A 72,089-nucleotide genomic window follows, 5' to 3' on the forward strand; every position below is an offset into this window, starting at 1 on the left:
TTTTTTTTTTTGGAAGCAACTGCATGCATCAGCTATTCCCATAAAAAACACAGGAACACTCTTGTCTTAAGCAAATATTTACTCTAGTAAAGATATTTTTGTCCCATCAGGACCAATGGAGGTGAGATAGTACCCTTAGACAGGTTTCATGGCATAGGAGTGGCATTCTTGGTGATATCAGAAGTGTGTCATAGATCAGCCAGTCTGAACTGCAAACTCAATGAAAATAATTGGACTGTATAGCAAATTTTCTGAGGTACAAAGTAGAACTAAGCTTTCCCACTCTGGGGAAGGCAAGTGGTAAATGAAAGAATAGAGTGATGTGAAGCAAAAAGGCAAATGGTACAATAAGGCAAAGAAAGTAAAAAAGGAGAATCTAAGAGCAAGTACATTGAGGAACCAAAGAGGCTAATAAAAGAAAGAATTAATTGGTCCTCTCCATGCTGCTGAGAATTACTCCTTGTGCTTCTCAAACTTCAAAGGCTAGTCACATTCAAAGGCCAAGCTGAATGCAAATGTCCTGACTCAACAAAACACTTCATCACTAAGAGTTGAACATATGTTTAAATGCTTTGTGGCACGGGGACTCCAGCACTGTCTTGGGGTGGTTTTCTATTCCCATGATCGTCTGTTCTATGCCCAGAAATGGTTGCTGTAGCTTTAAGGTGGGTCCGGGGAAGGGGGAAGTCTTGGGGCTCTTGGCGGGCTTTTTCAAAGCCTCACTCCCCAGGCGTCTGTGGTGCAGTGGGGAGGGTGGTTACTTTGTTGCTTAGCTAGCTTGGGTTTTTGTTAGCTTTAGCAAGAAGTTTGGTTTTGTCCGAGGCCAGAGGGAGCTATCGACGGGAGACAAATTGGCCGGGACCGGTGGGGAGCCACGGGGCTGCTCCATCTCGGCCCCAGACCTTGGAAAAGCCATCCCAGCGAAAGAAAGGACACTAAATCCACCAGATTCATCTGCTGTGAAGAGACGACCAGCATCAGAGATCCACCAGGTTCCCATCTGCTTTAGCCCGAGCTGCCGCGTGAACTTTTTGGTTTTTTTCCTTCCCTGCAACAAAAGCCGGTGCCATTTTGTTCCTCCTCACCACATGGTCGGCCATTGTTTTTACTTTCCCTGGCATTTTGGGGGGTTTTTTGTTTCGGTGTGGGTGGGGGGAGCGTAAGGTTCTGACAGTTCAATATCTAGCATTTATTCATTCTTTTTCCTGTGCCATGTGGGCACTTTGTCAATAAACAGTTGGGTTTTTTTTCACTTTCATCCACTAATATTTATTTCTTATTGGCAGGAAATTCTTATTGCTGAAACCCTTTTCTTTAGAGAAAACACTCATTCTAGAGTGGTTTTCTCCAAAACTTGTCTCTATACTGAGGCAAGCACTTAAGGGGAGCAAGGAAAGCAGGAAAATAAGTGGCAGTATGTTGGACTTGTCAGAAGCAGCAGAACACCCTGAGTCTGATATGTGACATGAGCTGAAACAGAGCCGGGGAGAGAGGTAAGAATTAACAGGGTTTTAGGAACCAACAGTCTAGATGACACAATGGCCGAGAAGGTCTAATCCTGATGTCAAGCTAATGAGGCACACTGACGTCTCTAGAGCGGATCAGAGTTTTATGAGCAGTGGTGCCCTACGTCTGGATTGTGCCTCGCTTTTCAAGCAATAACCTCACTATTTCTCATCCTTTATGTGAATAGTGAACATTCCAAACAGACTGGAAGTTTGGGACAGGCATGGTTTAGGAACAGGACAGCAATGTGGGGGTGATAGGAGTCGGTTCTGGATGCCTGACACAAGAGCATCCAGAAGTGTGAGAAATGCACCAGAATGCCATCACATGAAACCACTATATTCTGGCCACATGATGAAGACACATCCAGGCACAGACTGAAAAAAGACTAATGGAGAATAGGAACACCAGTTTAGTAATGTGTCAGCTGTATTAATTAGCAAATAAGCCACTCTCATTTATGAAGAATTTTAATCAATGCAAATTGCATTTATGAAGAATTTTAATCAAAGCAAAGTACCACCAGAACACTAAAAAAAATTTAAGACTTCAAAAAAATGGGGGAAAGCAAAACATTACTGTGTATAATGAAGAAACTACAAAAACCAGAAAACTATGAAGGTGTTTCATCATACAGTTCGATTTTTAAACTTTTTGGACAATTGGATCCAATGGACAGCTTACACTCTGGCTTTTTTGCAGTTTTGCTATTACATACTTCAACTACATATGTCTGTCTGAACAAAAAAACCATGATTTATCAATCTGGGAAAGGCATTTTTACCTGACTGTTTCCAGTAGTACCCTCTTGTCTACAGCAATGAACAGAAGGTAAAGTCCATACAAAACCCACAGATAAAGAGAATACAATGACTGGTGTATAAGAACTAATGGAGTAATTTAATGGATGTGTTTCCTGCCACAAAAATGCACTTCTGCATTTCTTACAACCTGCCAGCTTGCGAATAATGAAGTGTGTGATCTTCTAGCTATTTAATTATTGTAATGTTTCTATAGTTGGGTTTTGCTTAGGAGTTATTTAATAATCCTATTTTCCACATTCTATTTCTACCCTCTTTTACCACATAGATAGGAAAGAGATAACAAAGAGATTTACAGCTTCTCCTTTTCTGCTCAGAGAACTCATGTGGATAAAGTAACATACATGTCGTCAGGTTTTATAAGCTGTTAATTTCAAACAACAGGATATCACTTGATTTTCATCTCCTTCATCTTCTGCACTCACCAAAAACAACAAAGCTATTAGAATAGGACTGCATCAAGGACAAACCACCACCATTTTTAAGAAGCATTTTGCATTTTTTAAAAGGACTATAAGAAAGTAAAATGAAAAGTAGTCTGTATTTCTGAGTTAGTTATTTTGTAACTACTGGACAGTACATGCCACATAATACAGTCATCACAGTAAGACATAAACACAGCAGCTACCAAAAAAGTGGCAAAAAGTATCCATGGAATAATTTCAGTCACACTGTGCTTTTGCTTTCCATTATCGGCAACTTATCTTGAAAGGTGTTTCATTTATTTCAAAATGTTTTTACAACCCTCTCATTTCTCTAATGTGTTTGGGCATTACAAACAGACCCTCTCAACACGAGGAAATCAGATAATGCTCAGATAAACATCTATTTAGAAACTGAAGGTTGTGCTAGACCCATTACCAGATTAGTGTGGTATGAAGATCCTGTTGTAAACATCAGCTTTTGGGATGCAGAGAAACAGATAAATTAAATCCTTCCATTTCAAAAGAGCAGTTTAACGAAGTTCTTTTTCCTATTTTTCTCCCTTCAAAAACAGGGTTCAGGAGATTTCAGAGGTAGAGGTTTTCATTAATAATGAGCAGCTTAGTGGGAAGCTCATAGATTTAAAGCAGAGCGTTCCTTTGTTCCTCTTTAATTATCAAAGGGAACAGCCATGTTTTAATTTTGTCTTTTCCTCATTTACTAATGGCACAGAGAGCTGTTTCATTTAGCATGTTTACATTACAGAATCAAATTCTACAAAATCAAAATCGAGCACTGACAGCTCAGAATTCTGGCAAGCAGTTAGGTCTGAATTTAAATTCATATCCAGCACAGAACTCATGATCACATAATCTGCTTTTCCTAGCCTTGTAGCTGTGCTGGATTTCCACAGAGGCACACCAAAGCTACATTTTGAATTGCCTTTGACTGGCATTTTGCACTGTGCTTCTGCTCAACCTCAGTGAACACGCTGTCTAAGGGTGACAGAAAGCAGGAGGCAGAGAAGATTTCTAAAGAGCCTCACATCTTTTTAATTAATCAACACCACGCATGTGTGACAATATTCACAATACAGAAAACAGCTTCTCCTTTTTTTCCAGCGGACAAAAAAATATTTCAGATCCCCAGCTGGCTTGAGAGAATGTAGGTCTATGAAAGTCAACAATTATTAACCCAGATATTTGCCAGCCAAGGACCTTTCTTACAGAGTTTCAAAATAATTTCTTCTCAGTAGCATTCAAATGACCCTTACTGTACTTTGTTCATGTAAAACTGTGATAAGTCAGAGAAGAAACAGTTTCTCCAACTCTTCCAGCAGTGTACCAAGGAGGTAACCACACTGCAGCCCAGCACAGACTGAAGCAAGGAAAAGCGTGAGGAGCAGTGGAGATGGGCTGTGATGGACTGACCATACTCACATTCCCCACTCCCCGTGCTGCTCAGAGTGGGGAGGAAGAGGAGCTGGGGATGGAGGAGTGAAGTTGAGCCTGGGATAAAGCCGGAGGGGAGGAGAGGAGGGAAGGGGAAGGTTTTAGTCTTTGTTTCTCAGCCTCTGACTCTATATTTAATTGGCAATAAATTGAATAAATTTTCCCCTGGTTGAGCCTCTTTTGCCTATGATGGTGATGCCTGGACATGGCTACCTAAAAACAGAGGCTAGACAAGAATAAGAGAATAAAAGTAGGTATTTATTCGAAGGGCCTTCAAAGGTAGACCCTGGGCAGTCAAAAGGCTGCACCCAAGATGGACACTGGGTCATGGGTTCTTCATACTTTTATAAGTTTGGTCCATTTGCATATCTGGGTTAATTCTCAAATTATAGCCTTAGTTAATGATGTAATTACCCCAAGTTTGCCCCCCTCTTCAGAGGCTTTTAGTTTACACATTTTGGGGCCTGGGACAGTCAAAGTGTCCTTGGAGAGCAAACCTAGAGAGGCTTTGTTATATCTAACCAGCATGAGAGAACTGTTGCTAACAGGCCACACGAGACTTCAGATTTACACACTAGGCAGTACAGGATTTGAACAATATAAAAGTTAAAACCTAAGACATCAATGGCAACTGGTAAGTGATTTCCTGTCCTTGTCTCAACCCACAGGCTTTGCCATCTTATTTTCTTTCCCTATCATATTCAGGAGGGGGAATGAGAAAGCAGCTGGGAAGGCATCTGGCAGCCATTCAAGATCAAACCATCACAAGCAGATAAATAATCTAGAGCCCTAAATCCGACATTCTTCAGTGATTCAGCCTCTCACAGGGAGATGTTCCAAGATATCCAAGTAACCAGCACTTATGTCAGGAGGAGTCAGGTTTCCAGCTGATGAGAAGGGAGAATCTGTCTTAAAAACCCCCAGGACTGGGTCCTAGCTGCCTTCTCCATCTCCTCCTCAAAGATTCCCATCCACACTTCAGGGAGCACTCAAGTTTGCTGCTTACTTACTCAACTGTCCCAAATAACATGCCAATGTTTTAAGAAAACACAAAATTGGAGCAAGTTTACCTTGATTACTGCGATTTTAAGATGGGCAACATAGTTTTTCATTGAATGCCTGGCATATTTTGTTTTTGCTTTGATGATGCTAATGTGACTTCCAAATCAGGGCAGTAGAAAGTTCTGCCTCTTACAAAAATTTTCTGCTTGGTGAGAGCAAATACAAAAGAATTCACCATGGAGGTATCATAACTGGCATAGACAAGCAAAGAATACATTATATTTTAAAATGTAACACACAGCTGCTCAGAAGTTAAGCTCACCTATTCTGGTCTCAAGCTGACATGACTTAAAAATCAGTGGTAGAACAGCTTCTGTGAACCAAACTGAAGGAACAAGCCATTCATTAAAATGTCATACTGAAACACTGGAGGTAAGTGACAATAGTTTCAATAGAAAGCAAAAGCAGAATTGAGGGGCAAATGCAGTAACATTTACAAAGTTTTGATAGTAGCTGCTTAACCGTCATTTCAAGAAAAAAAAAAATTAAAATCCATGACAAATGAGAAAAGAGGAAATAAAGACAACCCCAACACAACAAAAGGAAAGCATTATTATTATTATTATATATATTATTATATATAATATTATTCTCCATCTATAAGGCTAAACTCAGCAAACACATGTATCACCTAAATTTATGAACATAAAGTCAGATACTTCTGCCCAACATGCTAACCTTCCACCTAAGGAAACCTTAGGTGTTTTCTCTAGTATGTGTGCAGCATCCAATTATATGCAACTGTAAAGGAAACAGTGCTAGAAGGGCAAACCTGAGAAATGCAGCTAAGAAAATCATAGCCTAAAAGTTACAGTGATGACAGAAAGAAGATTTACTGCTGTCCTGCAGCTAAATAGGGAGAGGTAGATGATATTTAGTCCTTTTCTACCCTATCAGTCTCCACTCCAATCCTGAGTAAGATTGACTGAAGCAGTCAAATAAAATGGAGATGTTACACTGGAAGGGAAAGCATGGCTGGACAAACGAGAGGTGGCAGACTGGATTGTGCCTGAAGTGCTTGTTAACTCTTCACTGTTTGAAGAGACAAATTGATTCTTTATATATTCAACTCCTATGTAGCAGGTTTGCGTTGCCAAGTTAAGCACTAGAAATCACATTTTTTAAGTTGTTGAAGTTGATGCTGGTGTCCCTCACTGCGTTTTACAGATCTTGCCTAGGACAGTGAATTAGCTTTATAAAAAAAAATACTACAAGGCAAGTAAACAACAATAACCCTGTTTTATGAAAGAAGAGGCACAACAGGTTGAACTGCAGCTGTTTGTGAAAACCCAGGATTTCGGGTCCTTGCACATATTAGCTGATTCCCACAAGCATCTATTCCCTTACTGCAAAATAAAGCTTTACAATTTCCAAGTGTTTTGCTGCGTTGCTGTGAAGATACTGAAAAGCAGGGCTAGAGGCTTTCTGCACTGACATGCAGAGTCCGATGGCAGGCTGTAGGATCTTTTCCTTTCCTCATGCATAGTATTCAAAGGGTCTAACACATCAAGAATGTGCTCCAGAAGAGCTGAAGAACCATCCAGTGATGCGATCTGACTCCAGGCTTGAATTTCCTTCATTTGCAAGGAGTTCTCACCTGAAGAGGCTGGCAGTCATGAATAAACATAAATACCGAAGTTTCTGGTTACCAGCAAATTTCCATGATTCTTTAGCTTGGATCTGGGTTAAATATGAAACCAAACTGAAGAAGTTATGGGTCAGGGCACAGATGTATAAGCACGGCTTGCAATAAATGGAAAAGTGCAGCCCCAGAACTTACTACAGGTCATTTCAATCTCATCCAGGCCTCTCTGTTCAATAACAGACTTCAGGTTTATTGGGTGCTTCTCCTGCCTCAGGTACTGTGGCAAACAGGACAATACTGAAACACTAACTCTTGATGTGCTCAGTACAAAAGCATCCATGGCAACAGATAAGCTACTGTCGGTGCTGGAAGTAATAAACTTCAGGCATTTCCCCCTCTTTTGTTCAGTAACCCTTAGATTTTGACTGGAGGATGAATGGAACTAAACCAAAGAAGCAGGCTGTAAGTTTGCTTGTTGCATAAAAGGAGGGGGAAAGACCTCATTTTAAAGCTTTCCTGAGGTCCTAATAAATACAGAATACTCTTTTTTCAAGGCACTAAGTCATGGGGCAAGAAGCTGTGTGGAATGGAGTCACTTCCCAGCAGAAAAGACACAGGTCTTCTCACCCATCTGTTAACAAGCAGGGAAAAAACCTGGCAGCACATTCCTTTCCTCATTGTGTTTTGTAGTTTGGTGTGGCCACGTCTTTGAAATGACGTAAGATGTCTGCAAATAAGAAGGGTGGGAGATGGCACTCCCTTTGCTCTGGTATAAACATGCACAATGAAAAGCAGTGTGGGGTGGGGGGAAGAAGTAAATTGCTATTCATGATAGAAATGGTAGGGAAAAAAGGGACTGTAATGCTTCCATGAAATTCTCATGGCAGATTGTAGAAGAGCCTCTTAAGCACAGCACGAGACCATCCTGTGCTGGGATCCCATCATGCCTTATGGGCTATGCATGGCTCTAAGACCCTGCCAATCTCTGTGATGCTCCCTCTTTCACACAACTAGTGCTGTAGCAAATCATGAGTCATTTGACAAGAAACACGCGTTTCTCAGAGCATTTTTCCATGCTTAGACTTTATAAACCAGGAGTGAAATGGGGGCACAAATGCAATACAAGAAAACAGTGCTCCCCTGGGAATCTTAATGGCACTGCCATGCACTTTTGAACCAGGGAGAAAAGTCAAGAATAAAATGTAATAAATGTAATGTAATAAAATATATGTGAGCTTTTGTAGAACAAGTGTGATCAAAATCATCCCCATCAATGTGTTCCCCCCCTTCAACATTTCAGTTCTTTTAATCTTTGTGTCAACTTCCCCATGTTCCAAATAAATGTGCCAAATAAAGGCATTTTCTTACACTTCAGGAACCAGGCAAGCTCTTGGCTCAGGACTTGGTGATTGAAAACAGCTATTTTGCCTCACCATCAAGTCTGCATGAACACAAAGTTCTTTGGAAGCCACAATGGCATTGGCAACATAATTCCTTCAATGTGGTGTAAATCCAACCTTTTCTGAAAAGCATTGCCTGTCAGGCAAAACTATTAATGCATTATACATATCTTGGAGCTGGACACAAGATTGCTGACATTGTATTACTTTTTATTTCCTTCATGGTGGAAGCTCTGCCTTCCTGGCAAACAGAAAAAATTGTACATCTCTCATAAAGAAGGACTGTTGGAGAGGATGAAAGTTTGGTAAGAAAGTTTCACAGCTATGTAGGCTTGGCAGAAAGATCTCTGAATGTAGAAACTGAGGATGAGATAGAAATGAAAGCAAGTTTTGATATAGAGTAAAAGATGTTTTGCTGAAACACTGATCACTGAATAACTGAAAAGGCAAAGGTTGGAGATGAGTTGGAAGGAGATTTTTATGATTAGGGCAAAGGTATGTGACCACAAACAAAGACATGTTTTTCACCAAGTAAAAAAGTCTCAAGAAGAACATAAGTAAATAGAAAACGTTTTTACCAAAAAGAGCTATCGCAGGCGAACAAGAAACGTCGATGTAGCAAGAAGAAGAGAGGTCTGAGAATTTTTCACTGTAAGCTTAAATTGTAACTTACTCTTGTGATTGGATAATAATGACTATAATATGGTAATGGTAGTAGTTATGATAGGCTATAGGCAAATGTAAAGGTATTGTGTATAGTGTTTATTGGTTGTTATGTATTAAGATACTCTGCAAAGAAAAGTATATAATGCTTTGCAACTTGAACAGAAAGGAGCTTCAGGTATGCCTACAAGCTGGAGCTGACAGCTGTAGGGCTGGCTCTGCATACCCACTCCCTGAAATGCTGTAACTTCGCCTATGCAATAAACAGCTTTCAAAAGAGCCGCCTGAAGTCCAGACATCCCTCGTGAAACTTTCTCCTATAAAGGACCTCTCAACTACGCTTTTATTTGGCATTTCTGAGCACTTACTCAAAGTCTGGCATAAGTACAAGAGTTGTTCCTGTTCTTCTTTTTCAAAAAGTTACAAATTTTTTGGCATAGTTCATAAACTACCTTCGAAGTGACACAAAGAGAGAACATCCCTCACACCAAGCACAACCACAGAACAACAGCATGGGTTATAAAGAAGGTACATACCAGTAATTCCTGAGGTAATTCTAACTGTAACAAAATAAAAAGCAAAGCAACTCTGAGATAAGTGCATTAAGCTTCCTCTGAAATCTGTACGCCTAAATTTTGCTAATATTCTTCACATTTTTATAGGGCAAGACAGTGTCACATTTGAGCTTTGTTTTGCCAGCTTTTTGAACCCAAGCCTCTCATTAATCACCTTGAAAACAAATACTTGTTCCTAGGAAGAAATATGTGCATGTGTACTGTGTTGCATACATGTGGTAAGGGCAGTGTATCTTGGACAGAACAGAGCTACAGATGTCCAGGAAAAACAACTTAAACCCAAGCCAGGCTAACTGTCTTTGGGTCAATGACATAATGTCTGCCCATGAGTTCTGCAGATTATGGAAATTTTTGTCTTACTGTGTGCAGTTCTTACTTCTGGGCACAGATGACCAGAGTCTGACCATGGGGCATTCACAATGGAAATCCTCCTGGTGATGTGAAGTCCTTGGCTATCAGGTCTGCACTAAGATGGCCTATCCCTGTCCCTCATTTCCATAAGCATGACAGAAGAATGACCAAAGATGGGTTTGACAGATCACACAATCAAAGAATAGTTTAGGTTGGAAGGGACCTAGATGCAACTGGATTAGGTTGCTCAGAGCTGTGTCCAATCTGGCCTTAAATGTTTCCAGGGATAAGTCCTCTACAACCTCCATAGGCAACTTGTTCCAGTGTTTCACCACCCTCATTGTAAAAAAGCTCTCTTATATCTTCTCTGAATACACTCTTCTACTTTAAAACCATGAAAATAATTTTTATGTGCTAGCAGTGGGTCAAATGTAAAAAATGTCAGCTTTTGAGAGAGCTAAAGACATGCTTCTACGTTGTCCCACTGGCCACTTGGGAATATGCCTATTCACTGACCAGTTATTTTTAGGGGCTTTCCAATAAGTTGTTTTTTGAGGAAGGTAGTATGATTTAAGCTTTTGGCTTTGTACTAGATAATAGTACAGTGAGCATGATAAATATGCAGGATACAGTTGTGGAGCAGAAGTCAAGCTGGCAACACCTGCTGGCATGAACCTACCTAGCATTTAATCCTCTGACCCAGGTGTATCATATTCTCCTACCACTGTTCATCACATCCCAGTCCATATTTCTTTTGAATGGAGCACAATGACAGTACAAGGAGTACAATGACAAGATCTGTACCAGCAAATTATGCAAAATATCACATAACAATTTCTTAGAAGTTGAAAAAAATAGAGCTAAGAACATCTTTAAGGTAGCATCTCATTACTGACAATATGTCCACTGACTGAAGGAAGTATTTGTTTTTCCCATCTCACCACTGTGATTTTTTTAAGCAGAGTAATTGTCAGAGTAATGCTGTGAAAGCATCTATTCTGGTGTAGGGATAGCCTGCAATAAAAGTCACTGCTGACTGAGGCATGGCCACCTCTGCCACACCTCTGGGAACAGTCTCATGAAGAAAATCTCTGCAGCTGGTCCAGAAAGTTACTCAAGTTTTTCAATACAGGGAGCACAGCCACTGTCAAGCCAGTAGCCCCAGCCATGTCAGCCAAGCTGGAACAGCACCTGGTCTGTGGGGGGCAAACTTCTGCAAGGAAAACAGGTAAGATGGACCCCTGTACAAGACCAGCTAAGAAACTTCAGTGCAGTGGTTGAAAATACCTTGCACATTTATGTTTTCTTCTCACTTTGTCAGGACCTAAACAACATTCCTGGGGCTGCAAGGAGGAAGAAAGACAGTGGAGAAGATGGAGTCCAGGGCAGTCTGCAGGAAAACACAAAAATAATTGCCAGAAGAGGAGAAACGAGCTTCTTACATGTAAAAGTTATTTTCCATTCTATTCAGAAGTAAATTCAGTCTTGTGTCAGAAAGAATTTTAAATACATGTCAGTCTCTGCTACCATTTTGGCAAAAGTGACTTCTCCTTCTGAGCAGCCTTTCGGGATTATTTTTGTCCTGATGGTTTCTGGATTTCACCAGATTGATCTGCCAAGGGCTGCTGCTGAGTTCCCCATCCCTCTGATCCTCAAAGGACCTCCACAAATCCTGCTTCTCCTCTCAGGAGCAGGAGCAAGAGGGTGGCCTGGACAGTCAGCCCTGGGAGAAGCTGATTTCTAAATGCATCAACCATGCCACTGCTAAGAACGGGCAGCAACAAAGCATATTCCATTGCCTCTCATGTAGTCATTTAAAGTCTCCAGAGAAAGAAAAAAACCTTTCCTTCCTACCATGTTTAGTAGGACACTTCTTACTGATGACCCAGGCTGAAATAAAACACCAAGACCTATGTCAGAGCATGCAGAAGTATAGACAGATACCAACCACGTACTGTTCTTCCAGGGATAAAGTGACACAAAACCCAGAAAATCAAGACCAGAATTTTAAATTTTAAAAATTATGCCAGGATTAGTAAACCTGGTAGAACCATGGGATTTTTACCATTCTAATTCATAAACCAGTAATTTTCATCCCAAGGGCAAAGAAAGGATTTGTAATTAAAGTGCATTTAGGATTTATTGGCAGGATTTGTACTGTAAAGGCATGGAAGGACTTGTGCACCTAATTTCTGACTTATAAAAGGTTTTGAGGATTTTTGTGCGGTAAATCCAATTAAAGTAAGTTTAATGTCGTGATTTAAAATCAAGAAACCCTGCCTCCCACATTTTGAACCATGTCAACTCCTCATGAGTGCAATAGTGAGGGTGCCCTGCCATTGAGTGAGGTTGTCTGGAAAAGACTCAGCTACCTGTCATGGAGACAGTGAAGACAAGGAGCACAGCTTCCAGCCAGATGGTTGGTGGAGAAGACGAAACACTGATGGCACAGAGATCTTCAACCTTTTTTCAGTTTCAACAGCACCTCCCAACGCTTTGACTTTGATGGAGCACCTTCTCCATCTCTCTCTGCCTGGGTCAGGGCACCCAAAACATGGAGGGAGGCAGCACAGTTTCACTGTGCCTGTGTTGGACACAGTTTCACTAGCTGTGGCAGTGCCTTGGGGACAGCCTGGTGAGGGGAACTGTGAGAGAGACAGCCCCGAGAGCCCCCAAGGGATAGAGAGGCTCCAGGTGCCCCAGCAGGGAGCCTCTGCAGCCCCCGGAGAGCCCATGCTGGGGCAGGTATCTACATTGCAGCTGTGCAGGAGCCCATGCTGGAGCAGGATATGCCCTGAAGGAAGTGAAGCCTATGGGCAGGACCCATTCTGGAGCAGGTTTGTCTGAAAGGACTGCAGCTCATAGAAAGCCTAAACTGAACCCTGGGAAAAGTGTGCAGAGGAAGGTCAGAGAGGAGCTTCTATGGACCAACTGCAATTCCTCCCATCCCCCTGCACTGCTCAGACGAGCTGGGGAAGAAGGAGTGATGTTGAGCCTGGGAAAAAGGGAGATGGCAGAGGTAAGGTGTTTTAGTTTTTGTCTTTGTCACCATCCAACCCTATTCTAACCAGCAATATATTAATTTTCCCCAGTTCAAGTCTGTTTTGCCCATGATGGTAACTGGTAAGTGATCTCTTTGTTCTCATGTTAACCCAAGAGCTTTTTCATGTTTTTTTCTTCCACCTGTCACCTGTTGAAGAGTGGGAGTGAGAGAGCAGCTGGGTGGGCATCTGGCAGCTGGTCAAAGTCAACCCACCATGGAAATACAGGAGGTATGGGCTGCTGAAGTTGCAGCACCCAGGCTATCATTTTTCCCTGACTGAAGTTTCACACTGCATAATTCTTCCTTGCCAGTCTGTCAGTATTTTTTCTTGCTAAGCTAAATATGAGTTTATGTTTCAGAGAAAAACAACAACCCCTCTATTTCTGATGTTTGAAAGAACTAATATAAGACAAAAGAAGTCAAAGTACTTAATTATCCACAAGAAATGAGTTGACTACAATAATGTTAAAAGTAACCGGTATCACTTGGATTTTAACTGGAGTCTGTTTTCTGCATTCAAATTTGCCAATCCATTTCTAAGTCTCCAGTTTCAAACAATGAAAATGACCTTTAGAGAAACCGAATTCCAACTTCAGGGCCAACTGTCTGCAGGGTAAAATCAGGGATGGAGTCCATTAGCTGTGCCAGGCCCTGCTAATCTGCATCTGATAAAGATTTGCATAGAAATGCAGTTAGTGAAGCAAGGGACCAAATATCAGAAGAAATGGGTTGTGAGTGGTGATATAGTTCCAAACCTTGCTCACTTAAAATGTCAGGACAACTCACTGCATCTCATGGTGCCTCACTGCAAATGCACCAGGGGTAGAAATTATTTTCTGCCGTTTCCAAAAGGAGCTATAAAGCAGTACCTGGTTCCTAGCAGCTATGGGATTGGGAGCAGCATTAAATGTGGAGGCAATTCCAATTTAATTGCACTCTTAAATTCTGTCAAAGTGCATCCAGTAAACAGGGAATATTCTTTATTAAGACTAACAGTACCATGGTGTTTCAGCTAAGACTATGAACCTACTCAACCAGGAAAAAAGAAAATAAAAAAGACTATACACACACACTTACAGATGTGAAAGTACGTGATTCCTTCACTGTATTTATAGGCTGAGTTGATAACAGCTTGCCCAAGGCTGCTTGGGACTGACATCAGTGCCAGAGTCAAGGATTTACCTGTGACTTTCACTAGGCCTCATCCAGCACTTCAACCTGAATTCTCTCTTTGATACTTTCACAAAATGAACCGAAGGAGGAAATCCCAGTATAAGCTGAGATAATTCTGATGAATCACAAAAACTATAGTCTGGCTGGAACGTGTGTTTCTTTCCCATGCATCAGATATGGTGACAGTGTAGATAATCCTCAACAAACCACTGGCTCAGTGAAACAATTAATTACTGACCTTATAAATATTTAACAGGATTAAAAGTCCTGCTGACAGATGTACAATTGTACAATTCACAGTTGTACAATTAAGTTTTATCTTTCAACAAAGAAACTTCATTTGTACTAAAATATTGGGTGAGTTGTATTTTCTCTTTCAATGGATTGTTTAACAGATTGCTGAATTAATTTTTTAAATATGCAAATCACCTGGGCATTTTATAATATTTCTCCAAGGGCTTCTTCCCAGTAGTTCTTACCAGATCATGCAAATTACAAGTGATTCAGAAAAGGAAGCATTATAATATTTTAATTGTCAGAGTGTTTATTTCAGCTCCAGTTCTTTTACATTTTCTCTCTCAGATAACTAGAAACACATGACCTCCAGGAATCCCCATATTTGGGGAGTTCATGACAAAATCGTATATTAGGAGAGACGGAGTGCAGGAAATTAAGTGGTTTATATAGATAAAATTAGCTGACTTGGGAAATTCAAATAGTCCTCAATTACACTCTACCCCTGCACACATAATTTCCATGATAAATTATGAGCTGTAATGGACATAACGCACTTCTTGCACAGCATCCCCAGATTTTGCCCCTCCCCACAGTCTTCTTGGAAGCCTCCCAGGGGCCTGGGGGCAGCATCAGGCTGGTCACCACCTCTGGGTCAGGGGCAGCCAAACCTCATTTCCATGAAGCACTCCTGACTTGATGCTCAGCAAATCTACCTTTCCACCCCAAAGCCACAAAAAGGAAAGGAAGTTTTCTCTTTCTTTGCCATGACTGGCTCCTGAGAGTGACTCTTTAACTACCCCACTTAACAACTAGCTGCCCAAAATCTGATCTTCTGGGCCAGGAAAGGGGAAATAAGAAAGAAAAAAGAAGGGGAAAAATAGGCAGCTTTTTCCTTAATTAGTTACATATTTACCTGGTGAAAAGGGCAATGAATGTGTAACTGCATTGCAGAGTAATATTAAACACAACATTACTTTTTCCCCCATTTTCTTTAAGCTCAAACAGCTTCCTTCAGACGCTTCTGTGACAAGCAAACCCTGAAGGGGCATATTTGGATACACTGCCTTCAGCTCCCCTGCATTTCACTTCAATCAGAATCTAAAAAGAGCAGTTCTAACCCTGCAGCGTGGTGTGAGTTCTGCTACCTCATGCATTATTTCAGCACAAAATATTCATAAATTGGACACTAGGGGCAATCTTATTCTTTAAAGAGTGTAATAGATTTTTTTAAAATGTATGAGTGCAACATGTAAGAATCTGCAATTTGTTTGACATCCTGGATTTAACAGCCCAGTTCCCACTCCTCATCCACACAGAAGGAGCTGAAATTTCACCTTTTAACCAATTTCTTTCTAAAAACTGAACTTAGACAAAGCAAGTATTTTTCTCTCTTTTGCTTTCCTTACCATTAACTTGCAACACCACATCTTTACATTTTTGTTGCAGGAAGAAAAAATTACAGCATTTGTATCATAATTATCTTCCACCTGGCACTAGTGTGTATTCTGACATTAAAATGGTGGTCACAGTTTACAGTGACACACTGTTACAAAATTGGTCCTCAGAAAGCCAGAAGGGACTGACAGTGGCATCACAGTAGTCCCATCACACAAAGCTATCAGTGGAGAAAGCCACTGACAGGAAGATTTCCTTGTTCTACCAGATGTGTTACTCCTGTTTTAGCTGGAAGCCAGAAGATGGGACTTCTGGTAAACTGGTCCCCTGTGGGCACTGGGGCTCTCAGCACGTACAGAAGTCTTACAGTTTGGAGGACTTGGGGCTGAGGAGCACAAATATCTGCAAATAAACCTTTTGCTTTGACATGTTACTTTGCTAATGAATTCTGCAGGAAGTTACAAAATTGACCTATTCTCTGAAGCACTGATGAAGCTTTATCATTTTTTACCTACAGATTCAGAAATATTTACCAGCAGAGAACTAATTGGCTCTCTGGAGAACAAACCTAATTTTACTTTCTTCGAAAAACATCAGGAAAATAAAGCTAGATGTCCCCCACCTCGCAAGCAGTAATACAGCAGTTCTTACTCTCTAGCATTTCCGAAGTAATTTGATTACAGAATAACTAATCACTTTTACTTTTCATGAAAGATGGAACAATTTTATATGGGTTTTTTGTATTTCCTATTTGACAAAACAACGGTTAACTGACCTGCCTTCTACACAGCCCTAAAACATGTCCTATCTCTGCCACTTGCTAGCATATGTCTTAATTTATATTTCCTTCAAGCATGAGCTATAAATAGACTTCTACAGAGGTATTGCATGTGCAGAGATCCTTATAAACACCAGCCTCTGCAAGCTTTCAGAGGGAGTGGGCAATTCTTAATTGTCTGGGTTTAAACAGAACACAAAAAAAGATTCAGTTCAATGACAGAACACTAATAATTAGCTATAATTTGGATCATCTGACGAATTAAATTCCTGCTTTGGAAAAAACAGGACAGATGCAACACAAGTAGGTTAGCAGATGCAAATCCTCTGAAGCAAGACATTTGCAATCCCTTACTAAAGTGATAATAGTGAGAGTACTAAAGTGAACTGTAAAAGGATTACATTTTCACTTCATAAAGTGTAGCTCATCTGGCTTTAATCATTTATCTCAGTACAAGGAATCTTCCAGGAAACCAACCATTTGCTCAAGTTGGTAACTTTTTTCCCACCTGGGATCATCGCTCCCCTTTAGTCATTCATTCCTACAGAGCATCATCTGCTTCCCTGGAAGATACTTCAATGAAAAGTACTACGCAGGGAACGAAACGCTGTACTTCATCTATCTTGCCGAACATATCCTTATCAGCACCAACACAAAAGGCTCCATTTCACCCCATGCAGCACAGGCCAGTGGTGCAGACACACACAGTACCTTTGTAAATTCAGAGAGCAGTTCCAGCAGGACCTGCAGACCAAGGCAGTTGATATTCATGTCTGAGCAACATTATGTGCTTCCATTATTACCCTGCCTTCCAAATGGATCCCTAAAGCTGACAGCACATCATCTATTTTTGCATTATCCCTGCTACACACCACCTTCTTCATCAGGAAATTTGCTGGTGACACCAAGTTGAGTGTGCGGTTGACATACGGGGATGACAGGTGGACCATCCAGAGGGACCTGGACAAGCTCAGGAAGTGGCCCATGGGAATCTCATGAGGGTTAACAAGACCAAGTGTAAGATACTGCACCTGGGTCAGGGCAACCCCTCATACCAATCCAGGCTGGGGAATGAAGAGATCCAGAGCAGCCCTACAAGAAGGACTTGGGGGTGCTGGTGGGTGAGAGGCTGGACATGCCCCAGCCTTGTGCACTGGGAGTCCAGAAACCCCCCGTGTGCTGGGCTGCATCCAAAGCCCCGTGGGTAGCTATTACAGCTGGTGATGGGGTCAGTGGCTGTGACCCAGGAAGAGGTGACCAGTCCGGGGAGATGGTCCCGAAAGGAATCGCCTTCCTGAGGCCCGGTGTCTTCCCTCAGCTGCTGGCAGGAGGGCCCTTGCAGAGGCTGTCAGCTCTTTAGTGATTATCAGTTCATGATTTCAGCTCAGCTCTGCAGGGCAGTCTCCAGGCCAAGCCAGACCAGAGAGAGAGAAGAGAGGCTCGTGTGGCTGGTTCTGCATGGAAGGTAGCTTTATTGTTGGTCCCCTCCGGCGAAGGGGAAAGCCAGGGATGAGAACTCTCTCTGACTCCCACAGGGCCAGAGGGCTTGCTTTTATAGGGATACAGGGGATGGGTGAAAGCCAATGGGTTACAAAGGATCTGCATAGGGTCTCCTAAAGGATTGTGGGTCTGTCTTTTCTCGCCGTGACCAAAGAAGTGGTTGCCTTTCCAGGGAGTACTGCTGGGCGATTGCAAAATCTCTTATCTCAGCAGAGATCCCTCCAAGGCAGGGGCTGGGCATACCCCACAGGTAGCAGGGGAGGGAGGAGATTCTGCCCCTCTGCCCCACTCTGCTGAGACCCCACTGCAGTGCTGCATCCAGTTCTGGGGTCCCAGCACAGGAAGGACATGGACCTGTTGAAGCCAGTCCAGAGGAAGCCACCAGGTAGATCAGAGGATTGGAACACCTCTCCTATGAGGAATGCCTGGGAGAATTGGGACTGTTCAGCCTGGAGAAGAGAAGGCTTTGGGGTGACCTAATTGTGGCCTTTCAGTACCTGAAGGGAGCCAACAGGAAAGATGGAGAGAGACTACTTACAAGAGCCTGGAGTGACAGGGCAAGGGGGAATGGCTTCAAACTGAGAGAGAGTAGGGTTAGGTTAGATATGAGGAAGAAATTGTTCCCTGTGAGTGTGGTGAGGTACTGGCCCAGGTTGCCCAGGGAAGCTGTGGACATTGCATCTCTGGAAGTGTTCAAGGCCAGGCGGTATGGGGCTCTGAGCAACCCGGTCTAGTGAAAAGTGTCCCTGACCATGGCAGGGGAACTACAAGGTCTTTAATGTCTATTCCAACCCAAACCATTCTATGATTCTATGTAGCCAATTCACTGGAAACTGCCAGATGTGGGTTATGTATTACAATATTAACTGTTCTGCATCCTGGAATTAATGGATAGACTCCAAACTGTACCACCTTTACATCAAAGTACCTCTCTTGGACCCAAACTCTGTAGTCTTGTGTTAAGTGTATGACTTTGCTTCAGGTTCTAAATGAAGATTACACTGATTTGTAAATGCATGGTTTGAGAGCTTAAGACATCCACGGGAGCTACAATAAAATTTATATCCACATGATCAGTTCCAAAATACTGCTGCAAGACCAGCAGTGAAATGATTTGATAGCTTTGGTCCATTTTCCAAACTGAAACAGATCCAGCTCTCAATAGCTGTAAGTGGACATTGAGCCACCATAACCAATGCCAACCTTGATGCTGACTGGTCGAGTTAGCAGAAAAACTGAAAAGCAAACACCATATCTGCTCAGCTGGAGGAAAGGATGGCATTACCACTAGGAAGGTCTAGACAGTCCCCCAATCTCCTCCACCACAGTTCATGAAATACAGCATAAAACTTACCACTGATTCCCTGGTAGTTGAACTGGGACCCAGGTTATAAACCAAGCAGATTTTAAAAGTTCACTACAACTGAAACAGCAAAAAAACCCCTAACAAACAACAACAAAAATACCCCTCTACATGGTTCACAGCAAATCCATACAGTCACAGTGCAATCACTTGTACTTACAAAATGAACAGTATTTTGAACAACACTTTGGTCCTCGTAAAACAATTCAAGAAATATTACAATATGCCTCAGCATAAAAGTACTCTGGCTCCCATTAAACACAAAGGCTTTGAGAAACTTGTACCATGTTGGAAAGTTCTTCAGGTTCAGACATCACACTATTTCACAGTAGATGTTTCTTTCCTATGCCCTGTTCCTTATGAAACCCTGCCCAGCAGATTATCTGAAATCATATTCCCTCCTGACATGCTGACCACACTGGAGTAAAATGCTGCCTTGTCTTCCTCCTCGCTGCCCTTACGAAGTGGGGTGTGAGACCTTGGGGATGGGTGGTCACCTCCACATGGGGCATGGATGAGCCAGGCACACAGAGGGGTGACCTTCCTTTCCATGATCTGTTCAAGCTGGATGATGACAGAAGAAAGATCCCTGGAAACCGGCTCTTATATTTCACAGAATCACAGAATGGGTCAGGTTGGAATAGACCACAGTGGATCACCTGGTCCTACCTCCCTGCTCAAGCAGGGTCATCCCAGAGCACATGGCACAGGATTGCGTCCAGATGGTTCTGGAACATCTCCAGTGAGGGAGACTCCATGCCCTTTCTGGGTGATCTGTTCCAGTGTGTGGTCTCTGCAAGGAAAGAAGCTGTTCAGGTGGAAGTTCCTGTGCATCCATTTCTTCCCCATTGCCTCTTGTCCTATTGCTGGGCACCACCAAGCACAGCTTGGTCCATCCTCTGACCCCTCCCTGCAGACATTGACAGACACTGATGAGGTCCCCTCTCAGTCGTCTCTTCTTGAGGCTGAATAGGCCCAGCTCCCTCAGCCTTTCCTCACAAGAGAGATGTTCCATCCCTTCATCATCTCTGCAACCTCCACAGGACCTGCTCCAGAAGCTCCATGTCTCTCTTGTCCTGAGGAGTCCAAAACTGGACAAAGCACTCCAGATGAGCCTCACCAGGGCTGAGTAGAAGGGTGGGATGGCAACCTCTGCTAGCCCTTTCCTGCCCCTCCTCAAACACAAAACACCCCTGGAGGGGGCAGACACACTTCACCATCACTCCTCATTTCTCCTGTCTGCCTGCTGAGCCCTACTGTCACCTGCCACCTTCATGAGCTCCTCCAGACAGAGAGGTCATCATGAACTAATACCATTATGTAAATTAAACCAAGCCAAACACTAGGCAGAGCTCTAAATGGCAAAATGCCGGCACGACTGATTTGCCTGGGAGTAATTAAATACTTTGAAAATTCAAAAAGAAGCAGAACAGTAAATTCACCTCAATCTGGGTGGGAGAGGCTTTAAATCAAGGCAATATCTTCTTAAAGTTACTAAATCCGTGATGTTTTCTGAACAAATCTCTAGGGCTCATTTACTGTATGAAGTTGGGTGTTACAATATCCTGGTTCAAGAAGAGATAGAAGAATGCCACAAGGATTCTACACTGATTTTGCTACAGTGATGGGGCCCCACCGATCATTTCCATCTATTTTATTTCAGAGATTAAAATGGCATGCATGAACCATTGCTCTGCACATGGACCAGAGGCATTGATTACCAGTCCAGTTCCACAGCATCAACAAGATTCCTATTGACTTCAAGAAAGGAAGAGAGATAAAGTCGTCATTTTCATGACCATTGGAAATCTATTCTCAGACTGTACAAACTAAGCCTGAGACATAGATAGAAAAGCAGATTTAAACAATACTTTTTAAAGACAGTCTTGAAAATACCTTTCCAAAAATACAACTAAAAAACCCCATTTCACAGATTAAATATAACTCTTCTATGAAAAAAATACACAAAGTACCTTAAGATAATGAATATATTGTTAATGAAATATATTCCAAACAGGATAGAACTTATTTTCACTCTCTTCTTGACCTTTATGTGAGAAGATGCCCTGAAATGCAATATATTTTGTATTACATCTGATGGCACTAATTCAAATGAGTTTTCAGCCTATTTTCAACCTGTATTTCAAACTCTATCAGAGATAACAGCGCAATCCAAACCCCTCTTCCCTCCCCAATTTAATTCTCCATTTTGGATGGCTTTCAAAAGTAGAAATGCAGTCACATCTGATGAAGAGTTATAAAGATGTCAGAAGGAAGCATAGAAGGCTCAAGAATCAGAGTAATTGAGCAAGCAGAGAATGCAAGGACTTTTTGAGTTGATTGTGTACATTTTTTTGTTGTTCTGTTTGGTTTTTATAAGGTAAAGAGGCATGATGCCAAGACTAGAAAGTCAGGAATTAAGTGCCCTGAAGTCAGTATACATAAAGACATGCCGTTTTTCAATACAGGGGTTAAAATTTTGGTCATAAGAGAGTGTCCCAGGGGTGACTCCACAGAAAAAGCCTGGGGTGACTCCACAGGAGACCTCCTGCAGAAAGTCTGAGTCATTTGAGGCCTCCTGAAACCTTTCCTCTGGAAGTAAGCCTCGTGCTGAATACCTGAAAATGGGATCTGGCATCCCTAAACACTTTTGAACACAGGGGCTAGGAAGCACTTTATGTTTTTAAATAGATCATGTCTCCTTGTATTGTCATTGAATTCCTGAAACACCACAATAGAAATTACAATTAGTGTGCTGATTTCTTTTAGTATCTTAATACTACAGAAGAACACATCTTGTTTGTGTTCAGGCAAGTTATGCCACAGAAAAAAAAGAAAAAAGCATCCCTGCAGTGCCTTACTAGTTGTCATTTGTCCTGGCCAGAAGGCATTGCCTGTCAAAGGAGAGGGCACACTCAGTTCTCTGGCCCTGGGCTTCTGGTTTGAGCTATCCAACTAATATTTCACCTGGCACCAAGCTGTGATGAATTTCAGTTTAAATCAGTAACAGCTGGCATGAGGCCAGCAACATGTTTTATATGAGCTGGTAAAGAGGCCATCAGAGGCAAGAACAGAGAGGGGCTTTTGCACTACTCCATGCGAAAGGCCAAGTTTAAATCTGTATAGAGATGTACATGCCCTTACACATTGAAAACATCTTGTGGGAAGACATATGGGAGTATTACAAACTGAATGCGCAGTGAAATCATGTAATCAAAGGCAGTGCCACAAAGTACACAACAAAGGAACAAATTAAGGTCACAGAAACATCTTAAATCTGTCATCTGAGAACTTCCAAAGTGCATTAATTTAAAAATGTATCTATCTTTCTCACACACACACATTTACAAACAGAGTTTCTGCGTTTACCTCCTGGGTTCTGACTGGAACTGGACAATTTTCCGTACTAGTACTAATCCCCAAAGAACCTCACTGCAAGCAACCCTCATTACTCAATAATTCTTTGCTGCCTCTACTTTTTGACATCTCAGCCAGTTCTTAATGCTTTTAACTTCTTAATGGAAGAGTAGTTACACACAATGGTGTCCTGTGGAAGATCCCTTATCTGTCCCTTCAGAGTGCTTCCCTGGCATGACACTGAGAAAAGGGCTGGGATCCAGCTCACAGGGACAGGACCATCTGAAGAACTACGAAGATGGGGAAATGCCTTGAGGGGAAGCCATATGAGGTCACTGGTTTGTTCAGCCTGAAGAAGAGGAGACTGAGGGGAGACCTCATTGCAGCCTACAACTTCTTTCTTAGGGGAAGTCGAGGGGCAGACACTGATCCCTGCTCTGTGGTGACCAGTGACAGAACCTGAGGGAATGGCATGAAGCTGAGTCAGGGGAAGTTTAGGTTATATTGGAAAAATATCTAACTCCTAGGAATTACAGCCTGACCCACTCAGGGGCTGCAGCCTGACATTTTCTCAGGAAGGCTGCACATATCCGTATAGCACCAGAGGCACAGCATCACCTGCTTGGGCAACAGCAGCACTGACGCTGAGCCTGTGTGAAAAAGAGAAAGGAGAACTTTTTCCTTCAAACAGTTAAGGTCCTACAGTGGATACACTGCTCTTTCTATCCCAGATTGTTTTTACTTCACGTCCTACGCCTGTTTGGAGCTGGAGTGTGAGAGCAAACGCCAGGTGAGTGGAACTCTTCCAAGGGATGTGCTTGTGAGCAAGGTTTTTGTGTTGCTGCAATCATCACGAGGGCTTTCCAAGTCCACGTCAGGCCAGGCAGGTGGGACAGAGACAAAAAGTAAAATCAGCTGGCTATTTTTGGAGGAAGAACCTACAAAATAGGGGCCAGTTTGAAGTTCTGCCTGAAGCACAAAATCCACAGCTGAAGATTTGAATTCACAGGGGGAGAAACCTTCAATCCCAGTTTTCTGGCACAGGCCCCTGGACGGAAAGTTTTATGATGTTCTTGCAAAGCCAATATGAGGATTTTGCAGACACTAGCTACGAAAAAGGTACTTGCACATGAGAACAACCAGAGAAGCACAGGAAACCCTTACAGCAGCAGAGCTCCTGCAGTGTTCTTCTGGATAGGCCATAGACAGCCTGAAAGAATTTGTTCACCAGTTTCAGAGAAAAATCTCGTAACTCTTCTTACACTGTGCCATATGTTCAGTCAGTGTATGTCCGTTTAAATCAAGTGACTTGAGGATTTTGCCCTCCTAATTGAGTTTGTATCTCAGAACACAAGTTGGAAAAAAAAAAAGTGATAAAAATACTGCAGATGGAAAGTATAGAAGATATATAGAAAATATAGAAACTGCTATCCCCATTTAGGAAGGAGCTGATAGTCATGGCACTTATTAAAACCATTCAACACAAGTCACAGATAACAGTAATAAATCAGCTGACTTGTTTGACATATCCCCACATCCTGTGGTTTTTTTGTGAGTACTTCAAGTATTCAGTCTGGAAAAACAAGGGCATCTCATTAAAAAGCCCTATCAGCAACTGCAACATATGTTAAATTACTGACACATAACAAAGTCAAAATGAAAAGCCTCATTGAGGGATAGGTCCTTCAGATTTAAATAAGGGCTGCTAACTAGTAACTGTCTACCAGTGATGGGCAACAGGGTCAGATGCTTGGGGGAAGAGCTCACAGTGCAACCTGTCCTCTCCCTTCATTTATGGAGCACAAATGCCCTGAACAATTCTCCTTAACCCCAGCATACAATGAGCCATAGAAAGAGAGTACCCAGCAGCAGTTTTCCATCTGCAATACAGTCCTGCTCTCAAAGGGTTCTAACTGTACATGTACCTGACAGATTTCAAATGACATGGAGATGAACTATAGATGTTATTTTTCTCCTAAAAGTATCTGATGATTGTGGACACTGAGAAGAGAGCCCAGGTAGAAGCCCTGGGCTGGCAATCCCAACAACCTCCCTGCAACTTCCCAAGTGGGATCCCCCAGCAAGGCTTCCCAACCCTTCAGAGGGGATTGCAGGGCTCTTTAGGTGCCTATTGAGGCATCTTTCTTAGTAACAACTCACATATACACAGAAGAAAAGAGCCTCCATCCTTTAAACAAGGATCCACAGCTCAGAAACCAAAACGAAGTTGCTTTGTAACTTTCTAAGTTGGGGTGATGCAAACCAGGGCTGTTTTTGTGGCAGTGCACAGCCAGCTCATCTGCAGAGGTGACTGTCCCCACTGGATAAGCAATACTGGGCACGGTCTGCTGTGCAAATGCCGGCCTGGAGGTCAGCCTGTAAGCAGCTGTTGTCAGCCGGTGACTGCAGAGAACAGGAGGGAGACCCCAAATCCCAACTTGCTGAGATATTCAGAATGTTTGATCTGCCTAGGCCCAAACCAGAACAAATTCTTATTTCTGTGGCTAATGTGAAATAACCTTCCTAGGTCATCAAATCCATCCCCTGCTAGCATAGGCAGCCACACCATAGAGGCCATTTCATCCCCTCAAACTTCTGAAGAAAGGATGACTGGGAAAGGTGCGTAACAAGCAAGTAAAATTTCTTCTCTTGCTATGGAATTTTAATGCCAATAAATTATGTTAGGAGACAGAAACAATGTAAGCTTACCTAATACAGACATTAAATACAACAGCTCCCCTCCTAATCTCAGCACATTGTCTTAATGTAGCATGTTATTTGAGACACAAAGCAGATGTGCTGCTATATTTGCAGTGCCCCTGTCATGTAGCAATTCTGAAAGCATTACTGTCAAACTGACATTTTATTACATTTCTGGATATATGCTAATTTCATCATTACATTTTCCTCATCAACTGTGAAGGTTCAGGAACAAAGATGAATTGTGCTTTACTTCAGACAATTTTAAATGTGGTTGAAACTGGAGAATGAGGACCATAACTTCTAATTCTACCTACATGCCTCGAAGCCCTCTTCTTTTGCTCTTCACTGGCATTTAGTATCAAATTATCCCTGCAAGGGGCCACTGGAGGAAAGCAGTACAAGGTAAGCAGACTGGTAATCCTGTCATCCATTTTCATAATTTCATTTCATGTAAACAGGCAATTTATTTCCAAGCCAAACACAGGATTACTGCTGTGGACTAAACAAAAATATTAGTTTTCAGCCATGTAAGTACATTAGCTACCATGTGACACAGCTTCATCAGGGTCTTTGAGGACCTGTCCTGGGTCACATTATGGGGTATAACCAAAGTATGTATTCTACCACCATCCACGTTACCTTCTGATGAATTGTTAAAATGGGTGTTTTCTTATCTTTGCCATGACTCAAGCGTGATAACACCCTCTATGGAAGCAGCAGCACCACCCACCCTGAGGGGGTCATCTCTGCTAATGGGCTATCAAGGACTCCCCACAATGACTCACATAATTACATCATCTGTCTTGGTTTGAAAGACGGGTGTCTGCCAAGGAAGGCAGGAGTCTCCCTTGGAATGGACGAAAAAAAATTGCAACCCCCTTCCCTCCGAATTATTACAATTTTGAAATTAAGGGGCTTTTAGGCAAAGATATGAGAAAAATAGGAATAACAATTCTTTACTATATATATATGTGTGTATAACAAGGTAAACAAACAACAATAACTATGGCAGTAACAGCAAACAATCACAAACCCAGTGCCAGCCTTCTCGGCTGTCAGGCCCTTTCCCCTCGGGTGCAGTTCCGCTTGCAGCCGGCAGGGGCGCTGGCGGCTCCCGGTGAGCAGGGCAGGTGCGATGGTTCCCCCGCGGCTGCAGGGGGCGCTCCGGAGCGAGCTCGGGGAGCACACGGCACTGGTGGCCTGCGATCCCGGGAAGAGGTGGAACAAAGGCTTCACAAACCCCTGGGCAGCCGATCCCGGTGTCCGGCCGGACTCTTGGGAACAGCAGGCTGGAACAGCAGGGACGAGCACAAATCCCGGGTGGTAGATGAGATGTATCAAAACTCCAGAGCTGTGGTGGGAACCCCCCGGAGGTCTGGGCAGGCAGGGTGAGCAGGGCTACAATGTAGTGAAGGCTCAAAGCAACAGCAGGGGCAGGGCGGCCGCAGCCCAGCTCCCAGCTGGGCAGGGAAAGGCGGGCTTGGGAATTCCAGGGTCTCTCCAGTAGAAGGAAGGCAACTGAAGAAGCAGCCTCTCTCTCTGTCCAAACGCTGGGAACTGCCTACCCACAAACCCAGGTGAAAGAGTAGCCAGATGCACCCCACTCCTATGGCCAGATCTTTTGTTTTTCTTAAGCACCCAGTAATTTGTCCCCCTGGCAACATGTATGTGGAAAATTCCTTTGAGAGAAAAAGAAAACAGGAGGAGAACTAAAACCCCAACATCATCTCATTGTGAAATTCCCTGCCCTGAAGGAGATGCCGAACATTTCTGCCTGTATATAATCTGGGGCTTGGGACACCACAACATCCACCATAGGACCTCCAGAGAAGGACCAGGCCTTTCCACGGGACAGCTGTTTTTGACAACACCACATCCATCACTCCAATGGCACTGCAACCAGTGTTTAATTAGACTGCTACCATCACCCTGACCAACAGGGTGTCAGGTTGCATTCCAGCTTTGTTGGCTTAAGCCAGTGTTTCTGTACTATTGCCTTTATTGTAATTTTCCTATTAAATTGTAACTCTGACTTGAAATCTCTCGCAAGGTATTTGTGTGGAGTTAATTCCTCCTGCTGGTTTACCTTCAAACTAGCACAGGACCACACAGCATAGCAAGGGGTTATCACACTGCAGTGAGGGAAAACCCATGGCCCATAGCAGGGATGTTGGCAAACAGAAAGATAGACAAAAATAACTCAAAAGAATGCAACATTTGCACATGACGGAATAAGTCTGTAGGTAGGTTAATAATTACTTAAACTACATTAACACTGTGGAGGCTGGTGGGCCTGTTGACAGAAGGACTATGAAGGTCCCCTGGAGGGAAGAACCCTAAGTGGCACCCCCAGGTTAGGGAGACAGAAAAGGCCTCTCCCAGAATTTCTTAGTTACATTATGCTAATGTACCCCAGTTTTGCTTCCTTGATTGGCCCGTTGGCCTCCCTGCCCCTTGTTACTAACATGTCCCTGATCCAGAAGATTGTCCCTTCCCCGTTCTCCCATTGGCCCTTGCTCCCTCACCACTTCCTCAGAGTTCCCCTATTGGTTCCCATACCCTGGTCCCACCTGTGTACCGCCCCTGTGCCCTCAGATTATTGGTCCCTGATGCTCTCTCTCTCTCTGCCCCATATGTAAACCTGGACCCTCCCACGTTCTTGGTCTTCATCCCTGGACCCCTTCACATGTGTGGTTGCAATAAACTTCTCCCGTGGAACCCTACATGAAGACCCTTCCTTGTCTCTTTGCTGTCGACTTGTTGAAGAAGCTATCTGGTGTGTGTGTGTTTGTGTGAGTGTAGTGGCCTTGCCAAGCGGCTTCCTACTGGAGATGCTTTTGGAAGGTCGCGGCACCCTACTATCCGTCACCACTGCTGCAACATAACACCAAGGCTTCTCACTCAGCTGAGAGCATTTCTGTGCTGGACATGGCATATGATGACTCTTTACACACAAGTCTTCTCCATCCCAAGACGTTTTCATCTGAATGTGATTATCTATGGCATATTCAGTGTCTATATTCAAAATATAATCCTACACAAGTGGAAAGCAAAGATGGTTACAGAAAAGATGTGTTTTTTTAATGCAAATTATTGCACTACCAAAATTCTTGTTAGTCTTCCAGGAATATCTGTAAGATTCCAAGAGACATATTTCAACAAGGTCTGGTACAAAATACTCTTGGAGTTGCCTTAGTCCCAAAAATTAAAAGTGATGCGTTAAACTTATGCTAACTGCGTTTTTTCTCTCCCCTTAGTTTATATCTCCAAAGCAGGAGATGAGAGGTCTGAAATTGCAGGGACTTGAAGGATTTGATCCAAACAAAAGAATTAAGAGCTGCCGTCATGCACCACTTAAAACACCATCATACTGTAAGTGTTACTTTTATGTAAGTAGTTAATTTTGTGTCTCTCCACTGCTTGTCTTCCATTGCAGAATTCTCCTCAGTCCGCTACCAGAATATTTCTGCTTCTCTTTCTCCCCAGATCTATTGCAGAGGCATCAGTGCAGCACTCCTCCCTACTCACCCTGACCCTGCCAGTCACATTCTTAGCTGGCCTGGAGCACTCCTGAAAAAAGAAGTCTTACGAGCTCTACAGCACAGAGAACTCCCAACCTGTGGATACTGAAAAGCTAGAAACAGAGAAATTCTCCAGCTTCCTGAGTATTCTGTGAAAGTTCTGCTTTCTCACACAGGCTAGCCGAAAACAGTTTCAGGTTTTCGTAAACCAAGACTTTATCTAACACCTGCAGCTTGTTATGCACAGTCTTGTTATGGTACATTGGAAAAATATTTTGAAATGGGTGTTGTAAGGTCTTAAACAATCATCCTGGGAGGTGTATGGTCAAAGGACCAATAGCTTTGGCCATTCTAGCGAACCAAGTTATATAAACGAGTTTGTAATTAATTAAATAAGTCCATTTTCCTTGGACCCAAACTCTATGTCGTTATTCCCGCCGTCCCTGCTACAACAGTGACACCAACCTTAAGTGCTGATGACAGGCACCATCGAAGTGGTGCTTCAACAACACAGATACCAGAACCGGATCATAATGCCAGCTGGCATTATGTGGTGTTAGTATCGTAAGAAAATGATAAAGCAGAATTTCAGAGGAAAATACATTATAAGACAATAATTCCATATATGCATACACACATATATAGATGTGTATACACACATACATCATGTAAGTGAAGATAACAAGCAGTGGCTGCAATCCCCTGCCCTCTTTTTGACAACCTTCCCGTTCTCTGAAGTTTGCATTGCCTTGCCTGGAGGTGCAAACTGCTCTGGGGTGTACTCTGTTTTCTGAAGAGCAAGGCATCTGCTGGTAAAGCTGGTGCCTCCCCCTCCATGGAGAGACATGCCACTCTCCTGTGGGAGGCTGACTGCCTCCCTCCTGTTTCAAATCATTACTTCTATTCTCCTTTTACTGGAATGAGGAGGAAGCACCAGTGGTGAGCAGAGGAAAGGGACACTGTTTACATCCAGGCTCTCTCTTACCCTGCTATTGGAAGGGAAAACTCAAATGCACAGGCACAACAGGAGTAAGCAGTGTAGAGTACCACAACCAAAATTGCTGATGTGATAGCATAAGCACACACATTAGGGGCTGCACTTCATATGTTTTTCCTAGTTTACAAACAATTGTGCCCTATGGCCTGCTCAGCTACAGGGCAGAAGCACCCTAATTATACCTTCATTAGATCATCTTGACCATGGATTATACGAAGGACTGGAGTAGTTTGCACAATCCCTTTACGTTTCAACAGCAGCACAGCAAGTCCACAAGGCACCTTATTTTTATAAGGTTTAGTGCATCTTAGCCAATGAACAGATATTTCAACAATAGCTGCAGATCCTTAGTACTACTTGTGCCAAAGTGTACCACAGGCCTCAAAAAAGAGAGAGAAGCTGGAATATTCAGCATTAAAAACAGTGCCCCTTGGGGGTTAAAGGAATAACTCCATGTAATGATAGCAGTAAAAATCTCTTATCTGTGTGGATGAGCCAACAGAGCAGATAAAGTGATGATAGTAGGCCTGGTCGGTTTGTGGTATTAGTGCCTCTCCACCCCATACTAAATGCTTACATACAGAGTGAGTCCCAGGAGCAATATTGTATTTTACAAAATTAATTCATTACAGGGAAAAACAAAAAAAGGTCTTTATGATAGCAGAAGTGATTCTGAGAGCAAACATCACAACCATTTTCTTTTTTAAAGAGAGAAAAATCATTGAGAAAACTTCATTGGATTTCTAAAGATTGTATTAACTATGGAATTTCTACTGGGCTGTGGTTATAAATCTCTGTATTAGTTTGAAAACAAACCAGTGGGAGGCACCAAGTCAGAATAACAATTTAATAGGGAAATCAACAAAATAAAGGCAGAAAACACTGGGTTAAACTGACAGAGTCAGGATACAACCTGACACCCTGTTAGTCAGGGTGGCGGTAGCAGTCCAATAAAATGGTGGCTGCAGTCCTCCTGAAGTGATGGATGTGGTTCTGTCGAAACAGTGATCCTGTAGAGGGGTCTGCTCTTCCTCGGAAGGTCCAGTGGTGGCTATGTAGCTCCTGTCCTCTGGGGACGGTTGTCTCTGGTGTTCGGAATCTCAGATTATATCCAGGATGGAATGCTTGGTTCCTCCTTCTGGATGGAGCATCTCACAATGGGATGATGAGTCATGAGGCCAGGCATTGATGGGCTCATTAAGAGAAGATAGTCTGGAGGGAGTTATCTCTGAGTCATGCGGCAGGGCATTGATGGGCCAATTAACAGAAGATAGTCTGAAAGGAAGGAGGCAAGGAAACACTGCCCCACCTGGTTTCAACAGCTCATGAGGATGGTAATAGAATACACTGCAGCCCAGGACAATCTCAAAGGAAATTGTGGCTGCCCTGTGAATTAATAGTTCATTCCCTTTAATTTTTAATAACTCACTTTTATATGCCTCTGGCAGGATATCCTCCTCTTTCTTATGGCTGGGGCATTTGGAAGAGATAACACAGGCCAGATTAATAGCCCGGCAAGGGCTAAAGAAGAGGCACCCTGTGTTTTAATTCTGGTGCTGACAAGTGTTTCCTCTGCAGCCCTCATCAGGAGCAGATATTGCTATGGTTGTAAATCTGATCGCATATTCTTCATTAAAGGATATGAACTGGGACAATAGGCATGGAACAAAAAACAACTGGTAATTCAAACACTGGGAAGGGTCACATTTTGAATACTCATTCTCACTCCAGCAGATCTTGCAATGAAAACGTGGTCCTAGATTTTTCTCTAAACTACATATACCTCTCTCGCAGAGGTTTTTCTAGGCTGAAGCACGGATAGCATGATTCCATGGGTAGTCCAGATGCTGAAGACCAAGGAATAAAAGGCTGAACTGCTATTCACCTTTTAGACAGAATGAAAGGGAAACAGTTAATTATCAGTTTTGGCCTTTCCAATGACACATTTATAGCCAGCCCCCTGTATTCAGCACAAGCATACTCTTGTATGTTCTCTGTTCCATGTATGTATGGCTCTGTTCCATGTGCCCATTCAGGAAGACTCTCCTAATCAGAAGTCAAGCCAAATGGAAAAAATAATTACCAAACTTCAGCAGACCTCTGGCATAGTATCAAAGTCCCAGAGCCAGAGGCATGAAATGTGAAACACCAAGTAAATTGTAGTTTTTACATACTGTCCCAAAGTGGTTTAATAATGGAAAATTTTGAACATCACCATTGATGAAGAGGAAAACAATTTTATTTTACGTAGAGTCCCATACAACTGTCACGGAGACACAGAACCATCCTCAACCTATTGTTGCTACACATATTTACTCCAGGATGCCTGAGTATGTCTAGTTTTAATTATTTGGAATCTTCAGTGAATGCCATGCTTCCTGAATTTCTTTTATTCACTATGAACTCCAGAGGCTACCTCACTATATTCCTAACTCTTAAAATGTTAATCGTATCCTTAGGTGCACTACTCCTTCATACCCACTCTCAGTATTCCCATATCAAATGAATCAGCTTAAGGAACATTCTTCACTTCAGGAACAGCAGTCAGATGCTTTTCTCAAAGGTACTATTGGATATAAAGTACTCCACGTCAAATGCCACACACTACACACACGTTTGTCCTTAGTTTTGCAGGCCAAGATACACACATGATTTTTATGCTAAATGTGTTCTCTGCCTCTTTTCTTCCCATTCCCTCTGTCTGCCTTCCATCCTGGCTGCATTATACATCCTCTAGACTTAAAAAAACCAGCCCAAAACCCACCCAAAAAGCTCACCTCCTCCAACATACATTAGGTTCATGCAGATAACACCTGCTAATTCAGACATAACTAAACAGACTGTTGCATCCTCAGTGTCACTGGTAAGATTTTTCCCTCTACCCTCTCACAAACCACCATCTCACTACATGTAATGAGATTACAGTTCTCTCAAGTATTTATTAACTTTTTCCTCAAGTTACTTTTGAAGTTCTTGCAATCAGGTGTTTTGTTTCCTTTTGTGCTGTTTTTCTAAATCAAAGCTGCCTTAGAGTAAGACATTTCTGAAGACAAAGTTTATGAAGAAACTTTGCAATGTAATGTAGTAGGCTAGCTTTCTTCTTCTGTTAAGCCAATATTCCAGTTTACTCCCCTTAAAGACTTACCCAGGGAAATACTGACCAATCACATGGGCTGAATATTTTATCAACAGATGTTCTTAAATCTGGTGGGCCAAATCCTGGTCCTCTCATGGCCACTGAACATTCAGCTGGCCCAGCAATGTTTGAAAGAACAGGTGGACTATTTGTCTTCTTTGCTCCATTATTTATCTAAAATCTGGAATTATTTCACACCAACTCAGAGCTGCTGGCCATGAAGTATTGTGGAAGAGCAAAAGCAGCACTCAGAACTAACCATGACAGCATGCTGATGCTGAATCAATTTTTGCCTTTTTCTTTCATATATTCTCTGTATTCTTTACACATATATTTGTAGCTCTATTACTGTATTCCTAGCCTAGCTCCAGTACTTTACCTTACCCTACCCGATAGGCAGAAACACAAAACACATTCCAAAAGATTTCAGGCTGGGGGTCTGTGGCTCCTATCCTATCTTGGCTCTTCCTGGCAACCAAGGCTGAGACCAGCTCTTCAAGACGTATTTTTATAAACAAAGTTTAGTTCCTATCTAGAGAAGGGAGGATTTGAAAAAGGGATGAACTGAGGGAATCACCTCACCAATTATATATAATCGGTGATTTTTGTCCGATATGCTAATTTGCAAAACCTATAAAAACTGTATATGTGTTATGCTGTGTGTGCATCTTCAGCATTTTCCACCTGGCAAACTGTGCACCTAAGGCTCCTTACAAAGGTAACCCCTTTTTATCCCCCTGTGTCTGGCTTGCGATTTTAGGAACAGCGAGAAGGCATCTGACATCCTACTACTGACATCCCTGCCCAAAGAGCTAGCTGTGGCTCGAAAGCTACCTGTGTGCCAAGACAAACACAAGGCACAATGTGGTGGAAAAAACTTAGCTGTAAATTAGCTCACAGAAAATCCACCAGGATAAGCATGAGGGTCGGACAATCTGAAGCCTCTTGAAAGTAAATACAAAAAGCACTGCCAGAAACACTCAAAATTGGGTCCCGCAGAAGAAACTCCTTTTGTCCTGACAACCATCTCTGAGGAGCTCTTGGGTTTGCGGCTGCAAGTAATAACCAGATGTCTCCAACATCTCAGAGTGTCCTGGTTTGAGACGAATTCAGAAGAACATCTGAAATGAACGTCCTCTGATAGAAGGCAGGTTACAACCATCCCTCCCCCACCAGGTTCGGAAAGAATTTTTCCTCAGAGGAAAGTGAAAGGAAAAAAACTATTTAGCAAACACAGTGCATGCAGGCATGGGAAAAGAATAATCCTAAATAATAAAACCTCTCGCTGTAGAGAGAACCTGGTAAGTCCTTTCTGTGGGTGTGGCTTTCTCCTCATCGGAGCTGGGTCAGCTTGGGCCCCTCTGGGCCTTGGTGGAAAGGCCTCCCAGTGAGATTCTGATGTTTTGGTGTTCTGAACAGTCCAGAAGAGAAAAAGAAGAAACCAAAGTTCCAGGAAAACTCCTTGCTTTAGCTAATGAACAAAAAGCTAGCTAGAAAGTGGGAGAATGCCACTCTCTTTCCTGCTGCAGAGCTGCAGAGCTGAACTGAGCAGCCAGGCAGGAGAAGCCAGCGAACTTATCTGTTTTGAACACAGCGCTGAAGGAATTCCACTGGCTCTCCCCCCTCCCCCTTAGCTAGCTTTAAAGGCACAGAGAGGCACAGGATTCATATCTGGGCATAGAGCAGGTGATAGAGGATACACATCATGGAATCACCCCAAGACACAGAGAAAGAAGGCAAAATGCTGGCTGGTTAGGTTGGGAGATACTGTTGTGGCAGACCTGGAGCATCTACCACAGAGGAAACACGCTGCAGTCACCTTAGTCCTTAGCCTGGTAGAAAAGTGCAGCAGCACAGGAAAACTACTAAAAGGTCAGTCAGAAGCGATTCAATAACTTAGAAACTAGCTTCTGAGAAGAAGGACAGCCTGAGTTTCTTGACTCTAAGGGCTGGGATGATGCTGAAGGCTGGGAAGGGTGTCTCCAAGCTTGTGCTTCTGGTAGGGAGTGGAAAGATGGGCAGGAGAAACAGCCGCAGCACTCAAGCATCCCTGTGCCTTTTCCTTCATCTCACAGACACAGCCTTGTTATGTTGCACAGGTCCAAACAAATCTGTAGTTTTCCCAAGGAAAAAAAATGTGTAGAAGACCTAACTACTAAGCGCTAGCTATCAAACAAACAAACAGGAGGAAATGCTTATGTCTCAGGAAATGCTGACAGGGTGTAGCTATTGAAAACTCGTAGGAAGGGAAATACAGCTGCAACATTAACACTGTAACAGCTTGCTCTGAATGGGTATCATGAAGGGAGAGAGGAGGAGGAATGTATTATTTTGCATTAGAGATGTTCATGAGATAACAGGTGTCTCAATCACAGACCTTGAACGCCTACAGATTATACCTGTAGTCCAACCAGAGATGGAGTTACTGGAACATCTCATACAGGCCCTGAAACCCCAATAACTAGAGTGAGTTGATAAATCTGCATCTGTTCTTCATGCATAGAAATTAAAACACACTAATCACAGATGCACACAGCCTGGAAGATGTTTGCTGAAAATATCTTCTAACTTAAAAAAAATCCCTGGTGTCCTAAAAAGATAATGATTTCTTAAAAGAGAAAATTCTAAAACCCTACATGTAATATCTCAATGTTGAAACTTGTTTTAATGAGTGAAAAGAGTTAATTAAACACTTAAAAGGTACAACCTAAGTGTTAATGATCGCAATCTAGTCACACTGACTTTGTTTCAAAATCAGTATATACATTATTGCCTGGTGTTTATAGTCTGTACAACTGCTGGCATATGGACCTAAAAAAAAGAAGAGTGAGAGGCATGAAACAAAACAGAGAATTGTTTAAAAGGAACCCATTGCATGCCAAAAGGATTTTCTAAAACTGTAAGAAAGAGTTACACTTGTGAAAAAACAAACCCAAAACCATCTTAAAGAAGATAAAGAGCAGAAACATTAGAAAGACATGCAGATTTATTAAGAATAGAGAGAGCATAGAAACTAGTGATAAGCAAATGAGGAAGCATAAGCAACCTCTAAAGAAGCAGAGACAAGAGAACACTGAGCACTATATAGTGTTTCACACAGTAAAAAGGCACCCCTGGAAGCAACCACACAGATCATGTCCATTGTTTGGTGCAGAAAGTAGGGTCAAAAATTATGATGCTGAAAGACATAAAAGATATTAAAGAACATTACACAGAATTATCAGGACACAGAGTGTCTTGGATTAAATTTGCTTCTTTTAAAGATTTCAATACACAGTTGTCAACAGAAAAACACAAGCAGAAAGGTCACTAGTGACCATTTCCAAATTCTAATGTAATTTTATCCGATTGTTATTTGGGAGTGAGCAACATGAAACTTCTTGCACATAATTAAAGAAAGACCAATATAGTGCCCAGTAGTGAAATGGGAAGATTATTCTTATGGAGCATAGCTAAAGCCATAAAAAAATCTTTTACAATGCAACTAAATCCAAGGTAGTAGCCTAAGCAAAGAACAGTTTGCAGGCTTAAAGCAGCAGACATGCTTTGAAGGCTTTTACTTACGGATTTAGAGATGGAACAAACTGCTGAGTTCATTTGTCTTCTGTGATCATCACAGATAGCTGCTTCAAAATAGGTACTCAAAGAGAGGTACAGGAAAAAATTGTCCTACCAAGGCTTCTGTCAAACCCTGTGCTCAGCCCTGCCAGCCACACTTAAAGAAGGAAGTGAATATATGAGATGAAGTTCAAAAGAAGGCCGAAGAATTGATCCCTGAGCTGGGCAAAATAAAACAAAGCAAATGTTACATGTGAGGCTGACAGAGTTCACCATATCAGCTCAGAGATATGGTTGGGAGCTGTCATGATGACCATTTAAGACCACGTTCCAAACTTGCAGACAAGAGTTGACAGTAGGAATTTCAACCTTCACTTCCCAGCAAAATTTCCCAGTGATGTTAGTAAATGAACTATAGAACAGTTTACCAGGACAGATGGTCAACTCAATGTCTGAAGTTTTTAAAATGAGAGTACATGTTTAAAGAAGACATGCCCTGATCTGCTTTCAGGAAAAAAAACCATATCTGTGACTTAATCATGCAAAATGTCAGGTCAAAGAAGTATAACAACTGCTGACTGATCTTCATGTCTATGAATTGGACTATTTAACCATAAAAAATTAGATCAAATGCCTCCTTCAAGACGTGTTGTGGCAAACAGCTCTTGCAAGAGCCTCCTTCAGTATTCAAACCCACCCAGATATACACAAACCCTTCCAAATGTGTCAGAGCCGCTCACACTCAGGTCTAATTCAATACCTGTTTACATCTGTTAAACAAACATACCAAAGACAAGGTGTCAACCTGGTGCTGAATGCATGGTTTGAACATTTCAGCAGTCACTCTAAAGAACCCCCTGGTCAAGGCTTCACAAAGCACAGTTCCAACATTAGGCTAGACAAATGCCAGCTATGTTCATGTGGAAGTGAGAGATTAAATCCACTTGCTCTACGGGAAGCCTCCTTCTTATAATGGGATGTCCTATGCTCTTGTGTTCATCATGCCTAAGCACATGTGATCTGGAACAACGTATTCAAAATGAGCACCTCCTTTGATGCTTGTAAATGGAAAACCAATTTTGTAATGAAAAAATACAAAAAAAAAAAAATCAAAGGAAACATTCACTGGGTAAGCAGGAAAAAAATTCACTTGTCATTCTTCAACAGTAATCAATCTTAAATACATGCTCTGTCATTGTCTTGGGGTGACTTTATGATATGTGTCCCCTATCTCTGCTCTATGCCCAGAAATTAATTTTGTGCCTTTCTGTGCCTTTAAACTGAGCCTGAGAGGGGCGAGAGGATAAAAAACCTAGCAAAACTTTCAAAGCAGTTTACAGTTTGTTTTCAAGGACACAGATACACAGACTCCTCTCTGCATCCTGCAATAGAGAGCAGAGGAAGCACACTGCTTGCTTTCCAACCAGCTTTTGGCCTTTTTTCTCCGGACAGAGACAGAGAGTTGAACTTTTGTTTTCCTGGGACTTAGTTTTTTTTCCCTTTTTCTCCGCTGAACTGTTTCAACATCAGAATACATTGGGAGGACTTTCCACTGAGGCCTTGGCCCTGGAGGTGGGCTCACCACCCCATCCCAGCTCCAAGGAGGGGGAGAGAGAGATCTACGGAAAGACTCTGAAATTTTTCCCAGGTTTTCTCTCCACAGTGAGAGGTTTTATTAATTAGCATTATTATCATTTTCCTGTGTGTTTGTTAAATAAATAGTTTTTATCTCTTTCACTTTCCATCGAGGAAAAATTCTTTTTTTTCCCCCAAACCTGGTGGGGGAGGGCTGGTTTTAACTTTCCTTCTATCAGGGGATATTTTCCTCCAAATTTGTCCAAACTGGCACAGTCATTTCCAGATGAATGAAGGATGCTGGTGTTCTACCATAATTTTATTTACTTTAGCCCAGGAAGCATTTGATCTGCTTTAAAAACTGTGGATCAGTTCTGTATTAACATACCATCACTCTGCCTACTCCTTCAAAGTGTGATAAAATATACTGATGGGAACACTGGAATATTCCTCAGGTACCACAGCTGAAACAAAAACTGCATCAGAGGAGTCCTTCTAGAAAAAAGCAACTACTACCTTCCCATTCCCTCTTCCCCAAGTACCAGGCAGTCCATATACCATGTCATTTTTATCTTCTCTGGTTTTAGTCAAGAATATAAACCAAAAATACGTCACATCTTTAGCATACACAGACTGCATGCTAAAGGTTAAAGAAATTACTACTGGAATTATGAAAGAGAAAATAAGATGCTCTATCACGAAGAACCGCATTTTATGTTTCATTTAGGTTTGCCCTTGCACATGAATGTAAGATTTGTGAGTTGTGACTTAAGTAAAGGTCAGACTCAGGTCCATTAGCAGGCAAGCTTCTCTTCTCCCTCACTAATGCAAAGACAAACAGCTGCACCGGAACCTATGTTTTTAATCAACTGTTTACTCCTGTATTTTTCTCTACATAAAAAATATTTGTAACCATTTCATCTGCTGTGTTTTTTTAAAGCACTCTGAAACATTTTATTCATACAGCAGTGTTAAAGGGTCAGATTACACTCACCCAGAATCTGTTTAATAAATTCCCCCAACAGCCAAAACACTATTTAACAAAAACAAACAAGCCAATTGTCTTGGGGTGATTTTATGGTAATACTGTATTTCCCTACCATCTGCTTTATGCCCAGAAATGGGTCCCACAGCTTTAAGCTGGGTCCGAGGAAAACAGGAAGGGGGGACAAGGCGGGCAAATTCTTCAGTGTGGCTTGTGTTCAAGGACTCACACTCCCCCATATTGCTTGGCTCTGCTTGCAGCGGGAGAGAGTTTTTTTTCCAGCCAGCTTGTGAGGTGAGGCAAGAGGTTTTTTCCCAGGACTGCATATGGCATACCAAAATCCTCTGGTAACTTCTTCTTCTGGAACTGTTCAGCCTAGCTGTGATCCGAGAACCAGTTCATCGGACCCCGTGGACCAGCAGGGAGGCTGTGGGGACGTCGCATCCCGGCCTCAGACCTTGGGAGGGGCCAAACCAGCTACAAAGGGAACTCTAAATCCACCAGCTTTCTCTGCAACAAGGGGGTTTAATATCTAACATTATTCATTTTTTCCTGTGCCTTGCGGGCATTTTGTTTGTTAAATAAATAGTTTTTTTCACTTTCATCCAAGAAATTCCTTTCGCATTGGTGGGGGAGGGAGTGCCGAAAACCTGTCTTTGGGGGAGATGTTCATTCCAGAGCATTTTCCTCCTACATTTGTCTCAAACCGAGGCATCAATAAAAGTGAAAATGAAAAAAATAAACACTCAAAGCAATATGAATTTCAAATCTAAGTAATTTGAATCACTACTCAATCACTATTGACTCCGTGTGAGAAAGCATTTCAACAAAACCCACAAGATTTCTATTCACAGATGTTTTCAGCTCAAGAGCTTGAAACAAAGTTCTCACTATGTAGAGAAATGGCTGAGTGAACAGGGACATGTGTACGTGCACAATCCAAGCTATATTAGTGAACTGTCCTTGACTAGGGAAAAAAGAGAGGAGCAATGCTGATGTGGCAAGCCAACAGGATGTTGCGGAGGGGGATGCTGACCATAGAAAGATAAAAACTTATGTTAGTTAGGTCGCGTGCATATTAATCTGTAACCAATCGCTTGCTATTAAAGGCCATGTGAACAGTAGCTGTAACCCAATAGTATGGAGCTTGCTTATGCGTGCTTGGGGAATTAGGGTATAACTATGGGTCTGACAATAGAATAAATGGAGTTCCATCATATCTCTATGACAAGTGTGGTTCATCCCGGCAGATCTCTGGCTATTTCACTATCTCTAAAACTCACCTCCAGAAATTATATTATTGTACACAAACTAAGGGTAGAACCCCCAGTTTTAGCAAGCTTTCTGGTATGCTTCAAAAGGACATGCAACATGAGACCTCAAAGGAATACTGAAGATTGTTACCAGCAAGGAAAAAAACAAACCAAACTAAAACAAGAAAACCCAAACCCTGTCTCAGTTTATTGCCAAAACATAGCTTGCCACAGCAAATTAACACTGAGCTCATGAACACAGCACATAATTTTTTTTAAAGTGCAAATATACTCACAAAAGGACATTACCCATGTAGGCATAATATGAACAGCAGTAGGGAGTAGTCCCATCACAGCAGTAAGCTTTGCAGTCATTATCACACTGAGCCAAACAATATTCTGCTGAATAAAAATAACACTCATGAGGTCAAACATCAGCAACATCAAAATCTTGTACAGCACAGCTTTGAAGAAAATGCAGTCTAACCATTTCATATAATCACAGGATCTGTGACCTGACTGTAATCCTAATGGCAGCTAATTCCCACACTCCTTCTGCATTTCAGATATAGGTGCTTGCCATATGGGTATTTTGTAGCTGGCCATATCAGTTCCTTTTTATACTTAATCCTTTAAAATGAAAAAGAGCATTTTGAAATGTCAAGACACCACAGACCAACTTTTTCCATTCCAGCAAGGAGTCCAGAAGGAAACCTGAGTCTGGGCTGCCCATCTTACTGATCTGGAGGGTGGCAGGAGAGGAGAAGGAAGCTGTCTGGGAACAGGCTACCACCCCCAGTCCCAGCCTGGGGTGCAAATCAGAGCTGCCTGGGGCTCCCTTGCCCCCTGCCATCTGGCAGCTTCTCCCCTGGCTGTGCTCCAGCATCAGGGCCATGGCCAGTGTGGCATGGCAGTGCCTGGCACAGGAGCCAGCAGTGCCCTCTCTGCCCCACTGAGTTCCCAGCCACAATGCCCTGCTGGACAAAGCAAACTGTGAAACAACAGTAAGAGAGCTCTTTATTAAGAAGCATGGAAGAGCATTTATCTTTTTATTCCTGTGAAAAGCTATTTTAATAGCATCAACCTCTTGTGCTGTCATGACATTTAGTGTTTTCAAAATCAGGTTCCCCCAAGAAGATAACACTGTACTGCCAGTGCCCTGTAAAAACATTCTCAGGGATCACCTTCCCCACTGTCAAGGCTGCAGCTGCAGCCCAGATGAATTCAAACAGACTCCATGTTCCATACACCATCATCCTTGTTGACATATTTGGTCACATACTGCAGTGGCAGAGACTTGAAGATTGCAAACCATGCTTCTGCATTCCCAATGCACTGTAGCTTCCGCTTCCCAGGCTGCAACTCACCTGGGAGGTTCTCACTCTCCCATTGCCATTATTGCCTTTCATCTGTACTGACCCTTTTGGTTGGTGTGCAAGGATCCAGGCAACCCCACCTCATCTCAGCTTCTGCCATGCTGCCATTCCTGCCCCAAGTGGGTGAAAGTTCCCACCTTGCACTGAAACTCCTTTGCTCACTGACTCATGCTTCTGACTCATCTCACAGCCTGATTGGTTCACAGGATTTTAGCAGGTCAGCTCTCTGAACCTGCTCACACTTGGTTTCTGCTTGAAAATAAGCACCAAGCGAGGGCCAGAGAGGGCTGTGCAATGCAGCACGTGGGTCAGCCTGGGAAACTGCACCCTAACGCTGTGAGGGTTGAAACTGCACCCTAACGCTGCCAACCAGCCCCACCAACAAGTGAATCAGGGTAGTCAGCAAGACACCCATCTCCACAAGGAGAGCAGCAGCTCATGGGCAGTACAGGCACTGCTATAGGGAACAGCAGTGCAGGACAACCCCCGCATAGGACACCCCATACCAAGGCTTTGGCAAGGGGCTGCCCTCCCCGGACACCCCATGACAAGGCTTTGGCACACCCCCGTGCCAGCAGCTACAGGCTTTTGCAATGTCACCTCTTTTTTGGTATTCGTGGCTCCAGCTGTGCCAGGCCAGTACATCGTCTGGCTCTGTCCTGGTGGGAGAGTGCCAAGGTGCCTTCACCCTGCACATCACAGGTTTATCCCACACAGGTGGGTTCACAGAATCATAGAATGGGTCAGGTGGGAAGGGACCACAGTGGGTCATCTGGTCCAACCTCACTGCTCAAGCTGAGTCATCCTAGAGCACATGTGGTACAGGATTGCATCCAGGGGGTTCCTGAGTATCTCTATTGAGGGAGACTTCACAACCACTCTGGGCTATCTGTTCCAGTGTGTGGACACCCTCACAGTAAAGTTCTTCCTCATAATCAGGTGTAACTCCTTGTGCATCAGTTTCTGCACGTTGCCCTCCGTTCCATTACTCAATACCACCGAGCCTCTGCTCCATGCTCTTGGCACACCCCCTTCAGATATTTATACACGTTAATGAGGTCCTCTCTCAGTCCTGTCTTCTCAAAATTTACTCTCCCTGCAGCCAGAGAGGGGCTTCCGCACACCACACCCCTCCCGGGAGCGCTCTGCTGGGACACCCCGGGGAACCCTTTCTAACTCCGGGTGCAATTCAATCGCCGACGAGGAAAAGCTCCCACATCTGTCCTAAACCGCCGGCCCCGTACACACCCGCTGTCCGCGGCTTTGCGCCCGTCCCCCGCCCCCGCTGACCTGCCAGAAGGAGGAGGAGGAAAGAGAGAAGCAGTACACCCCAGGCGGGGTACCCCTCCGTCCGGCCGCACCGCCTCACTCGCTCCATCCTGGCTGCACGCGCAGAGCCACCGTCCGCCTCATAGCGGGGGCGGGTCAGTATGGGGAGGGGGGCAGGCGGGATCTGGGCCGAGCCCCCTGCCCCCGCGACCGTCCCCAAGCCGGGCCGGCAGCTCTCTTTTCCCCGCCTCCCGGTGCATTTACCCTGCTCGGCAGGCGCAGGGAGACCCGGAGTGGTGTAAAAGACAGAACCGGTGTTGTTTGCGCCGCCTTGGCCAGTGCAGTGTTCGAGGGGCTTCCTACCGTGGTTAAAGTCGAGATTGTCTGTAAAGTGGGATTGCAATTGTGATCGTTTGTAAACTGAGATCAGAGCCATGGTCTGTAAACGCAGGCGAGCGGCGGTGCGGGGGTGGCTGCCGTGGAGCCATGGCGTGTTTCCAAACCTCAGACGGGTTTGTCCGTGCTGCCCAGCAAAAAGTATTTTCCGTGACCAGGCCAGAACAATGCTCTTAACTGTTCTTCAAGAGTGTTTTTTTATAACTATTTAAATGCTGCCGTAACTCAGCCCGTGTGAGAATTTCCACAGATGGGGCCGAGAGGCCAAAATATTTGCCTTGTGGTCGCACAGAAGAGAAGGGTTAGCTCTGACTTTACATGAAGAGCTGTAGGTCTAGGAATGTGCTTTGGAAGGCTGAAATATGCACACAAAAAAATGAGAAACATCCACAGGTGTTTCTGCTCATAAAAGGTCTCCTGCTGTTGGCAGCTCAGAGGGGAAGGCTGACACAGAAACATACAATGAATTTCTTTTTTCAGGATTTCACTATTCTACAATGACAACAACAAAACCCCAAACCACCACACCAAATCACTTGAAAGCCAGTGGTTTTATTTATCAACACACAGCTGACTGGTATTTTTTCAAATGTATGCCAGAACCTGCCTGTCAACAAAGAAAAACAACTTTACATGTTTTTAACTACCCTGCAGTGTGTATCTCTTAGTTTATACAACAGCCCAAATGAAACATACAAAAGGAAATTTCTGTTATATGTAGCTGCTGAGAGTAAAACTTTGCATCTGCTTCCTGTGTCTTACTCCAGTCACAGGCCACAGATGTGTCTGAAAAAAGGCTTGCAAAAATAATACAGTTTTGCCAATAGATAGTATTGGTAGTAAAGGAACAAAAAATAGCAGATAAAGGAGACTATGATCTCTAGACAACTCCCAGAAATTCTGACATTTCCAGGCTTTTGATTTTAATCATGTTTGATCACCATGCCAGCCTGTCTCTAGACAAGCCTTTTGTTGGTATTTATGTTCTTCAGGTTTTGTTGTTGATTCCTTCCCTTGCAGTCCCCTCCCCTTCCCATATGTCTTGGCAAGTCACATTTCAGTATTTCCCAAAAATTTTGAGTAAAATTGCCCCAGAGTTGTTGGCCAGCATGCTTGAATTCCATGCTGATTTGCACTTAACAACTTTATGGATCTTCTGTAGTACTTTTTTTTTTTTTTTCTGTCTGCAAGGGATAAGTTGATTGAACCTTTCTAAAACTCCTCAACCCTAATTGTTATTTCCCGAGTACTGCCCCTTGGACAAAGCACTGAAAGGTGCAGCTGACAAAGGGAAATACATCTTCATGTTAATGTTTAAAACAATCCACAAGAAGCTTTCAATCCAAGGTTTTACCTTCTTCCTCCTGTGGATTTTCCTTTGAAGAGAGAGGGGTGGAGGTGGGGAAATACAAAATTTATCCTCTGGCATTGGGTTATCAGCCTTTAACCAACTTGCACAGGTAAGCAGAGCCTGTTACAGGTTGTCACAGGCTGCTCTTATCCCCTGCCCACGTAAAAACACCCAGAAGAGGAAGTGTAGTCGTGGGCCTGCCTGTCATTCCAGCTCTACTGTCTGCTCTGAAAATGAAGAAATCTGCTGGAAGAACATGTGCTTGTCTCCTACTCTTCCCAGCATCATGGAACACTTTTGTAGAAAGCTGAGAAGAAGGAGAACAATGTCAGGGCAGTGTCATCTGGTTCTGCTGGGCTGAGGTCCTTCTGGGACCAAAAACCATTTAGTTTTCTCAGAAGGATGTTTTGAAGGAAGACTAATTCATAGCAAAGAACATCAAGAGATTGGAGCTAAGGTTCTAGCCACAATGATACTCCTTATAAAACTCCATAACAGCACCACATCATGCCCAAATAATCTCTTATCAGAAATGGTTTGAAAGATGGTTTTCAAAAGCATGCAGGATTGGTAACATCCTGTTGAGTATACAAGCTCTCAAGTGCTAATCTTCAGGCACAGTTCAAGAAGAAAATCCTGCTCCCAGTGCACTAGTATTTTGAAACTCACTATAATCAGGCATCTTTGTCTCCAGAAGCTTAGTTAGCAGTTTAGAAACAGTAATTATCATACACAGACCACTAGAGAAAACTTAATAGAGGAAAGGGCACATACTTAAGCATTTAAACCTCTTTACCTCTAAATTACCTCTAGAGAAATCACTTCAAAGCAATTAACAGGATATCTTATGCACATGCTAAAGACTGTCTCTTGTTGAACTCTAGCTGCTAATTGGCTCAACACGAGGAATGATAAGTCTTCTACATGTTTTCCAGTGTATATCAAGCCAATCAACTTTTGAGCTTCTCCAAAAGAGCCTTGAGTGCTCTTTGCAGCATCAGGGCAGCTGCTGAGATGGGCAAACCCCTGGTTCTAGAAAAACAGGCAGCCAGACGTTGTCTGTTCAATTGTGCTCCATGTTGTCCTGTAATGGCATGGAGGGGTAGTCTCATCTTCTGAGTATTTGCCACCTCTGAGCACCACCTATCTTCTGTCTCTCAGTCACAAGCAGTGCCTATATGTGCTCTTGTACACAGCAAAAATATAAACATCACCCTTCTTTTTCTGTGGGTTCTTTGTATCAGTGTCCAGAGCTAGAGAGTACAACGTATATATTGTAGTTCCAGTGGCACATTGTGGCAGTGCAGGTGGCTCCAGCCACTCTGTCTCCTGAAGAGAACTCAGGCAACCAGCTGTGGTGGTCAGCAACCCAAGTGTAGCCTGTAACTTACAGTCATGGTGAGAACCCATGATTCCCTTCTTCGTGCCTTTTGCATGTTTTCTCCCAACTGGTTAATGTTTTCCCCTCCCTGATTTATGTATGATATTATGTATATTCATTTCCCTTCTTTAATATGTATCAATTCTAGAAAGTTCTTTGTTCCTCGACGCCCCATTGGATCCTTCCCTAAGTCCCTCCTATGTGTTGTTCCCATTGGTTCCCTTGCTGTCAACCCCGCCTACTTGCCTCTATCCCATTGGCTGTGATTCCTTTCCCTGCCTATTCTGTACCCAGTCTCAGATCCCTGGACCCTCCTACCAATTGGCCTTTTCGTCCCTGTCATTTCACCAGAGTAAACCTGCATGGTACACATATGGAGAGTCCCCTCTCTTTCTTCTTTGCCTTCACCTGCGTGCCTGCTTAACAGTGACAGGAAGATACAGCCCCTTCTGGGTGAGGAGCTCTACCCCTTTTTCATTGCTTCATGGGCACTGAGTGCCACCTTCCAGAGGGGTTTCAGCATTGACCGCCAGGCATCCTTGTGTCAGCACGCAAGGGGTAAAACCCCCTTTCTGCCAGCTCCCAGTGGCTGTTATCCCCTCAGCACATATAACTTCATTGCATATCATTCAGTATCTTCTCTTTTCCTACACTATGACAGGAAAAAAAGGATTAGCTGACAGAGGGCGTACTCCCAACTACTGCTGAAATTAATGAAAGGCTTCCCAGTGGCAATACTCTTAGCTGGACTGGGTTTTTAACTTCTGATTCCCTTCTGTCTCCCTTTACTTATTCTACCACTAGTCAAAAGTGACTCTATCTTTTCTCCTCTGTTAAACTGAAAATTTTTTGCACTTCTAATCAGTAACATTTCCACTTCAAGATACTCTTTCTGCTAAATCTTTTTCTGAGGATGGCCTGAATACTAATGCAATATTTAAATGGATTCTTAATATCAAACTCTATCCTCCTTTGACAGAGTACCATGTCTTTTCCTGACTACTGCATTAGTATGAGGTCTATTTTAGTATTGGCATAGTTACACATACGCTATTATTGACTATAATAAGAAAAATATACAGTATTTTTAAATACATTTTTGCTTTCTCTCATTCAAAAATATTCTCTATGATTACACTGCCATTTATCTCCACATAAGCTACTTTATTATGTCATTCGGGTTTTCTGATCTCTGACAGTATCTTTGGCACTGGGGAATTTATCACTGAACTCCTAGAAGGCTACAAGACAGTCTTGTTCCTCTCTGCACAGACTGCAGGTCTCTGTCACATGAGGAATGTACTCAACACTCCTGCCTGTTGCTGAGTAAAGCTGGCAAAAAGCTTCATATAGGAATGCCATTAATCCTAGGCAGCAAAGAACATCAGTTATGGACTCCTCACTTATATCTACCATTCAAGGTAGATGAAATGTCTACAGTGTAGCAGTTACATTCTACAAAATTATTCTAAATCTACAGGTAGAAAAGCATTATTTTTGTAGACTTGCATGAAAGCTTTATCTACGAAATCTTTACCTACATTTTGTTTCCAGAAAAGATCAAAGCAGCAGAGAAGGTGGAAGGGATTTTAAAAATTATTTGCAAGACAGAAGTTTCCCTGTTCTATCATCTGCATGCATTTGTTTACAGGAAGGGAAATAAATAGTGGAACATCTTTGGCATTATTTATTTTAAGAACAAGGAGAGTTTCAGAAATGTTGTATCCTTTCTCGTAGAGAACCAGAGAGTGATTTACAAACCTATGCTAACTGTAGGCATCTGCTGACTTGATAAACAGTATTTAAAAATACCGTTCTGTGTATTTTTACAAACACAAAACTTGGGACTTGTGTGCTTTATTGGTTTCATTAATGAAACATTTGTTTAATAAACTAATCAGTAGTCTTTGGTGAAGCTTAGCAAACAGTAGAAACATCTGGAAAAAATTCTGAAATCTTGGGTTAAGGCATTAGCATTGATGTTTTTTCTCTTCCAAACCCTCTCCCTCCCTCCCAATCAATCAATCAATCAATCAATTTCTTTTTTCATCATTTGGTATGAGAGTTTGGAATCTGAGTAATTAAATGGTCTTTCTTAAATGTTTATATTGCTTTTGAAGAAGTATGAATCAAAATCAAAAAAACTTCATTCGAACAAGACTTTTATTTCCTTTTTCAAACTAAGCATTAGCCATTAAGCAGTCATGACATCAAATTCTTGGTTGAAGTGAGTTAACTGTCAACATACAAGGTACCAGGACAGCTACAGCTAGCTTATAATAGTCTTTTTTTAAAATATCATTTAAATTTCAGGGCATTCATTTTGAAAATTTTATTTTGATCATTGTTTTAGGGCACAATAGGTAATGTTTTTGTGAACATCATCGTTTTTTATTATGACAGCCAGTGAGGCATGTATGCAAGGGGATGAGCAACAAGCTGGATATTACTAAGCTAGAATGTTGCATCAGTGTGCTGGTATCTGTTGTTTTTCACATTCCTGCTACAGAGCATTTTAAATGATCAGCCAAACCTTCAGTTTTGCTGGGAAGAATTGGAACAGTATGGAGAGCTCTGTACCAAAGTATCTTATCACTCTCTACAACTCCCTAAAAGGAGTGTAGCCAAGTGGAGGTCAGGCTCTGCTTCCAGGCAACCAGCAACAGGACAAGAGGAAATAGTCTCGAGTTGCACCAGGGGATGTTCAGGTTGCATATCAGAAGGAATTTTTTTCACAGAGAGGGTTATAAGGCATTGAAACAGGCTGCCTAGGGAGGTGGCAAAGTCACCATACCCGGAGGTGTTCAAGACACGACTGGACATGGCATTCAGTGCTCTGGCCTGGTTGACAAAGTGAAGATTGGTCACAGGTTGCATCTGATGATCTTGGAGGTCTTTTCCAACATCCATGACTCTGATGTCAGAGCCAGGAAAAGTCATGTACCCAAGAAACCAGTAAATCCCCATAGTTTGTCAAAGCCTATTACTAGCAGCCAAGATTTAGTATTATTCTAATGCTTGGTTTCATGCCTTCATTAAAATCCAGCAGCCCAGGAGTCAGGGAACCATGAATATGACCTAAAGATCTTTCTCTCACATTGATTCAGGGATCCCACACCAAAGAATTTCATGGACTTTTAAAATTATATAGTATATTTATATAAAATATTTAGAAAATACTAAATTTTAATCTCCTCTTCAAGTTGATTTTTTTACAAGTATATATTCCTGTTCTGTGAACTTCATAGGAAGTATTAGCCTGTGTCAGATTCGATTCAAACAAAGCAAGACATCTGAAGACATGGTAGACAGTAACTTTAAAGGACTATTTCTGAGAAGCAGATGAATAGCCTCAGTTAAGCAATGAACTCAGTGAACTTCTGGTCCAAACAGAATTCTTTAGTTTAAAGCAGAATCATTCAGAGCACAGTCGTGATGTCTCCACCATTCAATGCTGAGTGGAATTTTGTTACAGTGGGGATACTGCGACACATGTATCAGACAATGAGGCCCATGGAAAGAATATATATGGACCGATTCTTGGTAGATATTTTCAGAGAGGTTTCTTTTCCCACCGCATGACTGAGGATGCTGAGGAAAACTGCTGCAATCATGGGACTCGAGGGTCCTTTCCCTCGCAGGGGAACACAAAACAACCAATGGGGAAACGAGGTTGACCAGAGGCTAGGGAAATCCTGTGTCTCCCCCCCAGCACCCCTCTCCCAGGACCACATAGCAGGGGGGAAGGGACCCCAACAGAATTTTAAAAGCTTATGTTGAGGATGGCTAAAAGAAGGCTTCATTGTACCATCAGTTGCTGGTGAAGGATGCATTAAAGTCCAAAGAACTCTGGTATGGTACATTTTTCTCTCACAAGGTCTGCTCTAGCTTGTTCCTTCCCAATACATTGTGTAATATCTCAGTTTGGTTTTTGTAATTTAGCACCTATGATAAGAGCAGAATGGTGGGGTAGTAGGAAGGTCTCTGGATTTTGGGATTTTTTTCCTCCTTATATAATGAACATACTGAAATTATTTTTCCAGAGGAATGTACAGTGAAAACAGCCAAATGTCACTTTTTCCTGCAGTATCCTGCACTGAGCGAGTAGCCTCAAGTTCCTGTTTGTTGTAATTACTGATGCTTGGCTGGTATTTGTGACTTTCAGAGAACTTTGTGAAAAACATCACTAAATTTAGTTTTCTTCTTTGCTAAGATCTATATAGGAAAATGTTTTAGAGAAAAAACCACCATACTATAGATTATACATTGCAGTCTGCTGGTAAACTGGACTACAAATTAATACGCAGAATCACATAATCAACTATGTTGGAAAAGACCTTTGAGATCATTGAGTCCGATCTATGACCTAACCCCATCTTGTTAACTAGACCATGGCACTAAGTGCCACATCCAATGAAACTTACATGAATAAAGATGAAATAGCAAGTAACAGAAACCAGCTAAGTCTGGTGGCAAATGAAGAGGAGCACATGGGTGTGAATTGTAGTTTGTAGTATTTAGGAAGGAGGAAATAGTTATTCTATATATAGGAGGGAGAAAATAGTTACTCTATATTTAGGAGGGAAAAAATAGTTATTCTGCTGATCCTTTAGTCCCTGGTCTATAGTTATAAGGGTTAGAATACATAGACATTTGTAGTGCTATGTTCTTAAATATTTGCCTAGGCAAAGATAGCTTTTTGCTGTTTTTGAAAGACCATCTTTTGTATAACAGCCTTTTAATCCTCAACAAAATATATGTGACTCCCAGTCTCAGCATTGCATGACTGGAGAGGAACTGCTGCATCAGAGAAAGTTTAATTTTTCCTTTTGAAGCCTAGGGGCTTCAGTCCAGTATGCTGCTCATGGAAACAGTGGTGGAATTGATGCCCAAAAACTAGGCAAGAAAATAAAACTCCAGAGTCTAGTGGCTATAGAGCAGGTATTTGTTCATTCAGCGCTGGGAGTGAGGGGGATCACTCCCCAAGCTCAATCATCCATCCCTTGCACAGCAATAGCTTTTATGCATTCTCTATTCAATTGGCATATTAAAACTTCATAATCTTCATATTGCAACATATTTACTAATCACATCATTATGTAAGTCATTGTAACACATGCACAGTTCCTGCACATCCACCTCCTGACGAAACGGTCATCAGCCTCCTGGTCGTTTGATGAAGGCTCTAGCAGTCTTCCTCAGGCTTGAACTTTTTACCTTTGTTTTTTGCACATTCTTTATGAAATTGTTTGCTCGAATAGGCAGTTTTATCTGGTTCTACTTCTTTGTAGTTAGCTTGTTCTACTAAGCTTGCTGATTTCTAAAAAGTGTTTCATTTACAAATCCTGTTACAAAGTAACTACTTCTTTCTGCATAGCTCAAGTAGCTTCTTTTTGCTTAGCTCAAGCATATTTCTTTGCCTAGGCATCAGAATGTAACTAGTCCAACAGATAGTCCAACAGATATCCTAATGAGCCCTGGTCATTCCCTTCAGTATCCTATTTCCATGTATTTAAACAGGAGAATGATATTTGATAACATTATTTTTTTTAACTCCCACAAGAAAGAACACAACCCCTATTAACTGGACTCAGTGCCTTGCCTTTCAAAATTCATTTCATCTATATGTCTACACCTCAAATTCTTACATAAATTGATATGAGGGACACCTGTGGTAGATGAGAAGTTGGTGAGCTAGAGAAGAGAAAGATAGCGAACTATAATAATCACAATTCCCTCTCGTTAGCCATTCAGGTGCTAGGTGGGGCTTCGTCCGGCCATCAGAGGTGATTTTAAAAGGGAGCTGAGCAGGTGGTTCCCTTCCTCTCATTAGGCATTCAGGCGCTGGGAGGGGCTTCCTCTGACTATCAGAGGTGATTTTAAAGAAGGCTCTAGGGAGAGTGGCGACTCGAAGTGGGCAAATTGGGGTATGACATGGCAGTTTTCATGGCAGTTTGCATGGGCAAGGCAAGCAGGAGCGGTTGCAGCCGTCCTCCTGCTAGTGGGGTTTTTATTTGGTGTTGCGGTTTGGTTGGTTTGTTCATTTTTGGGGGTTTTTTCAGCGATGGTCTCCAAATGACCAAAAGGTACAGCTAGTAAAAGTGTACCAACCCAAACAGAACCCCCCAAGAAGGATGCATCTGTCCAGATCCCTTCCTGGAAGGAGTGTTCAAGACTGTCAGTAGTACCAGGGGATGGTGCAAAAGACATCTGCATGAGGTGCAAACAGGTGAATGATCTCCTCTGTCTGGTGGCCGAGCTTAAGGACAAAATAGAAAGACTAAGGAGTATTAGGGAAAGTGAAAGGGAAATAGACTGGTGGAGTTTCACACTTCCATCCCTGAGAGAAGCCCACCAGGAGTCAGAAGACTCCCATGCCTCCTACCAGCAGGCAGAAGGAGGAGACCTGGTCGATGAAGGGGAATGGAAATGGGTCCGTACTCCAGGAGTTAATAAAAATTCCTCCCGACCCCCATCACCTATCCAGGTGCCACTTCAGAATAGGTATGAGGCTCTGGATCCAGAGGGCCAGCCAGATGACACAGAAGAAAATAATCTGCCCAGAGAGCCTCCCAATTCTACTTTGTTTGTCAGACAGATCACTACCTCTAGCATTAAAAAAGAAAAGAAGGGTATTCATAGTAGGTTACTCCCTTCTGAGGGGAAGAGAGGGCCCCATATGCTGACTGGACCCATCCCACAGGGAGGTCTGCTGCTTCCCTGGATCCCAAGTATGGGAATATCACCAGGAGACTCCCTGGGCTGATTCAGCCCTCTGATTATTACCCATTGTTGATACTCCAGTCTGGCAGTGATGAAATTGAAAAGAAGAGCGCCAGGGCAATTAAAAGGGACTTCAGGGCTCTGGGTTGATTGGTTGATGGGGCAGGAGCACAGGTGGTGTTCTGCTCAGTCCCTTCAGTGGCAGGGACAAATGATGAAAGGAACAGGAGAACCCACATTATCAACAAGTGGCTTGAGGGTTGGTGTCATTGGTAGAATTTTGGGTTCTTTGATCATGGGGCAATTTTCACGGCACCTGGCCTGCTGGAGCCAGACAGGCTCCATCTATCTGTTAAGGGCAAAAGGATTTTAGCACATCAACTGGCGGAACTCATTGAGAGGACTTTAAACCAGGTTTGAAGGGGGAAGAGGATGCAACTGGGCTCTCCAGAAACAAGCCCAAGGGTGGTAAGCCAGAATCAGGGGTGAAATCAGCAGCCCAGTTGAAGTGCGTGTATGCTAATGCACGCAGCAGGGGTAACAAACCAGACGAGCTGGAAGCCATGGTACAGCAAATCACCATCACAGTAACGTGGTGGGATGACTTGCATAACTGGAATGCTGCAATGGATGGCTACAAGCTCTTCAGAAGAGACAAGAGAGGGAGAAGAGGTGGAGGGGTGGCTCTGTATATTAGGGAGTCTCTTGATGCCATGGAAATTAAGATTAATGATGATAAGGTGAGTGCCTATGGGTAAGAATCAGGGGGAAGGCCAACAAGGCTGACACCCTGGTGGGATTCTGTTATAGACCACCTAACCAGGATGAAGAGGTGGATGACTTATTCTACAAGCAGATGGAGGATGTTTCAAGATCGCCAGCACTTGTTCTTGTAGGTGACTTTAACCTGCCAGATGTCTGCTGGGAACTTAACACAGCAGAGAAGAGGCAGTCCAGGAGGTTCTTAGTGTGGAGGACAACTTCTTGTCACAGCTGGTAAGCAAGCCTACCAGGGGAGGGACTACACTTGACCTACAGTTTGTAAACAGAGAAGGGCTGGTGGGAGATGTGGTGGTTGGAGGCCATCTAGGGCATAGTGACCATGAAATTACAGAGTTTTCAATATTTGGTGAAACAAGGAGGGGCATCAGTAAAACTTCCACACTGGATTTCCAGAGGGCAGACTTTGGCCTGTTCAAGAGACTCATTTGGAGAGTACCTTGGGAAGCAGCCCTTAAAAACAAAGGAGTCCAGGAAGGATGAGCGTCTTCAAAACAGAAATCTTGAAGGCACAGGAACAGACTGTCCCTATGTGCCGAAAGATGAGCCAGCGAAGAAAACGATCGGCCTGGATGGGCAAGGAACTTTTAAAGGAACTAAGGAAAAAAAGAGGGTGTATCATCTTTGTAATGAGGGTCAGGTATCTCAGTAGATGCTTAAGGGAGTTGCTAGGTCATGTGGGAAAAAAAACTAGAGAGGCAAAAACCCAGTTAGAACTCAATCTGGCCACTTCTGTGAAGGACAATAAAAAATATTTTTAAGAATACATTAATGGCAAAAGGAGGGGCAAGAACAACCTCCATTCTTTGTTGGATGCAGGAGGGAATTTAGTAACTGAAGATGAGGAAAAGGCAGAGGTACTTAACACCTTTTTGCCTAAATTTTCAACAGAAAGGTTGTCCTCAGGACGACTGTCCTCCTGTGCTGGTAGATGGTGTCAGGGAGCAGAATAGCCCTCCTATTATCTAGGAGGAAGCAGTCAGAGACCTGCTGAGGCACTTGGATCCTCACAAATCTATGGGACCAGATGGGATCCCTCCTAGGGTAATGAGGGAGCTGGCAGATGAGCTTACAAAGATGCTCTCCATCATTTATCATCAGTCTTGGCTCACTGGTGAGGTCCCAGATGACTGGAAGCTGGCCAGTGTGACACCCATCCACAAGAAGGGCTGGAAGGAGGATCCAGAAAACTACAGGCCTGTCAGCCCGACCTCAGTGCCTGGCAAGATTACAGAACAGATCATGTTGAGTGCCGTCACACGGCACCTACAGGATGGCCAGGGGATCAGACCAGCCAGCATGGGTTTAGGAGGGGCAGGTCATGCTTGATAAACCTGCTCTCCTTTTATGACCAGGTGACCCACCTGGTGGATGCGGGGAAGGCTGTGGATGTTGTCTACCTGGACGTCAGCAAAGCCTTTTGACATCTCCACAGCATACTCCTGGAAAAGCTGTCAGCCCATGGCTTGGAGAGGTGTACTTATTACTGCCGTCCTAGGCCCTAGGGTATATTACCATGTCCTGCAGCCATAGGGAGGAGGAGGAGAGAAGATCCAGCAGGCAGGAATTGTGCAGCAAGATGGATTAATTATTTTACAAACTCTTTTATAGACTTTTTTCTTCATAGTCTAATTGGACAAAGGATCAGCCACCCCTTGGGGGTGATTGGCTAGAATCCTAAAACATCCATTGTCAAAATATTTTTCTACTATACTATCAACAAGACTTCTCAAGGCTGCAGGTGTTTGGTTGTTTACATAACTCTGCTACCTCTTCTGTGAGAGTGAAAAGTCTCTCACAGACTGAGAAAATAGCAAGAAAATCCTCGCTAGCAGCATTTTTGTATCTAAAATTCCCCCTTTTTGTTTGATAAGATAACAACTCTATTATTAATCCAAAATAGAAATTTACATCAGTTATTAATTCTAAATATGTCCTTAAGGCTTTAACTATCTGACTCCATAACAAGAAATTTAAAATTCAGTCTCTGCTTGTAGAAGGACCATCTGCCTGATGGTTGACATCTTGGTCATCATCAGAAGAGTCATTAGGCTGATGATCTACATTCTGGTCGCCATTTGGATGGTTGGCGTTCTGGTCATCATTTGGAGGTTGCCTGTTCTGCCTCTGGTGCCGTAGGTCAGGGCGAATGCATTTTGCAGGTAGCCACCATCCCCCAGTATCTGTGGAAATGCAAGTATACCCACGACCCCAAACGATAAGCTCATGCGGGTCTTCCCACTGGTTAGTAAGTAAATTCTTTACCCAGACTTTTGCCCGGGGCAGTTGTGTCTTGCCTGAAGACTGCAATGAGAGAAAATGATTCAGAATAACAGGATTATTTGAATTTTGTGGTACTGTAAGGTGATTGATTGTATACAAAGCTTTTGCTAGTTGTCTTCAGTAACCAAATTCAAAGGTTCCTGTGAGAATTGTTGAAAAGCCATGATAACAGCCCTTAATTCAACTAACTAAGCAGAGTCTGACTCGGATTGGTATGTTAGTCAGCCACCGCAAAGGCAGTGTAGGATATTGTGCGCCTTTACGCACAGTGACCCCTGCTAAAAATTTATCCCAATCCATACCCCCCAAGCTGCCAACACATCCTGTCCCCAAAGGTTAAGGGAAGTGGTAACAACATAAGGCCTAATCATAGCTGAGTGCCCCTCTGAGTCCTTCACCACCACAGGCCGTTTGCTTAAATAGCTCTGTGTGGTTCCTCCTAATCCTGCGATGGCCGATCCCACCGGGGCTAAAGGCCATGAGGGAGGCCATGCAGAGAAGGAGATGATCGTTACATCAGCAGCTGTATCAATCAAACCTCGAAGCTGAGTCCGGGGCGGACGGGCGTTCGGCAGGATCAGGGTACATGTCATCTGTGGCCTTTGGTCAGAGATGTCTGCAGTCCAGAAGGCCTGCGGAAGTCTCATAGATTCACTGCCGTTATCTTCGTGAGTTTGTTGTTCTATCCTGGGGACACAAATCTTAAAAGGCACTGTTTTAGCAAGGCAGGTCTTTTCAGGAATAGTTACAGGGGGTTTTTGCGTGGAGACCGCAGCGCAAATTTGACCTTTAAAGTCAGCGTCAATAACTCCTGAGTGCACTAAGATTCCTTGATGGGCAACATCAGGTTTTCCCCCCAGCATCGCACTGGATCCCTGGGCTAAGGGTCCATATGCATCCAAGGGAACCTTATAAATACCGCTAGAGTCTAAGACGACTGTGGCTGTGGTGTGGACGTCAAACCCGTCTGATCCCTGGGTGCTGTCTCTAGGGTGGCTGGGTAGGCCTGTGCCTGTACCTGTGCCACTCTCTAGGGGAGCAACTGCATCGGAGAGCAATTCCCCCTCTTTGCACCCTGGCGGAAGTTTCCCGTCAAAGGCTGACCATCGGCATGAGTCCAGGATCTACAATAGTCTGAGCAATGCCCTGGCCTGCCACACCTCTTGCACTGGGGGATTGGTGTGCTTTCTTTTTGGCTCGGCTTAAGCCGCTTCCGTTTTTTCACCTGTTTTGGTTGCTTTGGTTCACGACCAGAAGATGCAGGAATGCAGCCAAAGCAGACCTCCTCTGGTTCCCAGATCCCACCTTAGCGCAGGCTTCGACCATGTCTGTTAAGTCAGGGTCCCCTGGTAAGGCATCTATGATTTTTCTGCACTCTTCATTTGCATTATCTCTCACTAACTGCCTTAACAACAACTGTCTTAACCTGTCATCCTCAACCTGCTTCTCGAGAGAAGCAGCAACTTCCTCTACAAAAGAGAGACTCTGATTTCTCTTGAACTATTTCAGTATATCGCTTTCTAGGAGCAGACAACTCTATGGTTTTCAACACAGCAGCCATGCCGACCGGTTGTGCTTGCTGCAGGACGCTAGAGGACAAAGTACCCTGTAGGCTGGGGTCAGAGAAGGGACCAGTCCCCATCAAAGCATCCGTCCCCACTGTCTGTCTAGGATCAGCAGCAGGGAGCTGCATATTCCCTAATGTAGCCTTGTCATCCAGCTTTCTCCAGGTAGTCTCAAAAACTGTAAATGGTATAGATTGAAATACAATTTGACCTAAGTGCCTGATATCAAATGGAGAAAGCAAATCTGTATTTATCACCCTTATTATCTGCACAACCTCAGCAGAACCTAGCCCATGTTGTGCCACCTTGGATTGCAGATCCTGGGCAACCTTCCAAGCAATCACCTCATGCTTGTCATGCTCCCCTGAATTTGGGAGATCCTTATACACTGGGAAAGCTTGGATCTCCTCTTCTGGGGAGTCACTACCATCCTGAATTTCTGGCACAGCCTGTGGATGGAGTGTAACAGCTTCCCGATTACCCCTAGAATCCTCAGATATATGTGGCATCCCAGGTGTTTCCAAAAACCTCCAAAGCTCGCATCTTAACTGACTCTAAGAAGCAATTGTAGTGGGTCAGATGCACTGTTACCATGCAGTCCTGAAAGGTCCAGGGGCGAGACCGAAGCAGCCTTTTCCTTCGCTGCCCGGCTACGGCAGCTTTACGCCCCAGTGCCAGAACCTCATCTGCCTCACTTCCCAACGAGGAATCATCAGGCAAGGGCAACTCTGAGACACTGGGAGCGAACAAAGGTAGGTAGAGAGGGGCAGATTGGCTAGGCTGGCTAGCGGCAGAACAGACAGCACAGACTGCAGCTGGCTCCGCTGCAGTTTGAACAGCAGCCTCTTTACGGGATGCCGTCTCGGCCGGTCCCAACCGAACTGGTACTGGAGCTGCTGCAGCCATCTCCGGGGCTGCAGCCGTGCCCGGCGCTGCGCTCGTCTCTTGCACTGCGGCAGCGTTTGGTGCCACTGGCCCCTGCACTGCAGCTGCGCCTGGCACCGCGCTCGTCTCTTCCACCACACCGGCACCCGGTGCCACTGCTGGCCCTTGCTCTGCGGCCACGTTTGGCACCGCCGCCGGCCAGAGCGCGGCCACTGCTGCCGCCACTTCTGGATTTTCTCATGGCAGTGCTACTTCCGGGTTTGCTGCTGGCTGCGCTGCTTCCTGGTTCGGAGCCGTGTCTCCTGTGGGCGGCGCGGGCCCGGCGCACCCCGCACGGCGGGGTGCCTCTGGCATCTGCAGTAGCTGCTTTTGCAAGCTGAGCATTTCTTCCAGCTTCTGTGATATGTTTAGCAGCTCTGTCAGCAAAGGCAGATGCTGTATTAAAAGGTCAGTGGCTCGGTTCTGCAGCGGTGCAGAACAGTCCAGCATCAAGGAGGGCAGCAGACCACACCCAGCCAGTCTCGATGCAGTCACGCCTGGCACTACGCTGGCCAAGAAGGGACATCTGGGCAGTTTTGACTCTGCTGGCGCATACACAAACGGGCTAGGAGCCGCCACGGTCCAATTCACTAAATCGCTAATTCGCGGCCCTGGATAAGTCATGGCCGCTGCCGAGCCAAGCGGCAAGGCATACTGCGTGTCTTCCCGCTGCCCCAACACCCCCGCCACTGCCGGCGCGGGGTCCCTGCGACTGTGCAGGGTGAGGCGGCGCAGGTTCTGCCTGTGGAGATGAGGGTGTTTTTTTGGATTCACCATCACTTGCCCCTGGAGCCCGGTCAGTGGGGTCCCCCTCGGACATTCCTCCGTCACTCATTACCAAAACAGGCGAGCCAGCTCTGCTGCCACAGTCAAGGTCGGTTAGCAGAATAAATAACGAGCGCCAGGTTCAGTATAATTTTAACACTGCTGGGTCCCCAGAAGGGAGCTCGTGCCGGACAGCACAGCCAAGTTCCTGCCATAAGGCAAAGTCCAGGGCAGTGTCTCTGTCCATGGAAATCCCTTGCAAGGCAGCCCAAGTTAATAATTCCCGAAGTGAGTTTTCAGGAATGGAGGTGTGCAATATACTGAAAACACCTTTCCAGACCATTACCAGAGCGTCAGTTTGTGAGCCGCTGTTCGCCATTTCTCAGTCCCGTCGGATCTCCTGGTCCCGGGGGTGGGAAGGGGAACAGCGTACCTCTAGAGAAATTCGGCTTGGCTCGCAGCAGCAGGGCACATCGCAGCATGCAGATCACGTAGGGGTCACCAAATATTACCGCTGCCCTAGGCCCTAGGGTATATCACCATGTCCTGCAGCCGTAGGGAGGAGGAGGAGAGAAGATCCAGCAGGTAGGAATTGTACAGCAAGATTGATTGAATTATTTTACAAACTCTTTTATAGACTTTTTTCTTCATAGTCTAATTGGACAAAGGATCAGCCACCCCTTGGGGGTGATTGGCTAGAATCCTAAAACATCCATTGTCAAAATATTTTTCTACTATACTATCAACAAGACTTCTCAAGGTTGCAGGCATTTCATTGTTTACATAACTCTGCTACCTCTTCTCTGTGAGAGAAAAGTCTCTCACGGACTTAGAAAATAGCAAGAAAACCCTTGCTAGCAGCATTTTTGTATGTACAGTGTACTCTTTGCTGCGTTAAGAACTGGCTGGATGGCCAGGCCCAGAGAGTGGTGGTGAGTGGTGCTACATCCAGTTGGTGGCCATTCACTAGTGACCCAGAGGTCAGTGCTGGGTCCAGTCCTGTTCAATATCTTCATTGATGATCCTGATGAGGGGATTGAGTCCACCATCACTAAATTTGCAGATGATACCAAGCTGGGAGCATGTGTCGATCTGCTGGAGAGTAGGAGGGCTCTGCAGAAGGATATGGACAGGCTGGATAGATGGGCCTCCAAATCCAACGTTATACAGTTTAACAAGACCAAGTGCTGGGTCGTGCACTTTGGTCACAACAATCCCCTGCAGTGCTACAGGCTGGGGACAGAGTATCTGGACAGCAGCCAGGCAGAAAGAGACCTAGGGGTACTGAACAGCCTACTGAACATGAGCCAGCAGTGTGCCCATGTGGCCAAGAAGGCCAAAGGCATCCTGGCCTGCATCAGGAATAGTGTGACCAATAGTGGTCACTAATGAAGTGATTCTTCCCCTGTACTCAGCACTGGTTAGGACACACCTTGAGTACTGTGTTCAGTTTTGGGCCCCTCAATTTAGGAAGGCTGTTGAGATGCTCAAATGCATTGTCTTAGGTTACAATGTAAGATGTAACCAAAATGTATTCTATTACCATCTACATAGGCAGTGTTCTTTATCCTCGCCATGACTCATCCCTGATAACTCCTTCTAGAGTGCTATCTCCGCTAATGAGTCATCAAGGTCTTCCAGCATGACTCATAGAATCATCTCACATCATCTCATTGTGAGATGCTCCACCCAGGGGGAGGAGCCAAACATTCCTACCCATATATAATCTGAGGCCTGGAACACCAGAGGAGCGTCTACCACTGGATTCCCAGAAGATAAGAGCTTGACAATCACCACTGGAGAAGCACCAGATCTTTCTACAGGATCACGGCTTTGACAGCACCTCTGTCAAACCACTTGTTGGAGTGATGTCCAAGACCAGGACTGTAGCCACCATTTAATTGGACTGCTACCACCACCCTGACTGACAGGGTGTCAGGTTGTATTCTGACTGTCAATGTTTCTGTACTATTGCATTTATTTTAATTTTCCTAATAAATTGTAGTTCTGACTTGGAATCTTTCACTGGTTGCTTTCAAACTAGTACATGCATCCATAGAAGGGCAACAAGGCTACTGAAGAGCCTGGAGAACAAGTCCTATGAGAAGCAGCTGAAGAAGCTGGAGTTGTTTAGCCTGGAGACAAGGAAGCTCAGGGGAGACCTTATCACTATCTACAACTACCTGAAAGGAGATTGTAGACAGGTGAGGGTCTCTTCTCTCAGGCAACCAGTGACAGGACACAGTTTTAAGCTGCACCAGGGGAGATTTAAGCTGGACATTAGGAAGAAGTTCTTCACAGAAGGAGTGATTGGTCATTGGAATGGGCTGCCTAGGGAGGTGGTGAAGGTATTTAAGAAATGAAGGTATTTAAGAAATGACTGGATGTGCATGGTCTAGTTGGCAAGGTGGTGTTAGGTCATAGGTTGGACTTGATGATCTCAGTCATAGGTTGGACTTGATGATCTCAAAGGACTTTTCCAACCTAGTTGATTATGTGGTTCTGTGAGGATCACTTCAGGGAAATCAACTGGAAAATTGAAGGTACAAAAGGTCATTCTTTATTTCTTCTTCTCCTGAAGATCTCCAATGGTCTCTTAATTTTGGTTGTACACTCAGCTAGTAATGCAACGCTGATTAATAAAAAAGCTAGCAATCAATAAAAATAATCTCAAATATGATTCAGAGACTATGCATAAATTTACATGTCATTAGTTACAGTAAAGTGATTGCCAATGAAAATTCAGGTTCCCAGACAATTGTCACACAATGACTGCTATTTTCTCTATTCAAAACAGAAAATATTTCTACCTCTATAAAAAGCTGACTACTTCATTTTAACCACTCTGTTACGTCACTTAGCCACAATCAGCCTTACTAAAACATTAAAAAGTAAGTTGGCACATTTAATATATATGTGCTCACAACCATAATTCACAAAAGAAATACTGTTTTTCCTTCCTAAAGGCAATAGTGTTGGTACATAGTATCTGTGTCTGTATCACAAGCAGTCAAGGAGTGACCCCTTCAGGAAGCAGTAATATTCTAACTTCTGTTTAGCGGGGGGGGGGGGGGGAGGGTCCCAGGTGCAGGAGAGCCAGCCGGAGTCACGACACGAACACTGATACAATTTGAGCATCGTGCTTCAGTTTTATTGTTTACCTTCACCAAGTTATACTTTGCAAAGTTCACGCCCCTTTCCCACGAGAAAGCCTCTAAGCAGCGGGGGAGCTGACCAGTGTATACCTTTTCCCAAGGCTGTTCAAGGCTGCCGGCTAGCAGGTGCCTTGCAAGCCTATCTTCAGCCTGAGGCCCCATCAGAGGTACTTCTGCAACAGCCCTGGGATGCCCAAGCTCTCCTGGGGTATCCTATGCCCCCATTCCACAAGGAATTCCTCTACATATCCCTCGTTTTCTTTTTGGGCAACCCAGGTCTGGTCGATGATTTTTCTCAGCCCTGCTTTAAGGCAAGAAAAAATACACCCAACTATTATTAAGCCTAATATAACTACAAATAGCAATTGGCAGCCTTCTACTACCAAGGTACATAGTCATCCGGTGATACCCAGACCCTTAAGCCAATCTCCAATAGGGTCATCTGTCTCCCAAAGGTTGTGTAGGCCCCTCTGAAGGTCAGAGAGGTGCTTTTGAATGGAGACAGAGTGGTCAGAAAGATTCATACAGCACATACCCTGGAACTCTTCACAGCCGTGGCCGTGAGCTAGTAGTAGAAAATCACTGGCTGCCCGATTTTGTAATACTGCATGTCTAACACTAGCAACATCTGCGCTTAGCTTGTCAAGCGTCTGCAAAGTTATGTTTAACTCATCCCTCGCCCAGCAAGCAAGTTTATGCAAAATAGTGTGAGCCCTGGCTGCTGAAGCACCAGGTAAAACATAGATGCTAGCCAAATTAACTGCCTTCACTCAATCTAAATGGGCGGACAGCCGATAGAAGATGTCCGCCAATGCTCTTGTCTCAAGACAGTCAAAAAACAATTCCCCACTCTGTGTCTGGTGCTATACCCAAAAATTTATGCAACTCTCCTTCTTGGTTTTGCCTTTGGAGAGGGTTCCCCGACACCCGCCACAAGTCACTAGCAACCACCCACGGCAGCTGTTACATTCGCCCCAGGGTCTTGCTATTTCTCCTGCTACGGAGAGTGGTGGATCTGGCAAGTCCTCAGCCCCCTCACTCAGCTACATCTGCAGCCTCTCCCAAGGCTTCTCGGGACGGAAGTCCCAGAGTTCCAGCTGTTATGGTAGTGGCGTCACTTTCCTCAGGAGCTGATGCTGACTGCGCCTTCTTGCTTCGGGGTCCTGTATGCATAGCATGGCACCACTTGCTGGGCACCCCTCTGGTCAGTGCTGCGGTGATGACTTGTCCCTGTTGTTGCAGGATGTTCTGCAGCGTTGCAGTAAAGGCAGCTGTTTTAGATGACTGTTCTGCACGGGTAGCACGCACGAGCATCTTGTCTACTCCTGCTCCCTGGGGCAGCATAGCAAGAATTGTCTTAGTTTGCCTATTAGCATTTTCAAAGGCAAGGGTCCAGAACATTTGCTCTTGGAGCTCTTCAGAGAGCTCAGTTACATCCTTTAAGGCTGCTGACAAACTGACCATATGGCTCTGACAGCCCCTGTCGGACTGCTGCATACGGGGGAGACTTCTTCTTTTCAGGTACTGACAACAAGGCTTTGTGGGCAAGAGTCTGTGACAACTGATGAATGACTATGGGCATGGTCAGCTGTGTCACCGTCGCTCCATAAGCCCCGCTCCCAGTTAGCATGTCAGCTTGGAGCGCATACAGTGGGTCTTGTGTGTCACCTTGGTGTTTGCTAGCTTCTTCTTGTGCTAGCCGCTTCCACGTTCGCTCCCAGAGCAGGAACTGTGAAGGGGTTAATAACAATTGCGCGATACTGATGCAATCATTCGGACACAGGACATCTGCTGTAAAGATAAACTGCAGAATGCTTCGTGCAGCTTCAGACCGCAAGCCATGCATGGTGACTGTTTGCTTGGCTTGCTGCAAGAGCTTCCAGTCATGGGGTTCCCACTTTGCAGTGCCCCCTTGTATCTGTACAGGGCAAGCAAGGGCATCCACTGCTTGCCAATCACCCTCGATGATTGCATCACGGATAACTCCATTCCATCTCCTTCGCAATGGGTCAGTCCTCCCCATCGGGGCTGATGGAAATGACGGCTGCACCTCCCCTTGTGAGAAGGGAGGGGCTGTAGGCACTGTGCCCGAATTCTCCCGATGGGAATGTAGGAGCTCTAGGTGCTAACTTGACCGGTGGGGCCATGGGACGCCACGGTGCTGATGGTGTAATATCACAAGCCTTGGACTCCAGCCCGTCCTGCCATGTAGATAAGTCAGCAAGCCTTTTGATTACTTCTTGCATCATCTCTCGGTGCTTCTCCCCCTCTTGGGGCTGACCCCCGGCAGCCCTGGCTGGCTCTGGCTCTGCAGGCGACGAGACCACAGAAGCTGCTTCGCTGCCGGACATTGCTCTGCTGTCCGGCAGAGGGGGGTTGCGCTCTGCCGCTTTCGGCCAGGCATTAGGACCGCTGGTTTGCGCCGCCTCTTTCGGCCAGGCACTAGGACCGCCTGTTTCTTCTTCGCCCGCCTGTGTCCCGCCTCCTGAGTTGGGAGGCTCTGCTTCCGCCTTTGCAGCCATTTCTCCCTCAGACGTCGGAGGGGTAACTTCCTTCACCGCCAAGTCCAGCAACTCCCGCAGCGAGCGGACGGGGGCTGCTGTGCCTTTAATTGGCCTTCTCGTGGCCAGCCCGAAGGACCGTGCTACCCTGGACTCCGTCCTGGTCTCTGGCCACCGCTCTTTAAGACCCTTGTCTGTTCCCTTCCCGGAGCCACCACACCCAGAGCTGCCACTCTCTAAAGCCTCCATGGAGGCCACAGCCACTGTCCTCTCTGCTTTCATCTCTGCGAGAGTGCCAGTTACTGCTCTCCAGGTTAAGCTGGGAGCTTTAGCTTCTTTAGCTTCCTTTCTTCCCTCAATCGTGGACAGCCACAATTTGTTTCCAACTTCCCCCCATGCTTCGGTTGAGAACAAAAGCGAAGTGTATTTCACACACCCATGTTCCTGGGCCCACGTAACGAGGGCATTCAGATCTCGGTCTTTCACAATCTCACCTCTCTTAGAGAGAATACTAGCTAGGAGTCGAGTCCTTGCCTCGTAATCCATAGCTGCTTTGCTGTGGGTACGCGCTTAGCCACGTGAAATCGTGGTCTCCGGCCACTCAGCTTTGAGGTTTAGCCCCCGGCTTTACTCGACTTTGGGGCTTATCCTCCGGCCTTCTATTCAAATTCGAGACCGGGCCCCCGGCTTTACTCGGCTTTGGGGCCACCCGCTCTTCCTCCCCTGGCTCCGCCGCACCAATATGATGAAATTCAGAGTCTTACCACATTTAAGCAAACCTGCATATAGCAAAACTCACTCGAGTCCCTGTCGTTCGGGCGCCAGACTTAGCAGGGGAGGGGTCCCGGGTGCAGGAGAGCCAGCCGGAGTCACGACACGAACACTGATACAATTTGAGCATCGTGCTTCAGTTTTATTGTTTACCTTCACCAAGTTATACTTTGCAAAGTTCACACCTCTTTCCCACGAGAAAGCCTCTAAGCAGCGGGGGAGCTGACCAGTGTATACCTTTTCCCAAGGCTGTTCAAGGCTGCCGGCTAGCAGGTGCCTTGCAAGCCTATCTTCAGCCTGAGGCCCCGTCAGGGGTACTTCTGCAACAGCCCTGGGATGCCCAAGCTCTCCTGGGGTATCCTATGCCCCCATTCCATAAGGAATTCCTCTACACTCCTGCTTGACAAAGACTTTCTTACAGACCGTGATGCCTCTTGGGATAATGAAAAAAAAAAAGAAAAAAAAAGAATATTCCCATTAAAAAAATCAGTGTTGTTGAGGATTATATAAATCCTGCTTTAGCATTCAGATTTTAAAAACCCACTAAATTAATGGATGATATTTGAAAGATGCCGTTTATATTTGGAATTCATGACTAGAGCCTTTGCTGTTGCAAACTGCTGTTGTGTAGAGGGATTCCTTGTGGAACAGGGGCATATGATGCCCCAGGACAGTCTGGGCAGTCTGGGCACCCCAGGGCTGCTAGAGAAGAATCCCTGAAGGGGCCTCAGGCTGCAGACAGGCCTGAAAGACACCTGGCAGCAGGCAGCCTTGAGAACCCTTGGCAAAGTTACACACTGGTTGGCTCCCCCACTGCTTAGAGGCTGTCCTGTGGGAATAGGGCGTGAATCTTTGTAAAGTAGATATAAGTGAGTGTAAGTAAACAATAAGGGAAGCACGATGTTCAAATTGTATCAGTGTTTGTGTCGTGACTTCGGCCGGCTCCCCCTGCACTCGGACCCCCCCCACCCCCCGCCCCCCGCTAAACTGTTGAGCCACTGGAATTTGAGCAGTTAGACCAGTCTGCAGCAAATAGGAATCGGATTCATCATGTTTATGCACAAAGCTTGTAGAAGAGGCAATTTCACAAATACAAATGAAAACTCATAAACTAGGAAAGTATTGAATCACAGGATCAAAGCCCAATTATTTTTTGGAAGCCACAATGAGAAACAAAAGTAATATCTGAAACAGAGGAATGAAAGAAGGAAGTGGGAGTTATTTTTAGAAGTGGCAAGGAGTTCCTTCGTAAGCTTCCTAGCCTTTGTGTTTCTTGTTTATAAAACCATAAATTAAACTGGACAATAACAGCTATCCACACAGAGTTTAGTTCACTATTGTTTTGCGAGTTACATTGAATACCATCAACAGAAGCTGCAATAGAAGGGAATTTATAGCATCTACGGTTATAGTAAGGTTTAAATTCTACCGGTATAATAAATGAAAAAGTAGTAAATTTAAATGTAAAATATTTTTGCTGTGTCAATGATGGTAAAAGAAAGACTTCTTTTTTATAACACAAAGATTGCTGATAAAATCACACTATAGTAAGAAATATCATAACCAAAATTCACTGAAGAAAAATCTTAATCACTTGCCACCAGAGAATGTGGGGAAAAAAGCTTTTTAAATTTTCCTTGATTTTTTTCCCCATTATTATACCAGGATGAAAGAAGTATTTATTAATATGCTTCACACATGAATGCATAGATCATGGTAGCATCCACATCTGAAGGCTGGAACATAGTTGAATGTATCCAAGACTTAGAGGAAGGAGAATCAGCATTGTGGGAACAGTGCCAAACATCTGGCATCCTGACCAAGATTATAACAAGAAAATGTTAACCCTAAGGGCCCTGCTAAATTGTGTGCTTGATGAAGTATGCTATGGAATCTCATTTCTCAGCGGAACACCGCCATGTGAGTGTGACCATGTGGCTTATTGTGATTGAAAATGATTGAAAATGAATGAAAATTAAAATGAAACTTGACTAATTGTTGTAAGCCATTTACAGGTATCTGGGATATGATGAAGTGGGCACTTGTCAGTTTGGGCTTACTCTGCTGTACAAAACTAAAATTATAAAAACCTCATTTTTTGTATTTCTATGAATAGTCTCATCACATCATCTAGTATGGGAATAGTTGTGTCGTAAAGTTTACCATGTGCATAGAAGCATTTCTGGATCGAAACCTAAAAGTTAGAACTTCCACTGGATTGTTTACTTTTACAGAGCACTGCTCCTGGACCAATTGATTTACATGGTGGTCTGGGATATTTTATAGAAAATTACACTATTTAAGTTGCATTTTAAGGCATTTTTTAATTGCATGCATAGCACGCAAAATTAAATAAAAACTTTTTAGAAATCTCTAGAAATTATTCAGAAGAGATCCCTTGTTAGTGTTGATGTTTTTAAAATTGGTAAGACTGAGAACATGCTTAAGCAGGGCTCTTAAGCCCATCTTTAATCACAGAATCTGGAATGGTTTGGGTTGGAAGGAATCTTAAAGACCTTCTTGTTCCACCCCTCCTGCCATGGGCAGTGTCAGCCTCCACTAAACCAGGTTTCTCCAAGACTTATTCATCCCAGTCTTGAACACTTCCAGGAATGGGGCAGCCTGTGCCTATTGTTGGTTCACTTCAAAGGAAGAAAACATGTGCAAGTATTTGCTGGATAAGAATTAATTTCATTCCTATGGGATTCCATGAAATGGCCCTAAAAGCAAATGGAAAACCTGGGATGTTTTTTATAGTGTAAAGCTTTCACATCCAACTACTATGAGCTGTATGAGTAGTATAGCTATTGTGTATTTATCTTGTCATTAGTCAGGATGGAAATACCATATACTTATATATCATTCTCATTAAGGCAAATTATTTTTGTAGCAGATTTTTATAACTGTCGAAATGCTGATTTAGTTTTCATGGTAGGGGTTTGGGAAGCTTGGAGCAGTCTCAAGAATGGCAGCAACAGGCAGAAGGTAAGTGATGTATCCTAGATGCAATTTTTTTTTATTATTAAGACTTTTATGCCATGATGGATAACATATATTTCTTTATGCACACCCCACTAACATAACGGGTGGGAACATTGTATGATTTTAATGCGGAGTCACACTCACCCTTTGTTTGTTTACTTGTTGCGTGCTTGGCATGGAACATGCTGCTTTGAAGAGGGAAGTGCCTACCAGACATTCCGCTTTACAAACACATATGCTGCCCTATTCTTCTGAGACCTCAGCATGGAGCCCTTATTCCCATGGTTAGCCCTTATTCCTTCTGTTAGAAGGGAAACTCATATTGCCAGGCTTCATTGCCCCCTGCTTCTTTTGGGGTAGTTCTTGGAAGAAAGTAGATAGCAATTTTTCCACTCCACACTAATAATTTCTGATTTGTCTTCCTAATGTACTGCTTTTCAGGGAACAAGGTATCAATTCTCCACTGATTCTACGAAAAGGTATGAATCCATTAACTAAATTCCCATAGTATAATAAGGAATCAAAGTATTTTGTGCCTACAAACATGCCTTTACATTATGAAAAGCATGGATGGTCAAGGATAGAAGAAGATCTGTGTGAAAAGGGAGAAAACCCAGAAGCATGAAGGGCTTTTTAGGTATGAAAGGGAAAATGACATTATATTTTTGATGGAAAGAAATTGTTACCTTTGAAGAGGGAGGAGGAGGCACAAGCTGCCTTTGAAGCAGCTGACACAAGGACAGTCAGCCTCATAAGCAAGAGAAACTTCACAACAATCTCATAAAAAACTTAGTGGACAGATGTGTAAGCCCTTTTGTTCATTTATTCTGTGTATAACTATGCTGTTTATTCAGACGGAATTATCAGGTAACAAGCTAATGCATGGCACCAGGCGTCAATGGTGTATTGGAAATGGCCGACATGCAGAACATGTTTTATCCTAAACACCACCATAATAGAATCACAGAATCATAGAATGTCCAGGGTTGAAAAGGACCTTAAAGGCCATCTAGTTCCAACCTGCTGACATGACACCTTCTACTTGCCCAGGTTGCCCATCCAACCATGCCTTTAACACAGGGTTGGGGTGTCCATAACTTCTCTGGGCAACCTGTGCCAGTGCCTTACCACCCTCACAGGGAAGAATTTCTTCCTAGTATCTAATTTAAATCTGCCTTCTTTCAGTTTGAAGCCATTCGCCATTGTCCTGTCTCTACAGTTCCTAATGAAGAGTCCCTCTCCTGCTTCCTTTCAGATACTGGAAGGTATTGTGGGGTCTCCATGCAACCTTCTCTTCACCAGGCTGAGCAGCCCCAATTCTCTCAGCCTGTGAGAGGTGCTCTAGTCCTGAATACTGAATTGCAGCGTTGAATTAAGATTTTTAAAATCCTTTTAAGATATTTTAATTGTTTTTCAGCCTTAAATTAGGGTAAATATCTTTTATTTGTGGGTATTGCAAGTGAACATCGGAAATCACTGTCCTGACTTGCCTTTTCTACAGCTCTTTTCCATGGGAGGCTTGGTGCAAACATCATAGGTGGTGAAATAGTGGGCACACTATAATTCTGAAAGAGCTTTGCCCAGCAAACATAGAGAAGGATTAAATATTGAAATGCACATGAAAAAGACTGCCCAATGGACTGTCCTGGTAGAAATAAAATACTAGTCTAGTATTTTGAATCCAAGTAATTCCTCCCTATGAGCCCAGCGAGGATTGTTTGCCTTCAAATCTGAGCATGTGGACAGTAGTGTATGGGCCACCCGTTGAAAACAGTGTTGATACTTCTCATTAATGGCTCAGAGACTAAAAAGGCAGCTACAAAATGGTAAATACATCCCTACAGATTCAAAAATTTTTATTATTATGCATCTCCCCCATAACAACAGATTGTTAGACCACTAAAATACAGATGAGAATTTCATAGCTTCTCAGAAAAGAAGCAGGAATAGGCCAATGGGCCTTAACAATAGCTACAAGTTTTTCAGCACCAGGCATCTCAAAAGTACTTTAACCTTATAATACCTTTCTGAGTTATGCTTTAATATCTCAAGGAAGCATGCAAAAAAAAGGAAGCAGCAAGTATTACATGACTGAGATAATAAGCAAAATCAGTAACATATCTAGAAACAGAACCCAGGGTTTGTAACTTTTAACCTTGTCTTCTCAATGCATACTCTAAAATGGAATTGTTTCCCTATCTCCCGTGCAACATTTTCAGCACAAAGCACTCTAAGGTCCTGATAAGTGTTTTGTTCAAAAATCACTTGTTCTGGTTTTCTTGTCCTTAAGTGGAGTAACACGTCTGCATTGGTAGCTGGCCAAATGAGGTAGGAAGAGTAATCATCATCCGCAGCACTGGGGCTAAAGAAATTTCCACTGAAAATTGTCTGCCCTATTATTTTTTTATGTGTTGGGTTGAAAGTTCAGAATCTGTTTCCATTTTTTTCCATCACTAGAATGGTGTATTTCACAGAATTAGAACCATGCAAACATCAGTCCTGCCAGAACACCCCTCCATGTGCTATCAAAGGGGATCTGCTGATGCCCACTGACTCTTTACCAATATAGTGCTTGTCACTGCTGCAGATCAAGAAGTTCTGAATAGTTTTCATTAATGCTCTTTGAGTGGTTGAAAACAAGAAAAGAATGACTATACATTTTTATGATCAAATACCCTGATGGAATAAAAATAGGAGCAAAATAAATGCATTAATTGTCATAAGAAGAGAGATGAAGAATCCAAAATATTACTTGCGTACTTATTGTTCTAAATCCCTTGACATCTGGCAAATTGCAGAAGATTCCAGGCTTTCACCAAAATGCAAGTCAGATTAAAATGTGAAGTCTTACAGTTTACTGGATATAAAACTTCATAATCTAACTTTAAGAGTTAGAGATTAATTGTTATGTATTTCCTATTAATATCCTGAGGTACAGAGCTGTAATCCAGAGAGAAAAGAATGGTATTTTGAATTCATTATATTAAATCATCTTGTCTGGACTCTCTCCTCTTGGTTTTCAGTTCTGAAACTCTGTATAACAAAGACATAAAATTCTAGATTAATTATTTTCCACATTTTAGTTCCCCTGTAATTCTTCTTTTAAGGCCAACCTATTAAAAAATACAGTTTCTTACCCCACCACTTCTAAAATCCTTTTGAGAAGAAAAAAAAAACCCCCACCAAACAACCAAATCTCTGTTCCAATTTGTATAAAAAAGCAGTCCCTTAACCGCTTTATTAACATATTCTTTATCTTGTGTTAATAAGGCAACCTTTTCTTGCTTTTATAGATTAGAACCAAATTCTTAAAGCTATAAGGAAACACAGGTTTACTGTATCTGATTTTGAGATACAGAAGTCCAGCAAGGAGTTCAGATGTCAGTGTCTGTACAACAAGTTTCAGCACAATGTTGAGACTCATTAGCTATTTTTCAAGAACAACCAACCAAACTG

At 43.6% G+C, this 72,089-nt stretch overlaps 1 long non-coding RNA gene across 2 annotated transcripts; it reads right to left on the bottom strand.

The window, feature by feature from the left end:
* Nucleotides 1-31,165: 31,165 nt before the first annotated feature.
* LOC116438677 lies at nucleotides 31,166-43,306 on the bottom strand. Of its 2 annotated transcripts, none has more exons than XR_004237879.1 (3): nucleotides 43,078-43,306; nucleotides 40,708-40,813; nucleotides 31,166-31,789 (listed from the first exon to the last, which is right to left on the bottom strand). It is a non-coding gene; the product is annotated as an uncharacterized LOC116438677 (long non-coding RNA). The 2 variants fall into 2 exon arrangements; XR_004237877.1 differs by having other exon boundaries at nucleotides 40,708-40,810; nucleotides 43,078-43,303.
* Between the last annotated feature and the right edge of the window lie 28,783 nt (nucleotides 43,307-72,089).

The sequence above is a fragment of the Corvus moneduloides genome, chromosome 2 (genome assembly GCF_009650955.1).
Source record: "Corvus moneduloides isolate bCorMon1 chromosome 2, bCorMon1.pri, whole genome shotgun sequence".
Classification (NCBI taxonomy): Eukaryota; Metazoa; Chordata; class Aves; order Passeriformes; family Corvidae; genus Corvus; species Corvus moneduloides.